Source organism: Protobothrops mucrosquamatus, unplaced genomic scaffold, assembly GCF_001527695.2.
Source record: "Protobothrops mucrosquamatus isolate PMUCROS unplaced genomic scaffold, P.Mucros_1.0 scaffold70, whole genome shotgun sequence".
NCBI classification, from domain to species: domain Eukaryota; kingdom Metazoa; phylum Chordata; class Lepidosauria; order Squamata; family Viperidae; genus Protobothrops; species Protobothrops mucrosquamatus.
Window position 1 is genome coordinate 537,850 of NW_015386448.1, and position 62,500 is coordinate 600,349.

Below are 62,500 nucleotides of genomic sequence, written 5' to 3' on the forward strand. Positions count from 1 at the left end.
CAACACTGGAAGTTTTTAAGAAGAGACTGGACAGCCATTTGTCTGAAATGGTATAGGGTTTCCTGCCTGAGCAGGGGGTTGGACTAGATGACCTCCAAGGTCCCTTCCAACTTTATTATTATTATTATTATTATTATTATTATTATTATTATTATTATTATTATTATTATTATTATTATTATTATTATTATTATTATAAGCTTGGAAACCTCTCCCTTTTCCCTCAGTGTGGCTGGCTCAGGAATTCTGGGAGTTGAAGTCCACCAGTCAAAAAAGAGCCAAGGTTGCCTACTCCAATTTCTGTTGCTAAGTGAGGCAGTTTTTAAGTGAATTTTGCCCCATTTTATGACCATTCTTGCCTCAGTAAAGCGAATCATTAACTTAGTAACGTTGTTTTGTTACATGAATCTGGCTTCCCCATTGACTTTGCTTGTCACCAAAGATGATCACGTGACATCAGGACTCTGCAACCGTCATAAATACGAGTTGGTGGCCAAGCGTCTGAATTTTAATCACGTGACCATGGGGGATGCTGCAATGGTTGTCAGTGTGAAAAATGGTCATAAGTCACTTTTTTCAGTGCCGTTGTAACTTCAGACGGTCACTAAAGGAAGTGTTAGTCAAGGACACCTTAAGAGCCATCGCAATTCCTGGTTGTTCCTCCCACATCCTTTGCAGAACTGTGGGGTGCAGCCTAACCCCTGTTTGCAACTCCTTTCCTGGGGCCTTAGCAGCTCCTATATCAGCGGTTCTCAACCTATGGGTCGCGACCCCATTTGGGGTCGATCGACCATTTCATGGGGGTCGCCAAGCAAGGCTGTCCGCCATTTTTTTGTCCGCCATTTTTTCCCCCCTTTTCCGGCGGGTGCCTTACCTCCCTTGGGCTGGGCCAGCTGGTGGTCGGCCTGCTCCGTCTCTGCCGCTTGCCAGCTACGCCTCGGCCGGCGCAGGGGGCGGAACCACGCATGCGCGGCACTCCCGGGCAGGGAAAGTCCTCGACTTACGACCGGTTTAGTCCTCGACTTACGACCGGTTGGGGGTCGCGGCATTAAAAAGGTTGAGAACCACTGTCCTATATAATTCTACGAAGTCTCAGCTGCTTTTTAAGAGGTGGCTGGCAGGTGCCAGGTTAACCCCCCTCTCTAATCTGAAAAATATTTTTGCTTTTTAAAGTGCTGCATTGCCCCTCTGCACGCCATCTTCACCGACTGGATGTTTCCTGTTTCTGTTTATTGAAAGGGGAAGGATTAGAAAACTTTAAAAAGTTCCCTTCCTCTGCTATTCCCAGCCCTGCTTTGGTCTTGCTGCTTCCGGTACCAGGGAGAATGTCTCCACCTGCTGGTTCTCCTGGCACCAAAGGTGGATTTTTAGAGAATGCTATATATGCATTTGCAGTCCTGGAAAAGAGAAGCGGCATATCAGAAATATATTCTTTTGATTTTGAGGGCTTGACGGAGTGATTAGCTACTGCAGCTTGGATCCAAAAACCTGGTTTCCAGAAAGCTGATCATTAAATGAAATTCAGCCAAAGGAATTGAAGACTCTACATCATGGCAACTAGCATAGCTGGTTCCTGTCAGTATAATTTATAGGCATGAAACTGACTGGCACAAAGTTACTTGAATTGTGTCTTAGAGTCCATTTCTTTAATGCATTTCACCACTGCAGCATTTGTTCGCTGGTGAAGGAAGCAAGGAATTACCTATTATCCTTAGCAAGGTTATCAAGCCATAATTTGATTACTATCTTCGTCTTCTTATTAAGAAATGGAAGTTATTTACTTTTTATATGTGTGACTGTAGCAGATTGGTCTAATGCTATAGTGATATATATGTATTCTCTAGAGCAGGGGTCTTCCAACTTGGCCCTTTTATGACATGTGGACTTCAACTCCCAGAATTCCTCAGCCAGGCACGCATGCCTGGCTGAGGAATTCTGGGAGTTGAAGTCCACAAGTCATAAAAGGGCCAAGTTGGAAGACCCCTGAAATAGCAGATAAAGGAGAAAGACTTGGAGATGAGATTTACAGGAACCCAAATGCTACTCTCCACAAGACAGGAAATGGACCGCATGTTTTAGCTTCCTGTCTATGTGGTTGCTAGGAGTAAAACATAACTTGATGGCACATAATTAGTTTTCATGATACGAGAGCTCAATATGAATCATAGCCATTAGAGCAGGGGTCTGCAACCTTGACAACTTTAAGACCTGTGGACTTCAGCTCCCAGAATTCCTAGCTGGCTGAGGAATTCTGGGAGCCGAAGTCCACAAGTCTTAAAGTTGTCGAGGTTGCAGACCCCTGTATTAGAGTACAGGTGGGTTGTCATATTTCTATTTCAAGGTAATACTGGTTTCTACCTTAGAATTTACTCTGAAGCAGATGAGAAGGAACTACACAGCTCCACAACCTCCTTCTGGCTTTTTATATTTGTTATAATTGTGTTATATTTGGGTTACCTCAGTTATCATTTTTGTAGCTCCGAGGTGCTGGGGCAGACCACCGAGTCAACCAGAGCTTGGAGGGGCCTCTGGCGAGGGCGGCTGTTTCAGGCCATCTCTGAAAGGGGTTGTGTTGGTTCTTGATTTGTCTTTCCCAGCTGATCAAACCACTACACCGTCTGAAAAACGGAAACACGAACTCAGTCGGCACGTTGCCGTCCAAAGGAAGGAAAAAGACTTCCAGGGGATGTTAGAATATTATGAAGAAGAGGAGCCTTCGCTCATAAAAAATCTCATTACAGGTAAACGGTTTTGTTTAGTTTCTCAACCTAGTTCTTAATATTGTGGTCATAAATGGGGTTTGTAATAGTTTGCTGCCAAAGTAAGAACAAATCTATTCCTAAGAGTTCTAGGACTGTAGAGTTTGAAGGGGGCATTTACCTACTGTCAGTAGTCAAGTAATCTCATTCCTGTCCATCGGGGAAATGCACATTAAAAAAGGACTGTCTATTTTGTCTTAAATGCCTCCAGTGGAAGGTAACCCAGCACTTTCTCCAAGTAATTGACTCTACCATTGTTGTTCCTGTAAACGCAGTGTTTCTCAACCTTAACAATTTTAAGGCATGTGGACTTCAACTCCCAGAATTCCACAGCCAGCAACGCTGGCTGTGGAATTCTGGGAGTTGAAGTCTACATGCCTTAAAATGGTCAAGGTTGAGAAACACTGCAGGGAGAAAGTCTTTATAGCATTGGGAAGAAGCATAAATGTCACGTTAAAAGATTAAGTTGAAAAACTGATTTACATGTTGAACAATTTATCATGGAGCATTACTCATTTCCATTTTTTTTCTTGGCATAGCATGTTCTACTCCAAAGTACATAATAGGAATACAGTAATTGGATTGTTCAAACTAGGACAGATCTTTATATATATATATATATATATAGTAGAGGAATGAGATCAGTTAATAAAAATAATTCTGTGACTCATTTTGCTTCAGGTAAGTGTCCAAGGTCCATCAGTATAGAATTTGTATTTGAGTGGCTAAGGGATCCCGTTGTTGAAAGATTTTCTTTCCTGCTCACAGATCTGAAGCCCCAAACGGTATCCGCCACCGTGCCCTGCTTGCCCGCCTACATCCTTTTTATGTGCATCAGACACGCCGATTACATTAATGATGATCAAAAAGTGCACTCGTTGCTTACCTCCACTATTAACGGCATTAAAAAAGTATTAAAGGTAAAAAAAGGGGGGGTTCACTTTATTTGGTATGTTTATTGGATGGTATATATCTCTGAGATGACGCAAGGTATCTAGGGAACAAGTAGAAGATAAAAGACGAAGTGGAAAATAGAGTTTATTTGTGGGGCATGCAACATTGGTTGTTGTAATAGTGCCTCCAGTACAGTCTTCACAATTTTGCAGCCTTCACAAGATTGCATGAGAAAAGTCCCAATTGGAAAAGTAGCAAGTTTTGTTATGATCGATTAACTTAGCCAACTTCATTCGAAGGAAGCCCATTAGAACCATCTCTAGGGACCTTTCGGGGCCACTTCTTCAGCTCTTTTGCCCCTAGGCCCTTCCTTCAGACGCCTTGATCTGACTTTGTTCCAGCAGAGCCCTTGAAACCCTAACACAAAACTTGGAAATAATAGGTGGACATTTCAAGGGAAGGCCCTCCCGGGCGATGATTTATTTGTCTCATGACGATTCCTTGCCTGCCACTTTCTGGAGAGGCTCCAGAGCAGGGCTCTGTGTTTCCAGCTGCCCATCCTTTTCGTGGCATGACTGACCAAAGGAAAAGATCCACGGTCTTTTGTTTGGCTTCTCCATAGAAACACAACGAGGACTTTGAGATGACGTCATTCTGGCTGTCCAACACGAGTCGCCTTCTCCATTGTCTGAAGCAATACAGCGGCGATACGGTGAGAGCAGCGGGGTAACCAAGGACGAGGGCCTCGGTGCTAAAAATCTCTCTTGGATGAATCTCCCTTAGGGCAGGGGTAGGCAACCTTGGCTCTTTTATGACTGGTGGACTTCAACTACCAGAATTCCTGAGCCAGCATAGCTGGCTCAGGAATTCTGGGAGTTGAAGTCCACCAGTCATAAAAGAGCCAAGGTTGCCTACCCCTGCCCTAAGGGATGGTCAGACAGTACAGGTAGTCCTTGACTTACAACCGTTTGTATTTGGCCATCTTTTGAAGTCAACAACAATACTGAAAAAAAGGGACTTATTGATTGATTCCATTTGTTTGCCGCTCATCTCATTTCAAAGCAACTCTGGGCACAGCGTTGAATAAGACTAGTCCTCACACTTACCCATGGTTACAGTGTCCCTGTGAGTCATGTGATTGCGAGTTGGGCACTTGGCAATTGGTGTGAGTTTACAAGGGTGGCAGCATCCCCGGGTCACATGATCACGATTTTGCAGTCTTCCCAACTGGTCTCGAACAAGCAAAGTCAGTGGGGGAAGCTGCATTCGTTGAACAACGGCGTGATTCCCTTAAATGACTATGGCAAAAAAAGCTAGTAAAATGAGGTGTGAACTGACTGATCGACCACATCGCTTAGTAACAGAAGGTCCAGTCCTGATTCTGGTCACAAGTCAAGGATTGCTGACTTGTATGTCTGAGATTTCCAGATTAGAGTAAATAAACTCCCGTTCAGACCAGCAGGAATTTTGCTAAGGACTTTTCTGCGATGTAAAGAAGGTCATCCAAGTATCTCATACTGTCTCATTCCTACCTCTCCAGGGATAGAAGAGTCAACCAGGGGAAATTAATTTGCTATTAGGATATGTTTTTGCCTCTTATAAATGTGGGCTTGAAATCATACCTGCTATTCCAGTTTGGGTATCTGTGTCAACTGTCTCCCCGCCCTTAGGCTCACCGGCTCAGGCAGGCAGTTGCAGGTCCCTGTCCTCCCTCGTAAGCGAGCCACCCACTTGCTCAAACTTCATGGTTTGTTTCAGTCTCTTAAGTCTTAGTGTTCACGTTGCCCAGTCACACTTCCATGATATGTTATGACAGACACGTCAAACCCAAGGCCCGGGGGCCGGATGCGGCCCCCGAAGTGGTTTCATGCGGCCCACGAAACCATCCTGGAAACAGGGAGGGAACGGCCCCCACTGCCTTGGTCCTGGCCCAGGCTGGCCGGGAGCCAATGTACAATTTTGTGGTGGCCATCTATGCTGAAATGCATTCAGTCTTAGCTCCACAAGGCCCTCTGGAAACAGCGAGGAACCAGCCCCTGCCACGTCGGCCCCGCCCGCTGGGTGCATGCTGGGGAGGGGTCACCCTTTGTGAGGAATGAAGAAATGGACCATGCCTTGGCGCTTGCCCCCGTCCCACCCCCTTCTGCCAGAGACCCTCAGATCTGTCCCACTCCTGCCCAGGCCCCCACAGGCCCCCTTGATGCGAATGATGTAGAGCTAGCCACGCCCACCCAGTAGGCCACACCCATCCAGTAGGCCATGCCCACCCTGGCCACACTCACCCAACCCCCTGAGGGCAACCGCAATGCTGATGTGGCCCCTCAATGAAATTGAGTTTGACACCCCTGTGTTATGAGAACGGTCCACTTCTCCGGTCAGACATCTGCTTTTGTGACCTTGACTCTCACGGCCCACGGACAGCTTCTTAGACTCCTGCTCCTTTCCCAAGCTCTCCCCTCCTCCGCCCTGTTTCTATGGCAAGTTGAATAGGGATAGAGGTTAGCAGGCACCTTAGCCATCCAACCTTGACAATCTGCTAATGTTAGTGAATTATAGATCTGACCGTTGGACTGAACATGTAACTAATTAAAAGAACAAGCAAAGCTTTTGTTCTATGCACCTTGCAACTTCCTGGACATAAACCTTATTGAACTCGCTTCTGAGTTAGCCTTCACGGGTCTGCCTTGTTGGTAGTAGACAAGAGGCCATTTTTACCTGATTTCGTGAACTAACATCAAAATGAAAATTCCGCGAGGCAAGGAGAGTCCCGGTTTTCCTTCCCTGCCTCCTGATCTCTGTTCCACACTTTGTAAGTATATAAAACATTAATAAAACCTCCAGATTTCACTCTTGACCTCGCAAGTGTTCACTAAGGCCTCTTTTGTCACTTGGAGGGAAGCTGTTAGTAGCAGACCTACCACATAGGGATCTGCCCCACAAGTAACCGGAGTACACTGGAGCCTCCAACGTCTCTTTAGGCACCCTAAGAATTATATTGTACCCTGCAGCCATCTTGGAAGTGAACTTTGATGTATGGCAGTGTTTCTCAACCTTGACCATTTTAAGGCATGTGGACTTCAACTCCCAGAATTCCACAGCCAGCGATGCTGGCTGTGGAATTCTGGGAGTTGAAGTCCACATGCCTTAAAATGGTCAAGGTTGAGAAACACTGATGTATGGGGTTCCCCCCCCCCTAAAATCTAGCCCAAAAGTTCCAGTTCTCCTCAGAATTTGCTCCACAAACTTTTGCTTTACCTATCAACCTTACAGTATTTGGTGTTTTTCCTCTTCATAATTGCAATCCGACCTGCCGTTAACCTTGCTACCTCTTCTTGATCTTCCTTTGCAGGGTTTCATGACTCAAAATACCCCAAAGCAGAATGAGCATTGCCTGAAGAACTTTGACCTCGCCGAGTACCGCCAGGTCCTGAGTGACCTCTCCATCCAGATCTACCAGCAGCTCATCAAGATTGCCGAAGGCGTCTTGCAGCCCATGATAGGTGAAAGGCACACTTAACTCAGCCGAGTAGTACAGTTGAGGACTGTCTACATCCGGGGGGGAGGGGGTGTTTCCAACCTTGGCAAACTTGGTGGATTTCCAATTCCAGAGTTCCCAGAATTGGAGGGGAGCGTGGGGGGCAGGGGGAGGCAAGAGCCACAGAGTACAGAGAAGAGCAACAAAGACGATCAGGGAACCGGAGGCTAAAGCATATAAGGAACGGTTGCTGGAATTGGATATGTCTAGTTCAGAGCTAGTCAACCTTGGCTCTTTTATGACTCGTGGACTTCAACTCCCAGAATTCCTGAGCCAGCCTGGCTCAGCTTGGAAACCTCTCCCTTTCCCCTCAGCATGGCTGGCTCAGGAATTCTGGGAGTTGAAGTCCACGAGTCATAAAAGAGCCAAGGTTGCCCACCCCTGGACTAGTTTAATGAAGAGAAGGACGAGGGGGGACATGATAGCAGTCTTCCAGTATCTCAGGGGCTGCCCCAAAGAAGAGGGAGTCAAGCTGTTCACCAAAGCGCTTGAAGGCAGGACAAGAAGCAACGGATGGAAACTGAGCAAGGAGAGAAGCAACCTGGAACTAAGGAGAAACTTCCCTGACAGTGAGAACAATTAACCAGTGGAACAACTTGCCTCCAGAAGCTGTGAATCCTCCAACACTGGGAGTTTTTAAGGAGATACTGGACAGCCACTTGTCCGAAATGGTGTAGGGTTTCCTGCCTGAGCAGGGGGTTGGACTAGATGACCTCCAAGGTCCCTTCCAACCTCCTCCTCCTCCTCCTCCTCTTCCTCATTATTATTATTATTATTATTATTATTATTATTATTATTATTATTATTATTATTATTATTGTGAACAGTTGAGAGAAAATTAGAATTTGCAGGGCTTACCTTGCTGACCTTTGGAGGACTTCTTTCTTTTCCCCCTCAGTGACGGCGGTGCTGGAGAACGAAAGCATCCAGGGGCTGTCGGGGGTGAAGCCGATGGGCTACCGGAAGCGGAGCTCCAGCAGGGGGGACAGTGAGAACGCCTACAGCTTGGAGGCCATCCTCCGCCAGCTGAACACGTTTCTCAGCGTCATGTACGACCAGGGCCTGGACCCGGAGATCGTCCAGCAGGCCATCAAGCAGCTCTTCTACATGATCAACGCCGTGGCCCTGAACAACCTCCTGCTCAGGAAGGACGTCTGCTCCTGGAGCACCGGCATGCAGATGCGGTAGGGCTCAGGCCGGAAGGCGGGCGGGTGATGCGCTCAAGGCGGAGGAGGGAGCCCTACTTCCTGTGGGTCTGTGCCTCAGCCTCTCGGCAAGTTTAAGACGTGTGGACTTCGACTTCCATAATTCCCCAGCCAGCCATTCGGTGGGTTGAAGTCCAGCGGTCTTAAAAGTTGCCCAAGTTGAGACCCCGTGCTGAAGGTGGAGGAGAGAGAGAGGCTGGACCCCCATGGAATAAGCGCCCTTCCCTCTTCCTGCTTCAGAACCCTTGCAGGCCGTTCAGCCATTGGAAGCTAAAGGACTCTCTGGCCCCAAACAAGGGAGAGGAAATGACAGATTATAGTATAGGATCTCCTGCTTGAGCAGAGGGGCTGGACTAGAAGACCTCCAAGGTCCCTTCCAGCTCCTATTCTATTCTATTCCATTCCATTCCATTCTATTCTTTCTCTATTCTATTCTGTTCTATATTCTATTTTATTCTATTCTATTTTCTATTCTATTCTTTCCATATTCTATTCTATTCTATTCTATTCTATTCTATTCTATTCTATTCTATTCTATACTATTCTATATTCTATTCTATTCTATTCTTTATTCTATTCTATTTTATATTCTATTCTATTTTATATTCTATTCTATTTTATATTCTATTTTACTCTATTCTATTTTATATTCTATTTTCTATTCTATTTTCTATTCTATTTTGTATTTTATGTTCTATTTCTGTTCTGTTCTATTCTATTCTATTCCATATTCTGTTCTATTCTATGTTCTATTTTACTCAGAAATTTTATTTTCTATTCTATTTTCTATTCTATTTTGTATTTTATGTTCTATTTCTGTTCTGTTCTATTCTATTCTATTCCATATTCTGTTCTATTCTATTCTATTCTATTCTATATTCTATTTTACTCTATTCTATTTTCTATTCTATTCTATTTTGTATTCTATGTTCTATTTCTGTTCTGTTCTATTCTATTCTATATTCTATTCTATATTCTGTTCTGTTCTGTTCCGTTCCGTTCTAGATCAATCTGGTCCTCCTTCACTGGAGTTGCTCTGTCTGGGGAGTGGGGTTTGCTTAGCAATTCAACATTTGAAATGAAAGCAGGCTGTAATGTGACATATTGTGGGAAAACGGTCTCCCAGGTTCGCTTTGCAATAATTTATGTATACTTGCAACATCTCCCCGGGTGCCGCATTAATATGTTGAAGCTGCTCTATATCGAGAGTATTTTTCCATCAGACAAGAGCCAGGTTGGTTTAGTGGTTAAGGCATCAGGCTAGAGACTAGGCGCTGAGAGTTCCAGTGCTGCTTTAGGCAGGAAAGCCAGAGGGGTGACTTTGGACCGGTCACCAGGAGACGGTAAGTGTTAGGCATGAAAGCTGGCTGGTTGAGAACGCTCACCAGGAGAGGGTGAATTCTAGTTCCATCTTGGGCATTCAAGCCAGCTGGGTGAGTTTGGGCCAGTCACACCCGCTCAGCCCGTGGCATCAAGTGCAGGTGACCAGCCAGAGAGTCAGTTCCTATGGAAACCAATGGATCTACTGTACATTCGGTTGATCCAGACAAAAGAAGGCCCCCAAAATTGCTGGAAAAATTAGGAAGAAATGGAATTCCATCCGTCTTGCTAATGCTGCCCAGCAGTGGCTGCTCTGGAAGGGGGTTGGAGAGAGAGAGGCGTGGGCCGGTTGAGAACACGCAAAGAGGCACGGGCCGGTTGAGAACACGCAAACCTCTCACCGGGATTCGGAAACCTCTCGCCAGTTCTTCTCCTAACTCGTGTCTTCCTTGTGTCGGGTCCAGGTTTAACATCAGCCAACTGGAGGAGTGGTTGAGAGGGAAGAACCTGCAGCCAAGTGGGGCTGCCAAGACCCTGGAGCCCCTGATCCAGGCAGCCCAGCTCCTGCAGCTGAAAAAGAAGACCCCTGAGGACGGGGAGGCCATCTGCTCCCTGTGCACGTCCCTCACCACCCAGCAGGTACACCTCCCGGACCACCTCAGAGCGGCTGATAAAAGGCTGAGCGGGAGAATACGGTTCTCCTCTTCACCCCTTCCTTCTTCGGATCCTTTTTAGATAAGATAACCTTTATTGTCATTTTTTTTTTTACTGTGGGCACAACGACACACATCCAAAAATGAAATTTAGTTGCCCGCTCTCAAAGTGAAACACATACACGACACACACCTAAACATACCATGAACAACATATTTTTCATTCGGCGTAGGAGGTCACCAGAGAGTCTCAGTCCGAGCAAGGATTTGAACTTAAGCATCCCTGCTTTGGCTTAAATCACAACGATGCAGTGCTGATACTCAAAGCTTTTTGCTTTGGTCAAGTCCAGCATCTGGCTGAGGAAGGTTATTTTAAGTGACCAGGGAAAGTACTTGAGTATGTTAATGGATTATTGTTTAGTGTCTGATGAGAATGCGATGGAAGCAAATATACGCACACAGTATCTGTAATGATATAGAAAACATCTAGTCCAGGGCTTTTCAACCAGTGGTAGGGGTACCACCTGTGGTACATGGGCACCTGGCAGGGGGTACGCGACCATCCTAGAAAAGTGGTAGCGGGGGAGGGGAATGGGCTGAACCCGTGGCAGCACCGCACAAGCCTGAGCGAGAGACGGCTGGAGCTGCAGGGCTGTCAGGGCTCAGCGGAAGCGCCAGGATCAGCGCTTCTTCAGGGCTGTCAGGGCTGAGCGGAAGTGCCAGGATCAACACCAGGCTCCAGCTGGAGCTCAGCACTGATCCTGGTGCTTCTGCTGAGCCCAGAAGAAGCGCCGATCAGCTGGAATGTTGCAGCCTCTCCAGGGTCTTGTGATTTACATTCAGATGCTTGGCAACTGACTCATATTTATGACGGTCACAGTGTCCCAGGGTCAGGTGAAGTGACCAAAACCTGCTGCAACCACCCAGCAGACGGGGGGGGAATAAAAACCACACACACCCCACCCCACCCCCGCTGCCAATCCTCAACAGAAATGCTCACAACAATGAAAACCTCGGACAGGAGGAAGAGCACCGCCGGGTGGGCAGGCAGGTGTCTTGCTCGGCTGTGGCTTTGGGGGGCCCTTTTTTCAGTGCCCTTGTAACTTTGAACAGTCACTAAGCGAACTGTTGTAAGTCGAGGACTACCTGTACTTTATCACTTTTTTCCTTTTTTTTTTTTTTTGTCATCAAGTTTTTGACCCCTTGCTAGGCGACTGGTGGTCCTCGGATGTTGCCATATCCTAAAAGTGGCACAATGGGTGAAAAGGTTGAAAAGCCCTGGACTAGAGGAGAGGTGTATGGCAGCAGTTTCATAACTGGATGTCCAGTTCAGAAGCGACTGTCTCTGGACGTTGCTTTCGTGTAGATCTTCTAGGGAACCAGAGAACACACGTCGGGGTCAATCTTGCACAATAAGTACAATTGTGGATAAATGGGGCACCCATTCAGGGGCGCCAGTTCTCTTGAAGGTCTGCCTGCAGGTGGGCAGCCTGTCTTGTCTCCTAAGCTGAAATTCCACCCATTTCCTACGCTGGTTCTCTTGAGGACCCGTGATGCCTGTTTACAAACTAGTGATGCCACAGAGTCTGTCGCGTCTCCTCTATAACCCTCATTTGATCTTTGCTCCTTAGATTGTAAAAATACTAAATCTTTACACTCCTGTGAACGAGTTTGAAGAGCGAGTGACAGTAACCTTCATAAGAAACATTCAGGTAAGTTCTTTGACCTTTCCATTGAAGGTTGATGTTTTTCAGATCCTCTTGAAATGTTTGGTGACAGGTTTGTTTTCCTCCGACCATCTGGTGGGATCCAATTGATTGCGGTCTTTGCTGGACGTTGCACACTCCTGCGGAGCACGTGTCCAGCAAAGCGCATTCTTCGTTTTGTCATTATCTTCAAGACTCTTCAGGAATTACTTCTTTGTAGAATTTTCTCATTTGTGACATTCTGTAAGGCTCATGAAATGTAGTGAGATAGGACTCAAGACTCCAGTGTGACAAAAGATAAGTGCATGAAGAATAAGTAAAGATTGACAGATTGGTAGGGCGTAGGATCAAATTCCACTCGGTGAGCACTACTCAGTCACTGAAAGTTGACGAGCTACAAGTTAGTGTCACCCAGATATTTACAACGGATCTGGCTTTTTTTTACCCACCTATTATATCCTTCCCAAGGACCTGGGATGGCAGATGTTGTTTCACAGTATTAATTATTATCATAGTTAACAACAGTGTAAAATCATAGCTTGCCAGTTCTGTCCCCCTACAGCAGGGGTGTCAAACTGCCGGCACGCAGGCCGGGTGCGTCATGCTGAAACCGCGCCCACCCCATTGCCGGCAATGGAAAAAAAAGTTGTGATACATCGCAACACGTCACGTGACGTTGCGAGTTTGACACCCCTGCCCTGCAGTTAGTTACTGTGATCTTACCCTGGGACTCCAGGAGAAAAAGCCGAGAAGCGGCAGCTGAATTTTTCACCTTCACCGTACGCAAGGTTAAACTAAAAACAGAAACAAAACCCAGACAGCTGTCGCTATTTAAAAACACTGAACCGACTGCCAGGTTATTCCCTCTGATCCACACAGGACACTAGGTGTAGCCGTGGCCAGTTCTAGCTACGATCTTCTGTTTCTTGTGGGAAGATACTACAACCGCATCAGGGATACACAGCTTTAAACCCGGTGGACTTCCACCCTGGCTGGGGAATTCTGGGAGGTCTTAAAACAGTGGTTCTCAACCTGTGGGTCGGGACCCCATTTGGGGTCGATCGACCATTTCATGGGGGTCGCCAAGCAAGGCTGTCCTCCATTTTTTTTGTCCGCCATTTGTTTTGTCCGCCATTTTTTCCCCCTTTTCCGGCGGGTGCCTTACCTCCCTTGGGCTGGGCCAGCTGGTGGTCGGCCTGCTCCGTCTCTGCCGCTTGCCAGCTACGCCTCGGCCGGCACAGGGGGCGGAACCACGCATGCGCAGCACTCCCGGGCAGGGAAAGTCCTCGACTTACGACCGGTTGGGTAGTCCTCGACTTACGATCGGTTTAGTCCTCGACTTACGACCGGTTTAGTCCTCGACTTACGACCGGTTGGGGTCGCGGCATTAAAAAGGTTGAGAACCACTGTCTTAAAAGCTGCCGAGATTGGACCCCTCTGAGCTAGACGGTGCCAGGAGCGGCTGCTAATTTCCAGACGAACAATCGTATCGTACGGTGCTGTTAAGTTAGTTGCCACTACAAAATTTGGCTAGAAAAAGATTGAGCTGATGGTGCCTTACCTTTCTAAAACTCAGAGGATCCCTACTCTAGAGAAACTCAGGATTCAGCCGCAGGAGCAAAGTTGTGGCTTAAAACAGCCACCGGTCCAATGTCTCTGCTAACGCGCTTCTTCCGGTTCCTTCTAGGCCCAGCTGCAAGAGCGGAACGACCCTCCACAGCTGCTCTTAGACTTCAAGTTCATGTTCCCCGTTTTGTTTCCGTTCAACCCTTCGTCTCTGACCATGGACTCTATCCACATCCCAGCTTCCCTTAACCTGGGATTCCTTAACCGAGTTTGAAGACTACAATATATATATATATATATATATTTTTCAGCCCAATTTCCCCAAAGCTGAGGGATTAAAAAAAAAAAGAAGGAAAAATGTAGAACAGTGTTTCTCAACCTTGACAATTTTAAGGCATGTGGACTTCAACTCCCAGAATTCCACAGCCAGCTTTGCTGGCTGTGGAATTCTGGGAGTTGAAGTCCACATGCCTTAAAATTGTCAAGGTTGAGAAACACTGATGTAGAATCTCTTCAGATACGGACCAAATAATGGTGAAAGAACCATACTTGCCAATGAATCAGTGCTAAATTGTGCAGGATAAAAAAAAATAATAATACTTGTGTTAGATGCTTTTTGGTTTGCCTGAGGGATTTTTTTTGGGGGGGTGGGAGGGGTGGGTGGGGAGATCTTGCCTTTGATACTTGAAACACAAGAAAGGGTTGAACTGTTTGATGCCCTGCTAAAACATTGTCTCCCACTTTTGCCACTAAGGCAGATGCACTGGTTAAGCAGGATGTAAGCTTTACTTTTTTGAATTATGTTTCTCAAAGACGTTTGTGTTGAAATGACACAAAGGAGCCCAAGATTGCCACTCCTTTTCTGATTGTCGGTGGGGGCAGAGCAGGGGTCTCCAACCTTGGCAGCTTTAAGACTTGAGTCCACGAATCTTAAAAGTTGTCAGAATTAGAGACTCCCTGTGGTAGAGCTTGCTTCAATTTTCAGTTTCTCATTTTTCAAAGAAAAAAAAAAAGTTGCTTTAGGTTAAAATAAAAAAATTGTGACACAGCTGGAACAGATGTTAACTGGAGGTGGGAAGAGCAATTTGCAATTTGTACTGAGGTTGGGGAAGGCCACTTGGGATATGAAGCAGGCTACTGACTGAAAGCTTTAGGGGCATCTGCAAGGTGTGGTTAAACACACACACACACAAACCAATATGGCGGCACGTATATAAGAAAACAGACCAAACTTCAATCATACCATTGTGGCTGTCATTTTGACTTTTGTTTGCCATACTTTGTGGACGCCCCTGGTCCATCTTTAACCCATCAGGTGCCTGTTGATAATTTTTCCATATGTATCACTAAGAATGTGAAGCTGTGGAGCCATACAAACCTCCATTTGCTTCGTGCCCAGTTATAATTTCACCGTAAGCTGCTACTGATTCATTTAGGCCAGTGATTGACACGCGTCTACTTTGATTTACTGGGGAAGAAAACAGTGTACCTGATGCTCTCAGACAGATTCCTTGCAGAGATAGTTGAAGGGTTCTTGTGATCACACTTGGGACTGTGCCAGGACACAGTAGGGATACGCTGGCTCCGTTGTGTGTCGTTGTGCAGTCAGTGGTTCCCCAGCATCGACTGAGCCGTGCCCAGAGAGAACATCTGCAGGAAATGGGGAGGCCGGGTGTGTTTCCAAGCCGGTTTACAAGGACCATGTTATGCGCTGTGTAGCAGCCTCTCAATTTGCTAGCTGAACTCCTAGGAGAAGCCTCTCAAGAGAATGATCATGGAAAGCAATGCAGAAGATTCACATCTTTATCAGCATATTTATGCACAGACCGATAGGTAAGAAACGGCATTTCTTGCAAGAACTAATCAGCACTTATTAAATACTAGGAAGCTCCATAGTTCCATATGGGGAAAAAAATAAAATCTTTAGTGTTCTAAATACGACTCCTTAAATTATGTCCACAATCCTACTCGCAAACATTTCCCTCTGAATTCTGTTTTTTTAAGCACCTGCCATTTCTCAACTATTATTCAGTGGCCATTGTAGCCCTTAAAGTAGCACTCAGTTAAAAGGAGGCAGTGGGGACAATTATATGGATTAATAAAGACAGCCATATACAGAGTTCGTTATTCTGCAGTCTCCTGTAATTGCACTTAACTAGATGAACCCAGTAGGGTTACGAGCAAAAAAGAAACATGATCGAATGACCTTCTTGAGTTGTGCCCAGATGATCTTGGCATTCTTCGCTCTTGCAAGCTTGGCAGTTCAATATTGGACTAGGGAGCTTTTAACAAGATGAGCACCATCCCTTTCAGAATGATTTGATTAGTATAAATCAAAACACCCAACTTAACAAAAGACTCCCATCCACTAACAGATCGATTCTGGTCCAGTTCGGAAAATAAGTGAAGGACGTGTACTTTCAAACTGATAATCGTCTCCAAGGGCCGTCTGAAAGGGGAGTACTACGCCAGGGGTAGTCAACCTTGGCTCTTTTATGACTCGTGGACTTCAATTCCCAGAATTCCTGAGCCAGCTTAGCTGGCTCAGGAATTCTGGGAGTTGAAGTCCACGAGTCATAAAAGAGCCAAGGTTGACTACCCCTGATCTAGGGAATCGTTTTTCATAATGCTACATTCATAAAACATTTGCAACTGTATGGTAAAATGATAGCTGCAGGCACACTGCTTCCACCTAATTCTGCAAATTGTCATTTATTTATTTTTTTGTTGGTCCCGGCAGAAAAATTCATGCTACTTTCCCTGGTGCTGTAGTTTTACCCGATGACACTTTATTCAACAGAAGTTTCTCTATTATTCATATCTTAATGCAAAAGGAAAAGGGTGGTGGGGAACATTTGCTTATTTCTCTTGCAATTTTCTGCATTAGTGCAAACACTAATTTAGGGATTTCCTCTCTCCCCCCCCCCCAAGTTAAATATGATAAATTTGTACTTTGGCAGACCCCCTCTGAACATGGAACAAAAAAGCAGTCAGATTGCTGCCTCTAATAAAACAAATCCCTTATTTGCTGACCTTTTTCTTGTAAGTATCACTTTCCAGAGTAATATATAAAAGCAGCATGCATTGGATTTTTTTTAAAGAACTGAATATCGTAATTCCTGTGTATGCCTTATTACGGTAAGTCCCTAGGCTTACTCGCCATTAGTAAAATAATGTAAAAGTGAGGCACTTTATTGAAAAGTAACACTTGAGTCAAAGTGGTAGTGAAACTGCCACATACTTTTTCACCCATGATGGCCAGTTTACTCCTGCACATCAGACCTTTTGTCTCCCACAAAAAAAACAGGTGTGAGAAGGGGACACTTTGCCAACTGTGATCCTATCTGCCACCTTTAAAAAGTATATGTGAATAGTAAGCAATTATTTCCAAATTCTCCGGTATAATGTGGAACTAACCTGGGCAAGTGGAAGTGTTATGCTGCCATTTGGCAAGAAGCTTCAGTTTTTGTATAAACTGTATATGTTAAAAATCCTCAAATGTTGCAAAGCTTCTAAATACGTCGGTGTATTTAATTCTTACCAGGCAGACTAAAGTTGCAGAATAAGATGCAACGCTTCTACGGAATCTTAGAAAATGTATTTATAAAGTGTGGCTAAAGCTCTACCTAATGGTAATATTTCTCTGCAGGGCTGCAAGAAAATTTAATTTATATTGTGTATATAATAGCTGTACATTTTTAAAATAGTATAACAGATAGAAATTGAATATTTGTAATTATCTGCAAACCTGGATTTACTGAAGGAACTTGTGTTTAAATAACTGATGTCTGTAACTTTTGTGATCTGTTTTTAAGATAACTTTTGAGTTTTTCTTTTTAAAAAGCCAATTCACTGGCAGTGCCATGCACAAATATGCTTTCTCTGTCTTTAATTGATCATTTCTTTGATTTAAAAATACTTTAGCACAGATCAAAAAAATAGATTGTGTCACTTATTTCATCTGTTTATTCTTTTTGACTGAATTCTTTCCTTCTGCATGCCTTTACATTAGCATTGGCAATCAGCATTTTTCTGAACTGAGTATTACAACTTTGGAGAACAATTTAAATGTTACCCTAAATTACCTTTGGATTTGTATATAAACTAATGAAATTGCACATGAATTTAGACATCTATAAAAGTCCATAAAAAAGATCCAAACACGGATTTGAATTGATTTTCTCCACAAAGTTAGATTCCCCAGCTTCTGAGGAGTCCAAATTGGGAATCTTGGAGATTTTTTTAAGACCTACAAAGCACTAAAATAAACATCAATAAAATACTTGATTACAGTATTTATAGCTATCCAATTAATAATGTTAACAAATGTGCAGCCTTACATATAACTTCTATTTGTTTAGGGTAATCAGCATGGAAAGATTTGAGTAATTCCTGTTGTATTAGATTAATTTGAACTTTTTTAAAAAAGAAATATATGGCCAACTCTCTTCCTCAATTAAAAACTGCAAGAAATGCAGATTTATTCATATTGATTTGTTGATATTAACTATGAAGAATTTTTTAAATACTACACATCTCAAGCGTGCGAGAATTAGTGAGACTTGTCTGTACACGGGGACACCTGAGATTGCAAAATTTCAAGTTATACTACACACACTCAGGTAATTTCTCCCTTCTTCTACCACAATGTTTTCTTCTTTTTCTCAGACTGTTAAGCTATAATAGAATGCAGTAGTCAGAATATTCTAGCATTATAGACGTAGCTGACTGTCCACCATGCCAATCAGCTTATACTGCATGAGCAAGTTACACCTCTGTCTTCAAAACTTGTTTTTTATATATATTGAAAGATAACTCCCATAAAACCTAAAGAATTATTCATGACACATGAAATGAGGTGAGCCCACCCCAATTTATAATCGCCCCAGCTTGATTAAAACTGCAAGCGCGGATGAAATATTGCTGCTGATAAAAAATATTTTTCCAGTTTCAACAATTGGGTAAATTACATCCATAGGAAAGTGACTGTCAAAGTCACCATCATTCCACTGGGCATAAAATACTGTGATATAAATACTTTGGAATAAAAAGCTGGCTTGGCTGGTTTTTCTGCATGCTGCTTTTCTTTCCAGCATTGCTAGTGTCCACTTTCAAAGCTCATTCTAAAAGAGCGAGAAATTGATTTGTTTTATAAACTCTTTGTAATACATTTACAGTATATAGGCATATTTCCTTCTGGAGTTCCAAGCGTCACGTGTAAAAGTTACAATGGTACAGCTTTCATTATGCCATCACAAGATTGCTTCTTAAATTATTGTAAAGTATTTTTGGAAGCAAATATAGTTGGGTTGATAATAATAATAATAATAATAATAGTAGTAAAGTTGGAAGGAACCTTGAAGGTCATCTAGTCCAACCCCCTGGACCCAAGTGGTCTGTTGGAGGAAAGTTCCTGAAATATATTTCAATGGCTACCTGCTATATGGGATGCATACTTTAAAATTCTAAATTCTTAATGGAGCATACAGACCAGTCCTAGCATACCAACAGTATCAATTAAGATATCAAGAGGGGAAAATACACTATTGACTCAGCACATTATCACTGTATTACATACAATGTATTACTTACAATGTATTACATTGTATTACAAGAAGCAACGGATGGAAACTAATCAAGGAGAGAAGCAACCTGGGACTAAGGAGAAATTTCCTGACAGAACAATTAACCAGTGGAACCACCTGCCTCTAGAAGTGGTGAATGCTCCAACACTGGAAGTCTTTAAGAAGAGACTGGACAACCATTTGTCTGAAATGGTGTAGGGTTTCCTGCCTGAGCAGGGGGCTGGACTTGATGACCTCCAAGGTCCCTTCCAATTTATTTATATTTTTATTATTATTATTATTATTATTATTATTATTATTATTATTATTATTAGTAGTAGTAGTAGTAGTAGTAGTAGTAGTAGTCTGGTCCTTTCAGAAGTGTCCACTTTAAACTGACCACTGTTATGTGAAAATTAAAATATACCTGTTGCTAGAATTAATTCCAGCTAACCTCAGAAGTATTTCAATACAAAAACTGAGATACATCGGATTGCACTATTCCGATTTCAGAATATTTTTAAAATATGCTTTCCATAATTTTAAGTTGAATTGATCTTTCGACATTAATTTTTGGAACAAACCAGTGAGGTGGCAAAGTCTTGTTAGAATGCTCATTTCAGAGTGAATATTCAGTTTTAGCCATTCAATGAGCTGCATTTAAATGCTCAGATTACCTTATCATTCCAGAGCCTTGAATGGGGGACTCAAAACGTGGCAGTAAAGACACTAAGTAAGTTAAAAAATTATTGCTTTCCGGGGACTTGAACAAATCATTTTCCTTATATTCTTTTATTTTTTTTCTTTGATATTGATCTGTACTTCATTTTTATTTCAAATATGTTTTCCTTTGATACACTATCCAGTCCTTTGGGACTGGGGCAGGTTACAAGCACTGCATGTAAGTAGACGAATGATCAGATACACCAGGGGTCCTCAACCTTGACTACTTTAAGACTTGTGGACTTCAACTCCCAGAATTCCTCAGCCAGCTAAGCTGGCTGAGAAATTCTGGGAATTGAAGTCCACAAGTCTTAAAGTTGCCAAGGTTGAGGACCCCTGAGATACACTGAGAATGGTAAAGAATAAAAAAAACTACTAGTCCAGAGTCACCTACCAAATTGCACGGTTGATTTTAACACTGATCTTCGCAATCCCAGCCAACCCCGTGGTGTGTCCGATCACAAAGGCTTCTGCCCAGCTGGCCGGCTTAGACCTTTCTTCGGTGCCTGGGGCTCTGTGCACCAGCAGCCAAGGAAAGACTATGGGGCTACCAGAGCTTTGGTCTCAGAGGCCTTTGTCAGCACAAATTTCGTCATTCAGTTCCACACAGGACTCGGATTGCGCAGTGGGCTATTCATCACAGACCAGCAATGGCAGAAAAGGGCAACGCTCCCCAAATGGGACCCTCTGTTAGGTGCTCCAGTCGGGGTTTTCCCTGGAAGGCACTCCCAGTGATACAAGACGCAACCGTCACAGGGGCGTTGTGGGCGAATCCCAACAAATTCCCTGCATCCTGTGTCCAACCACCACTTCAGGGTTGTCAGTTGGGTTTCTGGATGCCTTAGGCCAGGGGTAGTCAACCTTGGCTCTTTTATGACTCGTGGTCTTCAATTCCCAGAATTCCTGAGCCAGCTCAGCTGGCTCAGGAATTCTGGGAGTTGAAGTCCACGAGTCATAAAAGAGCCAAGGTTGACTACCCCTGCCTTAGGCCCTTACTAAGGAGCCATCTTCTCTCGTATCCATCTGCCAGTTCAGTCAGGCCACCACACAGAGGTGTCACAAAACAGACCTTTTGGATCCACGTCCCTATACTTGGGAGATCCAGTTTGCTCCTTTCCTCCTGGATTTCAGGAGAGCTGCTAAGACCTGGTGGTTCCCTCAAGCACAGGAGGAGAGTGTGCAGTGACCAAAAGGTAGAACGTAGAGAATGCCCGACATTGTATCTTATGGGTGGGATTATTTATTCTTTTTGAGGGGACGGATTTATGAGGATCTCGCAGAGGCTCTGAGCATACAAATTACGTCAACATGAACCAGACAGATCAGAAACATTATCACAAAGCAAAATGCCCTTGCAAATATTTGTATAGAATTGTGCAAGCAGAGTCAAGAATAGTCCATCACTACTACCCTGTATGCACAACGGTCAAAATGATTTTCAGGATTCAGCCCACTATACTGGATCTCCATTCCAAGTGAGGGTCCATTAGCAAAACTGGTTAGAGAAATGCAAGTTACCATTATTGAGCCAAAGAATGCTTGATATTATTAGAGAGGACTATGATATCTTATAACAATTTTATGTTCTTCAGTCATTCAGGTACTTTCAATTCTTCATAACCTGATGGACATCCTTTTGTTAGGATTGTCTCAGAGTTCTTGTGACAGTATCTAGCACACCTTGTCTCTTGGTGGCCTCTTTTTCAATTGTCAATTCTTCCAGGCATCAAGATCTTCTCCAATAACACCTGATTTCATATTATGCATCCGTTTTATTGACTGGTACTATAAATAAGATGAGCTGTTTCTTGCCGCTCTAAAACAGGTTTATAGTATTTCTGTAATTCCTGCTGAAAATAACAAATATTGCAGCAATTAAAGTCAAGTGACAAGTTTTGAGAAATATCTCTTAGCCTTTTTATTTGAAGTCGCTAATGATTTTTGATTAATACACATAATAATTGATTTATATTATGTGAATTAATAAATTCACATTTGGTCAATGATAGCATGGAGTTCTCTTCAATTAGTTCTTCACTTACATTTGACAATGCATAATCCTTAGCCAGCTTGTTGAAAGCGCATCTCCCACAATTCTTAAAAGATAACAAGTGTAGATATATTTCAAGAAATAACCATTCAAATAGGATGAGCATTCCACGGCAAAGACACACTTCAGATGTGGTATTGTTTTTAATTTGCTGAAAATAGGTTTGGCATTTTTTTACAAACTGAGAATTATAACTTTTTGCAATCAGTTGCGGACTCCTATTTTTCCATTGTAAAAGCGCACTCAGCGGCTAACCAATTATTTCCCGTGCAATAAAAAAAGAACGAAATATAAAAAGTTACAGCCCATTGCACGCAGAAATATTGCTCCTCTCTCCAAATGTTAGCAACTATCAGTCAGGGGTAGGCAACCTCGGCTCTTTTATGACTCGTGGACTTCAACTCCCAGAATTCCTGAGTCAGCAGAGCTGACTCAGGAATTCTGGGAGTTGAAGTCCACGAGTCATAAAAGAGCCGAGGTTGCCTACCCCTGAATACTGAAATTCGGAGCTATTTTACTACGATTTGCAGAGTCTCTTGTACGGCTAATAACAGTTTAAATTTTAATATTAATGGACAAATTTCGATTCTGAGATGATAGAAGCCCTCGTTCCTCCTTATGTTTTTGCTTTTTGCAGAAACCTCCGCGTTGTTTCCAAAGGCAATTCGGTCAGAAATATAACCCTCAGCTGCGGAACTGAACCCCGATTTCTCCAGGCTTTCCCAGTTATTGCTTCGAAAGACGAAAAAGGGAATTGGACGCTTCTAGCTTTTTAGGGGCTCAAGGCGTAGCTAATGCTGAAGCCGTCAGACTATCGATCAGGGCCAGGAGCGGCGGAAAGCTAGAATGAATCCAGGGGAGGCTGGAGGACGAAGCAGAGGCCGAAAACCTCCGCAGTTTCCTCAAGCAGAATCAGGAGGGGAAAAAAAAATCAAACTCCCATTTCCCGTCTCGCGGGCTCCGGCCTCGCTCGCTCAGTCCAGCCCTCCCCAGCCGGGAGCCCCGCCGCCTGGGCCGGCCGGGAACGAGGGCCTGCGGGCCCCCCACCCCCGGGGGCTCCCCTGTCCGCCGGCGGAGGGAGAGAGCCCCGGCCTGGGGTGGGGGGTCCCGCGAGCCCGCCCGGCTTCAGGGGCCTCCGGGAGCGGGAAGGCCGCGTTGCCAGGGAGACGGGCAGGACAGGAAGCGCCTGAGCGGAAGCCCCGCCCCTTCCCGCGCATTGCCCCGCCTCCCTTTGGAGGCCGCGGCGCGAGTCCCCGCCCGGCTGAGGCAGGAGGGGAAGTGAGGGGGGCCCCTCCCCGCCTTGGACTCCAGGGCCCATAATCCACAGTCAGGATCGGGCGGGTTGCTCCCTGCCCGCCTCTCCGTCCTCCCGAGGGGCTCCCCCCTTAGCCCGGCCCGCAGACTCCCTCTCCCATAATCCCCGGCCTGCATGACCCAGACAGCCCAAGGCCCTGAGGGGCGTCACGGACTCCCCGGGGAGAGGGGGGGGGAAATCCAGGGCTGGGGATGATGGGCCCCGGGAGGGAACGCCCTGCCTACCTCTGCCCTCCTCGCCTTGCGCCCCCCCAACCGACCGGCGCGGGGGAGGGGCGAGGGAGGGGGAGCCAGGCAGGGGAGGGGAGGGGCGAGGGAGGGGTTTTCAGGGCGGTGGGAGGGGCGAGGGAGGGGGAGCCAGGCAGGGGAGGGGCGAGGGAGGGGTTTTCAGGGCGGGGCGGTGGGCGGGGCTGCGACTTGCCAACCCAGGACCCGGCGGGGGGGGGGAGCGGGTCGGAGAGAGAGAGGCAGCCCGTGTCGCCGCAGCCATGGCTCTGCTCCGAGGTAAGGCAGCCCCCCCGCCCCCCCTAAAAAAGTGGGGACACCCTCCCCCCCAGGGGCTCTCCCCCCTCCCTCTTCGGCCTTGGAATACCCTGCCCTGGGCCGCAGGGGCCCCTCCCTTTGCGCCCAGAATTCTGGGAACTGAAGTCCGCAAGTCTTCAAAGTGGACGAATAATCTTTAGGCGAATAACACTGGAGCCGTTCCAGAAGCGGTGAAGGCTCCAACACTGGAAGATTTTAAGAAGAGACTGGACAGCCATTTGTCTGGATTGGTACAGGGCGGGGGTCTGCAATCTTCACAACTTTAAGACTTGTGGACTTCAGCTCCCAGAATTCCTCAGCCAGCCATGCTGGCTGAGGAATTCTGGGAGCTGAAGTCCACAAGTCTTAAAGTTGTCACGGTTGCAGACCCCTGGTATAGGGTTTCCTGCCTGAGCCAGGGGTTGGACTAGAAGACCTCCAAGGTCCCTTCCATATATATACTGTAAAGCCAACTGTTAGGAGCAGGTAGAGAGGCTGGCTTCTTCAGAAGGTTTGCCCTTGTGAGTAAAACATTTTTCTAACCTGGAAAGAAAAAATATTGTGTACTTGGTGATGTTTTTTACAGAAAAAAATCTCCACAAAAAATAATATTAATACCAAAGCTAAAAAAAAAATCAGGCATTTTAGTGTCTTACGTTTAGCGATTTTTAGCGACTCAAAGTCAAAGACACGTGGTATAATAGTTCAAAAGTCAAAAACCAGTTGAGGCGCTCTAATTTTTAAGGACGTTTATTAGATAAGAAACTCTATGAACATTACTTTGTGTTAGACGTTTCGAATGGAAATGCTTTTTTCCCAACTCAGTGAGTCCAGTTCACAATATATGAAGCTGGGAAAAATGGCAGTCCCTCGTGTTTGGTGATCAGAAGGGGAAAAGCTAAAATTTGACGGTTTACGTGGGAGTCCCAAGGTCTGTATCTGAGGATATTTGGAGCGTGAGAAGAGAGATGTGCCATTTCCAAGTAGAGAAATTACAAAGAATGATTTAAGAGCAGGAGAGAAATTAGAGATTATTTCAGAACTCCGGCTGAAAGGAAATACTTGAAAGCGAGCCAAAATCCTCCAGATGTTGCTTAACTCCCAGCGGGATTTATAGTGAATGGTGGCAGATTCTCATAGCTATGTCCCAACCTCCCATTGTAATACCAAAGAGTATTGTGCAGTAATTTCACAATAATATAGTTCTAGGGGAGCTTGGTAAATATTCTGGCAAAATTTGGTAAATATTCTGGCAAAATAGTGTGCGTACGGAGCGCTTTGAATTCTCAAAACGTATCGATGTGTGCAAATGAAGGGTCTCGCGTCATTTGTTATTTATTTGACAGCAAAGCATTTCAGTTACTTATTTAACCACAAAAAAAAAGTGGAGTTGAGAATAGAACCAAGGTTCATTTCTGAAGTACAGGCAGTCCTCGACTTACGTCCATCCACTGGACAGCCATTTGAAGTTACAACGGCACTGAAAAAAAGGGACGACTGCTCCTCGCGCTTACAACCATCACGGCATCCCCCAGGGTCACATGATCCCAATCCAGGTGCTCGGCAACTGGCATGTATTTGGGATAGTTGCGATGTCTGGGGTGTGTGTGTGTGTGTCACGTGACTGCTATCTACGGCCAGCAAGCTTCCGTTCGTCCTTGTCTTTCCGTGCCCCTCTTTCTCATGAATTTGGTTGAGCAGCCGAAGGCCAAATAAGAACACTAAGCGGTGGGTGACCTCTGGCAGGTCTCGGCAGGCAGCAGCAGCATCATCTGCCCAATCTCACCTGGGCTTTGAAGTGAAGGGTTGGGCCTGGTTAGCATTTGGGCACCAGGGGTGGGAAATCACCCTGGAAGAGGCAGCGGGAAACTTATGGCCAGAAAAAAAAAAAGTTCATGGTTCTGTCCACGGAATCACCCGCTTAGCTTAACCTGGAGGCATCTTGAACTTTGACCTTAGCAGAGTCACAGGGGAGGCCTTTTAACAGATTAATTTTCAATTCGCCCCAAAAGCTCAGGATTCAGTGTATAATTAACCAAGTCTGGATGTGAGCAAACTTTAGAGATTAGAACATGGGTAGGCAACCTTGGCTCTTTTATGACTCGTGGACTTCAACTCCCAGAATTCCTGAGCCAGCTGTGCTGGCTCAGGGATTCTGGGAGTTGAAGTCCACCAGTCATAAAAGAGCCAAGGTTGACTACCCCTGGATTAGAACATCACCAGCCTGACTATGGTTAGCTTTCTATGCCCAAGAGAGAAAGAGAGAGAGAGATACAGTAGTCCTCCCACTTATGACTAGTTGCTTAATGACCATTTATAGTTATCAAGGACTTGGAAAAAGAGAGTTATAATCTGGATTCAAAGTTCTGACATCTGCCCCCCCAATGCTTGATCATGTGACCCCGTTCTGGGCACTCGGCCACCGTCTCCCCCATTTCCAGCTGTTTGCAGCATCCCAGAGTCACGTGACTGCGGTTTGCCATATTTTTTCTGGAAAGTGGTGCTCGGTTTCCATGAAAAATGCCCCATAGCAAACAACAGGTTTGCTTTACGACTGCCACGTTCACTTAATGACCGTTGCAAAAAAATAGCAAAGTTGGGTACAGAGTCACATGACCCCACTTACATCCGAAATTGCAGGCTCAGTTATGGTTATTAGTCAAGGACTGCCTGTAATTCAAAACTGCTTTTCCAGTTCTCAGGTAGTTGGTTTTTGCTCTAACTGGGATTTGGTGCTTGACAGTTTTATTTCTGCATAAAAGTAGCGCTTCGTGTTCACTCTCTCTCCTAGCTTTATAATGCTCGATAGCTACAAATTCTGGTTCTAAATGTCCTTGATTGAATGCCTGAGTGCATTATTCCCCTAACTGTAGTAGTTATGAACATGAATTCTAGAGAAATTAAGAAACCTATTAAATGAATAAATTATTATTTTTATCCAATAATTTATATTCGTTGCTGATTGTAAGCCAAGTTGTACTGTTGAGCCATCCAGAAAGAATTGCAAAATTATGAACAGGCCAAAATATGCCATTAGATTCTTTCTAGCTCAGGCATGTCAAACTCGTGACATCGCATGACATATCGGAGCTTTTTTGCCATTGCCGGCAATGGGGTGGGTGCGGCTCCGGTATGATGAAACCGGCCCGTGGGCCGGCAGTTTGACACCCCTGTTCTAGCTCCTAAAATACCTTAACCCAGTTTGTATGTATTTTATCTCACTTTCAAAAACAAGTTTGCTTCCAAAGGTTATGTGATGAAGCTAATATTTGTTCCTAAGTTTAAAGTCAGAGAGTCGTAAATGTCTAAAGTCTGAGGGGCCCAGTTTTCTGATAAGCTATCATTGGCTATGATAGAATTTAAGAAGGAATTTCGTTCTTCTTAAAGTAGCATTTGGAATAATAGGGAGACGATTTAAGGAATATAAATGGGCTAGCCCTTCCAAAAAAATGGCAACTAAATGGTCTCTCTTATTCCAAACAATATATATAATAATAGAGGGAGATCTATTTGATGATTTAAAAGCGTTGTCATGGAAGGCTAGTTGGCAAAGAAAGAAAGCCAGAATAAGGCTGAAGAAAATTGGGGTTTTGATTTATCAGAGGGAATTTCATATTACTAATTAGAGGGTCAAAGGGAGAAGTTGAGATAAGAAAAATTTGGTCATTAAATTTAAAACATTTGGAAATTAGTTGAAAATAAGGATGCTATTTGTTTAATACTTAAAAATTAGACCCAAAAGGAAAAAAAAAATATGAATATGTTTGATTTATTGATTAACTCAGATAAAATATATAATGGGCTTTGATTTATTAAAGAGGATACTGTATTATTAATTAGATGATGTAAGATGAGGGGAAATAGATAACTTTTAGGAAATAGAACAAGATTATACCCAAATAGATAAGATGTGTATTTTGAATATTAGATTCTGGTATAAATTGAGATAAAGGAAACTTTGGTTACCTAAAACCTGGAAATTATAAATATCAAATGTTAAATTTGAATATTGATGGGAAACTAAAAATTGGGAAAAAACAATAACAGGACATTGATTGAATGTAAAGACTGAATGTAAAAGTAATTAAGATATGTATAAGCTAAACATTTATTGATAAATGTAATAATGATGTTTTTATTTAGTTTATAATAAGAACTGTATTAGCTTAAATATGAGATAGTAGATATTAAGGGAAAAAGAGAGGAAATATTTGAGTTTGTAGTTTGAGATTTGTACGGTTACTGAACTATTGATTAACCCAGCCACCATGTTGCTTTTTAAATGCCTAAATGTAAAATCTGAAAATTAATAAAAGTATTGTTTAAAAAAAAGTAGCATTTGACAGGATAGTAAGAAAAGCTGTACTGCAGGAGTGTCAAACTGATGCGTCATGCTGAAACCGTGCCCACCCCATGGCCGGCAATGGGAAAAAGTCACGATATGTCGCGACACGTCACGTGACATTGTGAGTTTGACACCCCTGCTGTGCTGGGTCACGCCAAAAGGGCTGGCACATTCTGTTTAATTCTCGGTGTACAAATCTGGCATGTTTCTCACCGGCAGGTTTTATTATAGTACCTGATCATGATAGGGGTGCCATTGTAGCGGTGTTCCACTCTTTGAGGGGCTGCCCCAAAGAAGAGGGGGTCAAGCTATTCTCCAAAGCACCGGAAGGCAGGACAAGGAGCAACGGATGGGAACTAAACAAGGAGAGAAGCAACCTGGAACTAAGGAGACATTTCCTAACAGAACAATTCATCAGTGGAATGGCTTGCGTTCAAAAGTTGTGGGTGCTCCATCAGCGGAGGTTTTTAAGAAGAAATTGGACAGCCATTTATCCAACATGCTATCTCCTGCTTGAGGAGGGGGGTGGACAAGAAGACCCCCAGGGTCCCTTCCAACTCTATTATTCTGTTATTCTGATCCTCTGTACTATTTAGAATCTAACTGCACAAATTTTAAGATAGACAAGAAGTGTGCAAAAGTCTGTATTTTACAAACTGTACTGTAGTTGCAGAGATTAGTTTATCGGTTGTTTCAATTTCTGTCTACAAATGTATGTAGGTTTAAACTGAAGTACTTTTATTTTTCTGATAATCAGAAAAACAGAAGGTCTTCCTTATTTTTTCCTATCCTCTCTTTGGCATTTCCCCCATTTAATGACTAGAAGCTAATGACTTTCGTAATCTAAGCTAGTCCATATACCGGAACTCCTTAAATATTTTCATTTGTGAATGGAATGGCTAGTGATTAATCTTTTTCTCCTAATCTCCTGTGCCTATTTTCTTAACACCCCAAAATTAAATCTGATAATATATACTGTATTTTACGATGTTGAGAACTCACAAACGAATAGACGGTCCTCACAATAGTCACATGTGTTGTGGACTTTTGAGGGAAAGTAACATCAGAAAAGTCGGTTAAAATGCTTTGTGAGCTACATTATTTGGGAAAGGATAGTTCCAATAGCTTGAAATTGAAAAGAGTGTAGTGACTTTAGTAAGAATTTGGTAATTTTGACTGACAGGGATATAATTAAAAATGAGGACTGTATTTTGTTTCTCAAGTCTGAGACTTCTGCATTAACTATACTTAATAGTAATAATAGTAGTAATAATAATAATAACAACAACAACAATAATAATAATAATGTTGGAAGGGACCTTGGAGGTCATCTAGTCCAACCCCCTGCTCAGGCAGAAAACCCTCTTCTTAAAAGCTTCCAGTGTTGAAAGTTTTCTGAGGTTGGGGCGATGGAAATCTTCCTCTGAAATTTCTAGTATCAGATTATGCAGCAAACCTCACACGATACAACAGGGGTCTCCAAATTTGGCCACTTTAAGACTTGTGGACTGCAACTCCCAGAATTCTCCAGTCAGGGCTGGTTGGGGAATTCTGGGAGTTGAAGTCCGCAAGTCCTAAAATTGCCAGGTCTGGAGAACTCTGCCATATCACATCAGATTGGTTTAGCAAATCAGAAAATCAGAAGGATTATACAGAAAGACCTGATTTATGACCACCATTGAGCCTGGAGTTATGGTTATAAGCCCTGTCAGTTGTTAAACAAGTCACCATATGATTGGCCTGATTGCAATAACATTTTATTCTGGCAATCGTTAAAATAAACGACGGAGTCATTAAGCAAAGCCATTGTCCACCACTGGTTCCCCCCCCCGCCCCCTGAAATTGGAAGTAAATGCCACTGGGTGTGGGGGGGTAGATATTGTAAATCTCAGTCATGTGGCCATAAGACACATCAAACTGCTGTAAGTACGGGCTGGTTGCCAGTCACACAAAATGTGATCATGTGTCTATAAGGGAGGGCAGCATTCAGAACTTTGAATCCAGATCATAAATACCTTTTGGAGGCTTGTTGTAACTTTGAACAGTCACTAAGCTGTCATATGTTGAGCACTGCTTGAAGAAAAGCAAACGTATTCACAAAATCGTTGATGTAATCCAGGGGTCTTCCAACTAGGCCCTTTTATGACTTGTGGACTTCAACTCCCAGAATTCCTCAGCCAGGCACGTGTGCCTGGCTGAGGAATTCTGGGAGTTGAAGTCCACAAGTCATAAAAGGGCCAAGTTGGAAGACCCCTGCAATATAGGATAAACCAGGGGTTCTCAACCTTGGCCACTTTAAGACTTGTGGACTTCAACTCCCAGAATTCCTCAGCCAGCGTCCCTGGCTGAGGAATTCTGGGAGTTGAAGTCCACAAGTCATAAAAGGGCCAGGTTTGAAGACCCCTGATGTTCTGGATCGTGTAACTCTATGTAACCCTCATTAGAGCATGTATCTGTATGTTAAAATATCTGGCATTTATTGGGTTAAGTGCTGACTCCTTAAGAGATGGCTTATGGGAAATGTAGTTTTAGCTAGTTTCTAAAGGGCATTTGGGAGACTTCCTGGACACAAGCCAGTTTGGAATGCCTTTGTCTGAGAGAAGCATGGGCCATCGGATGTCACCAGATGACCCTGCTTTAACACTATAAAGATGTTATGGAGAGAGAGCATCATTCTTTCACCTATAGGAATGAACAGAGATGTATTATCAGAAGCAACCGTCATGAATGCAAGTAATCTTTCTGATTAAATATGTTTTTTCTGTTATGAAATCATTTCTATTGAGTTTATATCTGATCTTATTTATAAGGCGTTTTAACTCGGGATCAGAATAGTGAAAGAATGCTCAGAGTTCACATCAGCTTTATAAAGGCAAACAGTAATTCAATGGGGCTAATCTCCCACTAAACGCCTGCGAAGTAAATTCAAAGTATCTCCGCATCTGACTCTGAACTAAAGAAAAGTAAAAGTTATAAAGTGCTTTGTGTCTTGTTTGGATACTTCTGCTAAATTGCCTTTGGATCTGTTTACAAGCCAACGTTTAAAGCAAAGAGATATTGTGATGTCTATCCCACTAAGTAGAAGAGGAAAAGTCTGCACTCTTATTGTAAGGATTTCTTGCATGTAAAGGTTGGATTTCTAACACCAAAAGGAGCTTTGGGCTTTTATCCCCCCCCCTCCTTTCTTTGCCGCAATTTAAACAGCCTGAGACAAAGACCTGTTTAAAGACTGCCTCTAAAGTTCAGATAAGGCTTGGAAAGGGTGATACCCCCTCCCCTTGTTTATATTCTTCTGAAGCTGTGTCTTTACGCAGACAAAGGGAGAGTTTGGAATGCAGCCAGAGGCAGACAATTAACTCTAAAAAGGAAAGCAGAGAGAGGGCAGTGAAAGGCAATTAACTCTCAACCAAATGCTGCTTTCTTTGACTCAAACCCCTGGCCTTAGCCTTAGCAACCAGGTTACCAAGCCATCCCCTCCCCTTGGAATTTCAACTATGTCAATGGAATGAGAAGGTATACAGAGGCCCCAATAGCAATGCAGTAGCATCATCTGGTGGCCAATCTGCACATGACACCTTGGTGAAAATTTTCCTATGCTAGATTACAACAACTTGATAATTAATTCAGCACATAGCAGGCTTATACCAAGCCAAGCTAAGAGCACCCCCTAGAGGGAAAAGAAGGTACTTCGCTGCACACACTTCTAACTACGCAGAGTGAATCTGATAGTTAAAGAGCAAGTTATCTAAATTCATCCCAAGCTACCTACACCCCCTAAAGGGCACAGAGTGAACTTCACCAAAAGTAATCACTCACTCAAGCTGACGACCAAGAAGTTCCAGCTTGAGGGACATTAAGGAGAAGAACAGGCAGCAATTATCCTTGCTTATTATCACAGAGCTGATGACCAAGTTCCAGCCTGCAACTTAACGACCAGGTGGGAGTTTGTAGAAGCGCGTGGAGCTCTGCATTCTCTCAGTGGCCACTAGCAGTAACGTAATCAGAATTTGGCTGGCCTCTCTCCAGCGCCCCCTAGTGGTTAAAGGAGGAACCACACGCAAGCCTTTCATCATGCACAGAGAAACCCTCTAGTGGACAAAGGGTGAACCTCGAAGGAAGAGCACCCTGGTAGCTGGCCCGCAGGAAGTGACCCCTAGTGGTGAAAGGGTAAATTGCGCTGAAGTACCCACAAACGCAGGAGAACGCACCCAGTGGTGCCTCCACCCACAGACAGCACCCCAGTAGCTGATCTGCAAGTAGCAACCCCTTGTGGTCAAAGAGAGAAGTTCGTCAATCTGCTTAAAAATAGCTAGGAAGTGTACTGAACCTGCCCTAGCCATGGCAGAGTGTCCCACTGATTTAGATGAAGGGGTTCAACCCACCAGCCTAGATGAGACACCCCAACCAGCCGGTCAAGGAGAAATGCTGCAAACAGCCAACCTTGACCTGTACACAGAGACTGAAGCTCAAGCCTCAGTGAAGCCAAAGACGTCTCAAGGTCCCTATGACCTGAGGCAACAAAGAAAGCTTACAGAAGCCATCCACTCACATTTGATGGAAAGATGGGAGTCGAACTACAAGCACCATGAAAGATACTGGGAGAGATTACACAAACTCTACCAAGAGTCTAAGGAGGAGCTCTCCCCCGAACGTGCGCACTTAGTGGAAGGAGATAAGGGAGACGCTCTTGCGCAATGGATAGACTCCGAACAGTACCTCGAAGACATTCAGGCACAATTAGGAGATCTAACTATCGATGGCAAGATGCAAAGCCTCAAGCTACTAAACAAGGAATGTAAGAAGCTTCTGGAGAGCCCACAATGCCCTCCAGAGCTCGAGCCTCGCCCGAGAGACAGACCGGTCGAGAGGGCCGAGTCCGAAGTTTCCCACTATTCACATGCACCATCCCAGCGATCACATGTGGCTCCATCTCACGCCTCTGAAAAAGCCTCATCCTTTCGCCATATTTCCAAGGCGCATTCCAGCGTGTCACAAGCGCTTCCCGCCATTCAAAAGCAACTTCTCGCCAGAGCCAAGCATCTCGAGCCTCAGGGGCAGCCAGCATTGCCGCCCATCTCAGGGAAGCACGAGTCAATACCGCAAGGGCTGAAGCTGCTGCACAAACAGCAGCAGTAGAAAAACAGCAAAAGGAGGAACTGGTCAAGACGGAGACTGCAGCAGCCCGTCGTGTGGAAGAGTCACGGCATCAGCAAAGGGAAGACATGGTCAATGCTCAGGCCAACTTTGAGATGTCCCAGCGCCAACAGAAGGCAAAAGAGGCAGCCGCAATACAAGCAGCTCTCCAGAGAGAGCTAGAAGACGCCACATCTACGCATGGGCTGGATAAACTAGGAAGGGAAAGCCCTCATAGCCGTGTACAAGCCTACATGGATAACCAAAGCACGTTTCAACGTGAGCAGGTGAGAGCACTTCAGCCATACATAAGCCCCCCAAGACCGAGACGAAGAGAAGAATCTCAACAGCCAGATGTACCGAGCAGCCAGAGAGTTGTCGTCGCAACATCTAGGCTGCAAGATCTTCCCACTGCTGCTGCCCCATTGAACTCACCGAACCATATTACTGATGGCAACCGGATGGGCCCACCCGCAGCGGCAACGGTTACACAGCAGGAAGTGCAACAACTCTGAGATGAGCTCGCCAGAAAGGAGGCAATTTTGAGACAACAGGAGGCGGCATCCCGAGGAACCGCCCCCAGACCTGACCGCAGAGGGGAATCTCAACCATCAGCGGTGCCAACCTACCAGGGAGCCACCTATGCACCACCCGAAAGACGAGAAACCCTCCAACAAGTGACCACGCAAGGACTCAGGTCCCCTCAGCTCAACGCCAGAGCGGAGGAATTCAGACCAAGCCAACAAAGGCCCCTCGCACGCGACATGGCAAGATGGCCTCAGCAGACAATATGCTGAAGGAAGTCACCAGCCAGACATGGCGCGCACCCCCGCTCCCGGAAGCGATGTACCGTCCCCACCCAGCTACGCTCCTTCAAGACTTTACAGAGATAAACTAGATCTGGCATCCAAAGGCTTGCACAAATTCTCCGATAAACCGGGGAAGGACTACGTATTGTGGAAGTTCATGTTCCAGGCTACCATCCAAGATGAAGTAATAACACCAAGCGGAATGCTTGGACTCATGAAGGCATGGCTGGGACCAGCATCCGCACGATTAGTAGAGAACACTCAACTAGCCCACCTAGGCGACCCAGCCACCGCCCTTCTCAAGGCTTGGGAAAGGCTCGACGAGCGGTATGGCGCGCACGAACTGACAGAGAATTTGCTCTTGGATTGCATTTACACCTTCCCTAACATCAATATCAACGACCACATCCAACTAGCCCACCTAGGCGACCCAGCTACTGCCCTTCTCAAGGCTTGGGAAAGGCTCGATGAGCGGTATGGCACGCACGAACTGATAGAGAATTCGCTCTTGGATTGCATTTACACCTTCCCTAACATCAATATCAACGACCACATCCAGATGTTGGAATTCGCAGACGTGCTCTCGATGTTACATTCAGTTCGCGAGCAGCCCAACATGCCGAAACTCACCTGCCTCGATCAGTTTGAGAAGCAAAGGATTATAGTTAGAAAACTACCAAGGCAGTCAAGGGACGAATGGGCCAAAATATCAGAAACTCACAAGAGCCAGGACCCTGACGCACCACCCGCCTTTGCTGTCCTTGCTCAATTCGTGACTGACCAAGCAAAACTACGCCGTACTGCCAGCAACTTCGAGAACACAAAAGACTCGTTCCCAACACCAAAACGGACCAATCACAACTTCGGCCCTAACAGAGGCTCTTTCCAAGCCACGAAGGACAGAACCACTGTTTCAGTGTACAAAACAGAGATCACGCCTCGTACAAAGAAGACTCCAGACGAATGAACACTGAGGAGTTCTCATTCGAACCCTCGATCAACTAGAAGAGGCCTGACTTGTCCTATTCATAAATCCTCACACTCTCTAAACGATTGCAGAGAATTTAGGAAACAATCCCTGGATGACCGAAAGGCCCTACTCAAAGAGCATAGGATATGCTTCAAATGGTGTGACTCTATAGATCACATGGCCAGGGATTGTGCAGTCAGGGTGAAATGCCACCTGTGTGACAGTAACAAGCACCCAGCAGCCTTACATCTAGAAACTAAGAAGCCCTCTGAGGAGACATAACAAGCGACTTCGATGACGGAGACTCAAAGTGACTCCGAAGAGCAACCAAAACCGTACAGGACGTACTACACAGATATATGCAGCGACTCACCATGCCCTCCTTCATGCTCACCCGTCTGTCTTGCAAAAGTCTACCCCGACGGGCAACCTGAAAGGGCCGTAAAGATGTACGCCATACTAGATCCACACAGCAAAGTTACTATAGCTAAGCCCGCCTTTTTCGACCTCTTTGACCTCCCGAGTGAACTGAAGCATTTTGCAATAAATACGTGCACAGTACCAATGCACACGGCAGGGAGGAAAATCACTGGTCTACGCATAGAAGCGATAGACGGAATCTCACATTTCCGGTTACCATCAGTGTTAGAATGGGAGACCTTACCAGATGTTCGCAGCGAAATCTCAACACCAGAGGCGGCAAGAAAAATACTTCACTTAGCACACATAGCCGATTTAATCCCTCCTCTAGATCCTGAAGCTGAAATCCTACTCATGGTGGGAAGAGACGCCCCAGAGTCCATTGACTCCAATGAAAGAATCAAAGGTCCACCAGGAACCCCAGTAGCCATTAAGATGGAACTCGGATGGGCCTTAGGAGGGACGGTTTGTGTTGATCATCCGCAAACCCCAACCCAGGTGAGCATCTCAAAAACCTCCATTCCCAGTAATGGAACAGCACCTCACCTAAAATCACACCTAGAACACTGCACGCTTGTGACAACCAAACCTGCTTTGGAAGCAACTGTTCCAGACCAGTCAGAATTACAACAACTTAGCTTTGTCCATAGAGGACAAACAACGTCTGCCGCTACGCGCGTTCTCCCTGAACACCACACACTGGGACAAGCTGCGTCTGCCAGAACAGAAACAAGACTGGGAGTCATGGAGTATACTTTCAAGATGTCTCCAGAGTATGCAAGTGCAGCGGACGTATGTCTCCAGCTCACCCGCCACAGTGCAAAAGAAAGAATTGTATGCTTCCTTAGATGTGTCAACGAAGGCAAATGCAGCCTTAAGATGTGTCACAGTCTGCAGCGGGGAGAGCCACACTTATGTCGTCTTGATTGCAACCATAGGATACATCAGAGTCTGCAGCGGGGAGAGCTGCAATCTCGGTGTCTTTCTTGGAAAAGTGAGACTAACAATACAAGAAGGCCACACCATACCAAAGTTAGAACTATGTAGTACCACTTTGGCTGTGAAGCTCACCAACTTGACAGCGAAGACCTTGTGCCTTGAACTACAGTCTATCACCTTCTATGCAGACAGCAAGGTGATGTCAAGCTACATCTGCAAGCAAAGCAGACATTTCTACATCTGTAGGCAACAGAGTGAAAAGGATTGAAACATCTTTTAACCCTGAACAATGGCAACATGTGCCAATAGATAAGAACTTTGTGAACCAAATTAAGTGGCCCAACCTCGCCACACAGTTAACAGAATTGATCTGGCTAGAAAGTTCTGAGTTCTTGGCTGGTCCAAATAACCAGTTGCCACAGAGACCACAACGCTATATGCTTCCAGCTCCAGATCAACATACCAACCTTCAACCTCAGGCACCCAGTAAACTTCAACCAATCCGCTTCAAACCCCTTGCTAAGCGGAAGCACCTGAGATTAGGCATAGTTTTGATTGTCTTGATCACTTGTCTTAGCATTCCAAGAATTAACCTTGTAGGAGCCTGCAAGGACCTACAGACTATTGAAGATATTTGCCATGACCCAGTGATTGACAAATGTCTGAAGGCCAAAAATTGCCTTCCCCATGCATCTCACATGGGCGAAGCGTGTATAAGCGAAGCGTGGGAGCACATGATTGGTGCATCCCGCAAAATCATAGACTCTATGTCATCAAAGACACCCACACCCATACATGAAGTCCTCACTACCCTGATGACAACAGTAGCAGCCATCTTCAATGCTCCATCGGTGGTTCCAGAACCTGCGGTTCCTGAGTCTTCTGCCCCTGCTGTTGTTCCTGAGTTGCCAGCTCCAGCTGTTCCTGAGTTTCCAGATGTTCCTGATTCTTCAGCTCCTGCTAATGTCCCTGAGTTTCCAGCTGTTCCTGATTCTCCAGCTCCAGCTGTTCCTGTGTTTCCAGGTTCTTCGGTTCCTAAGTATCCTGAGTCTTCTGTTCCTGATTCTCCAGCTCCTGCTGTCTCTGAGTTTCCAGTAGTTCCAGATTCTTCGGTTCCTGAGCATCCTGTGAATCCAGTTTCCTTTGTTCCTGAGAAATTTTGGGTTCCAGTTTTTCTGTTCCAGATTTGGTTCCAGTTTCTTTTACAGGGAGAAAACCTTGTCTCTCTGAGAGACAAGAACGCATACCAGAACTATTGGCCCATGGGACTTGCGCACAGGGCCCACCCAGTTGTGATGAACTAGTTTGCCAAGCTGAGGTCCAGATTGTGAAGACACGTGAGTCAGGTCGTGACTCAAAGACTCTTGTACCAGGCTGAGCACCGATTTGGTCCCGTTGCTGACGAAGACTGAACTAGAAGATTGAACCTCAAACTATGTATTGTGTTTATGCATTGTTTGATATAACACTTGCTTATTTCTGTTATAATTGTGCATGTTTTTATATTTACATTATAGTTATGCATGTTTTGATACCATATTTTTACCTCTTTAGTCACAAGTTAGTTAACAATGAGTATTGCATGCCTAATGCTATGTTTTTTGCTTATTTCAGTTAGTTAGTAGTGGAAATTTATATTTCCAAGCGGGGAGTGTTCTGGATCGTGTAACTCTATGTAACTCTGACTAGACTAGAGCATGTATCTTTATGTTAGAATATCTGGCATTTATTGGGTTAAGTGCTGTCTCCTTAAGAGATGGCTTATGGGAAATGTAGTTTTAGCTAGTCAGCTACAGCACGTTAGTAGATCAGTGGGAGGAGTTTCTAAAGGGCATTTGGGAGACTTCCTGGACACAAGCCAGTTTGGAATGCCTTTGTCTGAGAGAAGCATGGGCCATCGGATGTCACCAGATGACCCTGCTTTAACGCTATAAAGATGCTATGGAGAGAGAGCATCATTCTTTCACCTATAGGAATGAACAGAGATATTATCAGAAGCAACTGTCATGAATGCAAGTAATCTTTCTGATTAAATATGTTTTTTCTGTTATGAAATCATTTTATCTGAGTTTATCTGATCTGATGTATAAGGTGTTTTAACTCAGGATCAGAATACCTGATGTAATCCTTAACTGGGAGGCATGGCAGCCTCTCTGTATTACAATCTCAGGTCTCTTTAAAGATTTCCCATAGACTGAAAGAATGGGGGGGGGGAAGTCAACTCCTACACTGTTAGGAAAGTTACACAACTGACAAAACCAGAGAATGCTGCCTGCCTTGTGCCAAAGATTTGGACTTTTGATTATAGAGACAACTTCCAGATAAGCATTTCCTGCAGTTATTAACCAGCTGAACAAATTTACAATGAAGGAAGCAGTTGCTTTAGCTATCAGACCTGATTTAAAGGTTAACCCCAAGATCTTAAATTTTGCTGAGTAAGCAGTTGGCAACTGGTGCTGATCTTTTAGTAAAGACATTAAGCAACCCATCTAATTCAGCGAAAGGTTTCTGGAAAATTCAGAAGCTGGTTCCTTGCTTTGGTCTGCCTAATGCACCCATGACCTTATTTTCACTTTGATTAGTTCTAATTAAGTGGCCTGCATTTATTATTCATGCTATACTTCTAAAATAACTCCATGTAACTTGAAATAAATAATTCCCTGTATGGCTCAGTTAACTCAGCTGGAAAGAACCCTGATCAAAATACTCTCTTGATGGGAGATGGATAAGTTCCCTTTTCAAAAAGCGTGGAGAAGTAATGATCACCAACATTGTCCCGTTTGGAATGGCGAGTTTTAAGAGGACAACTTGAAGTATTAAATTTTAAATATACCGAGGAACTAGCCGTTTTGGAAGAATGCGACCAATGGATCTCTTGCATCTTATTACATAATGAGTGGCAAACCATCGTAAATTGTGTATATGAGGGTGTATTAGAACTTCAAATCTGGGTCGTAAGTAGCAGCCCTGGAGAGGTTTGTAACTTTGGTCATTAAGCAACCGGTACTAGGCAAGGACTACCTGTATAGTAAGATCCCAGTTAATTTGAAAGAGCAATCATCAAACCAGAGGCTGGACTGCCCACAACTTGAACCTCTAAACAGAAACGATCCTTGGTTCCTTTTGTTGAGAAAGGCATCGTTTTGTTACAGATCAGGCATATGGCAGCATTGCCTAGCCCAGTGATGGCGAACCTTTTAGAGACTGAGTGCCCAAACACTGGCCCCGCCCACGCTCCACCCCCTGCCCTGCCCCTGCTCCACCCCCACACTGTCCCCCACCCTGCTTGCCCACAGGGCCACTCACCGCCTCCAGGGCCCGCTGCAGATCACCCAGGCAGCCCAGCAGTGCCATGGCAGCCACGCCCTCTGCCCGCGCCCCGCAGCATCAACTGCGCGTGATGGGGCGTGAGGGCAGAGTCTTGTTTACACTGCCTGGCTGCCATGTCCTTGGCTGCGCTGCTCTGCGTGGGCCACGGTCAGGGGTGACTCTCCTCCAGGGTGGCTGCTGGTGAGGGAGTCGTGGGGGGAGGCGAGGCTGGGGCAATGGCACGTGTGCCCACAGAGAAGGCTCCAAGTGCCGCCTCTGGCACGTGTGCCATAGGTTCGCCACCACTGGCCTAGCCAGAACTGAGAATCGTACGCCAAAATCCCTAAGTTCTACTTTTCCCTCCTTTAACTGTCTCTCATTGCCGACCCCGGTGTAACCAGTCAAGTCCATGCAAGCTCTTTATAGCGGTCAGTTCCAAGCATAGTTTGGTACGCGGCTGATGTGCAGATTTACCCAGTGCCTGGAGGGAGCAGGTTCATCTCGATGCTAACTCGGCATTTCAGTGAAACTCCCCACATTTCAGTGCCAGCTGAAAACTCTGTGTGCACCCAAATTCTCAAAACTTCTCAGGATCTCTTTCATATACCTAACTACTGTACCATAATATCCAGTATAGATCAAGAAGGCCTAATCTTTTAGGTTAATCTTTTGTGTGGCATTATAACCCCTTATTTAAGAATTTGGCAAAAAAGAAGACAAACTTTATTTATTAGGAGTTGGCGAGCAACCTAAACTCTGTACCAAAAAAAATTCAGGATTTCTTGTGGAATGGACCTGGATGTTGAATCGCCACTGGTAAAATTTGCCGTATGCCATAATACAGGGGCCCCCAACCCCTGGGCTGCAACCCAGTACTGGGCCGCAGCCCGTTCGGAACTGGGCTGCAGAAGCAGCGGGCAAGTGCCGCTTGTGCAAATGGAGCTGCGTGCATGCGCCCATCCACCGCTCGTGCGGGACCCTCCCCTCCTCCCTGCCAGTCCGCAAAGCAGGAAAAGGTTGGGGAACACTGCCATAATACATTTTATTTTTGTACTGGTTTTCTTGATTGTTTCAATTGTTAAGAAGACTGTATGCCCAGTAGCTGATCTTGGAATCCACAAAATAAATAAATATTGAACTGAATCAGTATTTCTGAACCTGAACAACTTTAAGATGCAAAGGCTTCAACTCCCGGATTCCCCCAACCAGCCATGCTGATTGGGGAATTCTGAGAACTGAAGTCCACAGATTTAAAGTTGCTAAAGTGATCTGAATCAAACAAGGGTAAGATTTGAATCGAAAAAGGGTAAGATTTAAAATAAGATTCGAAAAGTGCTTTCTTATTTCCCTACGTGTGTTCCCTGTGTTTCGTCTCCCAGGAATATTCGTCGTCTCTGCCAAGAGGACTCCCTTTGGGGCTTACGGCGGCCTGCTCAAGGATTTCACGGCAACGGACCTCGCAGAGATTGCGGCTCGGTCAGCCTTGTCTGCTGGCAAAGTATCTCCAGAAATCATTGACAGCGTGATTGTGGGCAACGTCATGCAGGTCGGTACATTTTGGCAGCTGCCAGTCGCCCCAGCAGGTCCTCCTCTTCCTCCTCTTGCTTAGTTGCTCCGTGACAGAGAGATCAGAAACACACCGCAGCGTCTCCCGTCCCATCAGCCTCACTTACCCAACGGTTTCCTTTGGAACACTTAATGGGTCACTGAATTCGCTAGCATTGTAGAGTATAGGAAGTCCCTGACTTACGACAGTTTATTTAGTGACTGTTCAGAGTTACAACAGCACTGGAAAAAGTGACTTGGGAGCATTTTTCACACTTAATGACTGTTGCAGCATCCCCAGGGTCACGTGATCAAAATTCAGACGCTTGGCCACTGGTTCATATTTATGACAGTCGCAGTGTCCCGGGGCCACGTGATCCCCTTTTGCAACCTTCTGACAAGCCAAGTCAGCGGGAAGCGCGATTCATTTAACAACCACGTCATTAACAACTGCAATGGTCACTTAACAGCTGTGGTAAGAAAGGCCATAAAATAGGGCAAAACTCGCTTAAAATATGTCTCATTTAGCAACAGAAATTTTGGGCTCAGTTGTGATCCTAAGTTGAGGACTAGTTGTGTATTGTCAGTGGGGTCATTGTATCACCTAGCACTACTTGCGGTGTTTTTTCTTCACAACTGAGCTTCTATTTGACCTTTGCATTAATCAACAATCAGTGTGTCAACACTGCTAACATCGGATGTTTTGCATTGACAACAGATGGAAATGTAGCCATCTTTTGCCTTTTGCTTTTAGAGTTAGATGATGCTGGGAAGAGGGAATGTGAACGAGAGTCCAGCTAGACATAACAACACTAAACCTAGGGTGAGAATCAAGGTTATTGAGCCCAGAACTGATAAAGAATTGGCGAGCTGCAGACGAAGCCTGCGCTTCAAGCTAATTGGGGAATGTGATTTATGACTGTTAATTGGAGGAGGGAATTGTGCTTTGATACTATGTGCCCAGGGGAGGGGAATTCAGTTTTTGGCTTCGATTATGTAGTGCCGATGTTATGCTACTCAAAATCAAGATTCTTTAAGGTAAACAATGCCTCGAAGTTCTTTTGAAGAGTTTCATCTATTGGAACCATTTAACTGAGCTCATTCATTTTTTTTTTATAAAGAGTAAATTAGCAGTCTTGTGTAAATATTAAGGAAAAGAAAGGTGTGCAGGAGTCCTCATTTAGTGACCATGTTCAGTGACTGTTTGAAATCGCAGTGAAGCTGCAGTGGCCACATTGTTCCCACGTTCCCCATGAGCGGGATTTGCATTTATTCACTTCTACAAATAGATAGGAAACTCACCTTCAACCATACAACTTTAATTCTTAAACAGAATTTGCCTTTCTTTTTCCTTGTAGAGTTCTACAGATGCTGCTTACCTGGCGCGACATGTTGGTTTACGTGTGGGAGTGCCAGTCCCAGCTCCTGCCCTGACCATCAACAGATTGTGTGGATCCGGCTTCCAGTCTATCGTCAACGGTTGCCAGGTGCGGGTCCCAGTTATTTATTGTACCTTATTCTCAGCCAGCCTGTGTTTTCAGTTGCAATTTAGGTTTGTGCATACACTTATTCTGCATCTGGTCAGGCAAAGATTGTTCACCTGCTTTTCATTTACATATTTAAAACAAAGTTTTGACTACTCAAGCAAGATAAAAAGAAAAGTGAAATGATCTGATAGTTTTAGAATAGGGGTCCTCAACCTTGGCAACTTTAAGACTTGTGGACTTCAACTCCCAGAATTCCTCAGCCAGCAAAGCTGGCTGAGGAATTCTGGGAGTTGAAGTACACAAGTCTTAAAGTTGCCAAGGTTGAGGACCCCTAGTTTAGAAGTCAATGCTTTTTGTGTTTCGTATGTATATTGCACATCTAATATGCTTTTTTTTTTCCCTCACCCCTCAAATCAGGAAATTAGCCTTAAAGACTCTGAGGTGGTGCTGTGTGGTGGAACAGAAAGTATGAGCCAGACACCTTTTGCCGTTCGAAATATACGTTTTGGAATAAAACTGGGAGTTGATCCCAAGGTTAGTGTTTTGCGCCAGTCATGTTGGTTTTGCTCTTTGTTTGAAACCAGAGTATCCCTTCTGAAGGAACCCTGAGTTATGCCCCGGATCCATAAAAACACACAAAAGAGAATTAATCTGCCCCATTAGATGATAGTGTATTTAGTGTAAAGAATTATACCAACGAATGTGCAATAATTTGCATTCAGACTTTCAGTTTACTTTAGCAGCCTTGTAGCAATATTTGACTGGAATCAAGCTTGATTAGTGGAAACTCATCAAGGAGAGAAGCAACCTAGAACTAAGGAGAAACTTCCTGACAGTGAGAACAATTAACCAGTGGAACTACCTGCCTCCAGAAGCTGTGAATGCTCCAACACTGGAGGGTTTTAAAGAAGAGACTGGACAGCCATTTGTCCGAAATGGTATAGGGTTTCCTGCCTGAGCTGGGGGTTGGACTAGTTGACCTCCAAGGTCCCTTCCAACTTTACTATTATTATTATATCCCAGGTGTCAACGCTGCAAATACTGTATATTCTTGCTTTGACAATATGCAGAACTGTCTGGTATTTTTATAGTTAAATCAGGCAACAGTGAAAGGGGAGGAGAATAAGGAAAGCCCGGGAAAAAGGAACCGGAAGTAAATCACATCTTCCAACTTAATTGGAAGATGTGAACCATGACCCCAAAATAGGGGAGGGAAAAATGCCTGGAATGTATGTGCAACGGAAAAGGATCCAGATCTAAGCATTTCCACCATGCCGTACTGACATCTCTGTAACCTTAATAAATGCTTTTAGGATAAAAATATGCTGAAAGTCCTTTTAAGTGTTTCGTTAATCAGACACATGACATCAGGTTTGCATTTGGATGGGAGGCCTCCAGGAGTTCTGGGCCTACTGGCTAAACTGGGAAATTAAAAAACAGGTGAACCAGAAGATTGCAAACTCACAGACCCATGGATGGACATAACTTACTGTGCAGACCCCTTTTGGTGGCTAGCCTAAAACCTGGTTCTGCTTCTTCCCTCCTGACAGCTGGAAGACGTGTTGTGGGCGGGCCTAACCGATGCCCATATCCAGACTCCTATGGGCGTCACCGCTGAAAATCTTGCTGCAAAATACAACATTACAAGGGAAGAGTGTGACCGCTACGCCTTCAAGACCCAACAGAGGTGGAAAGCTGGTCAGTAAAAACATTTTTTTAAAAAAATTATGAAAAAGTTCAGGTCTCTTTCTGCCATCTTCCCAGTCTGACAAGCAAAGTCAGTGAGGGAAGCTTGATTCGTTTAACGACCACATGGTTCACTTAACAACTGCGGTGATTCTAAGCTTAACAGCCGTGGTGGAAAAGAGCGTACAACGGGGCAAAACTCAGCTAACGACTGCCTTGCTTAGCAGTGGAAATTGTGTGCTGAATTGTGTTTGTACGTGTCGTAGAGGACCTTCCGTGACCTTTTGGTATTGGTTTTTTTTTTTTACCCTTGTAGCTCACGAAGCAGGTTATTTTAAAGCTGAGATGGCCCCCGTTGAAGTGAAAGTTAAGAAAAGCAAACAGATGCTGGACCACGATGAACACCCCCGGCCAGAAACCACGATGGAGCAACTGGGGAAACTGCCTACGGTCTTCAAGAAGGACGGCACCGTCACCGCCGGAAACGCCTCGGTGAGCCTCCTCCTCCTCCTCCTCCTCCTCCTCCTCCTCCTCCTCCTCCTCTAGGACAGTGATGGCGAACCTTTTAGAGACCGAGTGCCCAAAAACTGGCCCTGCCCCCGCTCCACCCCCTGCCCCGCCCCCACTCTGCCCCCCATCCCTCACCCCGCCTGCCCGCAGGACCACTCACCACCTCCAGGGCCCGCTGCAGATTGCCCAGGCAGCCCAGCAGCGCTATGGCGGCCACGCCCTCTGCCCGCGCCCTGCAGCATCAACTTCATGATGGGGCGTGAGGGCAGAGTCTTGTCTTCGCTGCCTGGCTGCCATGTCCTTGGCTGCACTACTCTGCGTGGGCCACACTCGGGGGCGACTCTCCTCCAGGGGGGCTGCTGGAGAGGAGGGGGTCACGGGGGGAGGCAAGGCTGGGGCAACGGCACGTGTGCCCAGAGAGGGCTCCGAGTGCCGCCTCTGCCACCCGTGCCATAGGTTCGCCACCACTGCTCTAGGAGGTGAAAGGAAACCGTCAACGCTGCTAACGTTGGATGTTCTTGCTTTGACAAAATAGGAAGAGGCAGCCACTCTCTGCATAAGCTGTGTGGTACTTTTAGAGTTAAATTAGATGATGCTGGGAGGGGAGGAGAAAGAATGGGTGTGGGGATTAGTTAAGATAAGAAACTGCTGGCTACTTTGCCCTTCAAACTGATTGGAGAAGGTGAATTATGACTGCTAATTGAAGGAGGGAATTATGCTTGAATAGTATGTACTCAGGGGAGGGGAATTCAGATCTTGGCATCCACCATGCTGTGCCGACACTTTGTTGCACGATTAAAGACTTTTTAGGATAAACAATGCCTGAAAGTTCTTCGAAGTGTTTTGTTAGTCGGAACCATGACAGAAACACTTGGCAGTCTTCCATTCAGCTCCTCTTTTGTCATTTTAGAAGTCTGGGCCGGAGCCAGAGTCCAACTGCTGAGCTCTTAGCGCTACCACTCTTCCAGTAGGGCAGTGATGGCGAACCTTTTAGAGACCGAGTGCCCAAAAACCGCCTCCCGCCCCTGCTCCGCCTCCCACCCTGCCTGCTCCGCCCCCACCTGCCCCCTACCCCGCCCACCTGCACCGCCTCCATGGCCCGCAGCAGATCATCATGGCATCCCTGCAGCACCATGGCAGCCACACCCTCCGCCCACACCCCGCAGCATCATCTGCAGGCTATGGGGTGCGAGGGCGGAGTCATGTCCCTGCTGCCCGGCTATGTCCTTGGCTGCACTGCTCCGTGTGGGCCGCACCCGGGGGCGATTCTCCTCCTGGGAGTCTGCTGGTGAGGAGGGGGCCATGGGGAGGCGGGGCTGGGGCGACGGCACGCGTGCCCACAGAGAGGGCTCCGAGTGCTGCCTCTGGCACACGTGCCATAGGTTCGCCACCACTGCAGTAGGGAGTCCCCTTCGCCCTAATGAACAGGCCAGGGGACACACCTCAATTGGACACGGAGGTTCCTTGGCGGAAGGAGTGTGAGGCAGCTTAAAAATGCTTTTCAGGGTGTTTGTACAGAGCTGTAGCTTTTGCATATACGACACTATTTGGGAAAAATGTGTCTCGGGGATATTTTGAGCAATTCCTTTGGAAAACATCGATAGCCTTCCCCAAATTAGAGCCTTTTAGCTGGGCTGAGACAACTGTTTCTAGCAGTCCAGCCGATGCTGGGATCCCCTCTAGCGCAGATAGTCCTTGAGTCACGACCGTAACGGAGCCTGCTCATTACGGCTGTATGTCCTGATGGTCGTAAAGCGGGCCAGCCCAATTTTATGAGCTTTCTTGCTGTGGTCATTAAGCAAACCCATGGTTCTCGATGAGCCAGCTTGGCCAAAACTGGAAGAAAATGCCGGTTTTGGGCAAAATGGTTACGAAACGCAGTCAGGTCACCGAGGGACACTGCAAGGAACTGTATACGTGGCCAGGTGACCAGGCACCCAAAGTCCAGCCATGTGAACACGGGAGGCTCCCCGAACACCGGAACTTTGAAGCCGTGTCTTAAGTACCCCCCCCCAGGTAGATCCGTTGTAACTTTGAACAGTCATTAAGCAACCGGCCACAAGTCAGGGACTAATTGTAATGACATTTACGAGACACCGCTTAAGAATAGCAGAGAGGAACAGACCTTTATTGACCCCTGCCCATAATTTACCTAAAAGAAATGAAGAGAAGGACTGCAGCCACAAATTCCTACAGGAGAGAAAATTAATATACCAAGAGGAAGTATTCCAGTTGTTTTATAATAATAATATAATAGTAATAATAAAGTTGGAGGGGACCTTGGAGGTCATCTAGTCCAACCCCCTGCTCAGGCAGGAAACCCTATACCATTTCGGACAAATGGCTGTCCAGTCTCTTCTTAAAAACTTCCAGTGTTGGCGCATTCACCGCTTCTGGAGGCAGGTTGTTCCACTGGTTAATTGTTCTCACTGTCAGGAAGTTTCTCCTCAGTTCCAGGTTGCTTCTCTCCTTGATGAGTTTCCACCCGTTGCTTCTCGTCCGGCCTTCAGGCGCTTTGGAGAATAGCTTGACTCCCTCTTCTTTGGGGCGGCCCCTGAGATACTGGAAGGCTGCTATCCTGTCTCCCCCTGTCCTTCTCTTCATTAAACTAGACAGACCCAGTTCCATCAACCTTTCCTTATATGTTTTAATCCATTGTGGTGCACTGAAAGAAAACGGCTTTGAGCGCCTGTATTTCGTTTATAGTCCAATATCAACACCTTGTCCATAATCAAGAATATCCAAATTCCATTCCAAAAATCTTCTTTGTCTAGGTCAGGGGTAGTCAACCTTGGCCCTTTTAAGACTTATGGACTTCAACTCCCAGAATTCCTCAGCCAGCCATGCTGAGGGGAAAGGGAGAGGTTTCCAAGCTGAGCCGTGCTGGCTCAGGAATTCTGGGAGTTGAAGTCCACCAGTCATGAAGGGGCCATAGTTCCCCCCATGCTGGCTCAGGAATTCTGGGAGTTGAAGTCCACCAGTCATAAAAGAGCCAAGATTGACTACCCCTGGTCTAGGTGTTTCCAATGCCTTGCATCAGAAGCAGTAATTAGGAATATACATCAGGCAGGCCCATTGCAAAAGTCTCAGATCAGTCATGTTTTGCTGCTGAAGAATTCTTTTTTCTGTACACAGAACGTGGCTTGGTTTGCATCAGGTCCTGGAACCTGCTTGGCTGAAGAACTGGCTAAAAATGCCTAAATAAAACAAACCTTCATTTTAGGTTTGAGGTTACCTAGTGGGATAATGAAATGTCTGCAGGAAAACCGCCAAGCTCAGAGAGCAGCCAGATCCCCACAGTTCAGCCCTCAGCTGCACGGGGCCTCTTCTGTTGAAACTTCCTTATTTTAGTTGTGTCAGGATTTTAATCAATACGCTCTACCCCGAGACTTGATGGATTTATTTTATTTTTCACTTTTAATTTTATGGTACAGCGGTATAACCTCATCCACCTTTCCTCAAACTATGCCCTTCCCAAGGGATCGGGAACTGGAGTTCCCGAAATTCCTGGTCAGTACGCGCAACATCCAGGCTGTTGTGGTTCCGTCTTGTGAGCCCCTCTTATCGGAGGAAGAAGGCTCCGAACATGAAGGAGAGGAGATGGCCAGGCCTCCCTCTCCAGGACCCTCCCCTCTGGCAATGCCTCAGGTGTCTCCCGACGGAGAAGAGATTGACCAGGAGCCAGGTGTTTCTGAGATTGGCCAGGAGCCAGGTGTGTCGGATAGTGATGAAGATACGTTGTGGCTGGATCCACGCCAGCGTAGGTGCGACAAGCGTGCGCAGCAGAAAAGGAGACGTGCCCAGAGATTAAGCTGAGTCACTGGACCACACCCCACAGGCTATAAAAGGGTGGTGGTGGCCATTTGGACCTCTGTGATGGACAAAAGCTGAATCTCTGGCGAAGTAGTTTGCTGTGGATTGAATTTCAAACTGTGTGTATTGTTTCTTGTTTCTGTGTTCTCTGAGTAAAAGTTCTTGGCAGGCAGATACGGAGCTGCTGCCAAGTTTCTTATCTGTGGCGTGGAGTGTGGAGAAGTTATTTAACCCTCGGCTGGCTGTTTGGGTGTGTGTGTCAGACGGGGACAGAACACAGGCACACTGAAAAGAGGCCACGCTGGAGAACGTTCTCTGTCTGATAACATCTCCTTACCATCTCAGACTCCCTGTGTCTCCACTGGTGTGTTCTTCAATCGTACTTTTATTTCCTCCAGCCTTGATCTCTGGTGTTCTTCCGTTGTAGGGCGTGAGCGATGGGGCAGGAGCTGTGATCTTAGCAAGTGAAGATGCCGTAAAAAAGCACAACCTCTCTCCCTTGGCTAGAATTGTTAGTTACCATGTAACTGGATGCGACCCTAACATCATGGGCATTGGTAAGTGACAAGGCAAACACTTTCCTGCCGATCAATCAAAGTTTCTCCCATCCCAGGCATAAGAGACCCCGTAATTCCCCGGTTGCAGGCAGCAGCGTGAAAACTGATTTAGCTTTGCGGAGGTCTTGGTGCTTTCTGAACCTGGTTCTTTGCTTACAGATGTTAGCAACCAAGATCAGACAGCACCAAGGACTCCTCAGGTCAGCTCTGAGCTACAGAGTTGTCGGTCTATTGGTCTAGCTTCATTTGGAAATGGATAAGGCCAGATCCTGAAGTTGACACTCAAGTCATTTGGCGGGCTGAGAAGCTGGGAGGAGGACCCGGGTTTTGGAATAATTGGTGGATGTGATTTATGACAGCCTTTCTGGGGTGGGAACTGCAACTTGTTACTTTGGATCTGGGGGAGGGAACTTTAATCTTGGGTTCAACTATGTAAGTGCCGATACTTTGTTTCCTAAATAAAATGTTCTTTGAGGAAGAAATCTTTGCCTTGAAGTTCTTTTAATTGGTTTCATCTATCGGAACCATGACAGATGAAACTCTTCAAAGAACTTTGAGGCATTGTTTACCTTAAATAATCTTTATTTGAGTAGCATAGCATCGGCAGGTACATAGACAAAGCCAAAAAGTGGATTCCCCTCCCCTGAGCACATAGTATCAAAGCACAATTCCCTCCTCCAATTAACAGTCATAAATCACATTCCCCAATTAGCTTGAAACGCAGGCTCTCCCTCCAGTTCTCCAACCCGGCCAATTCTTATCCTCTCTTATTTCAATAACCTTGGTTCTCACACTAGGCCCAGTATTGCTATGTCTAGCTAAACTCTCATGCACCTTCCTCCCCCACCCCTCCAGCATCATCTAACTCTAGCTCTAACTCTAAGAGTAAAACATAAGAAGAAAATGGTTGCATCTCCAACTGTTGTCAAAGCAAAAACATTCGATGTTAGCAGCATTGACAACAAATATATTTCCCGTACGGGACGTTTTTCCTCGGATCACGCTGGAAGCTGTCCTTCAGTGGCAGATGTTGGAGGTCCAGCATGGAGGTTATAGTCTCCTGCTTGAGCAGGAGGTGGGACCAGAAGCTCAGCAAGGTCCTCTTTGAACTCTTATTATTCTGTTAAGGAATGGGCCCCCTTCCATTCTTTTGCTTACACCTGTATGCTTCTGACCCAGGTCCCGTGTCCGCTGTTACGGAAGCCCTCAAGAAAGCTGGCCTTTCTTTGAAAGACATGGATTTGGTTGAGGTAATGGACCCTCGGTGAAACGCAGTCGTTAAACAAATGCATGGGTTATTAGCGGGGGAGAGAAAGCTGGGGCGGGCGGGTGGGTGCTGCAGCATCCCCACAGTTGATCACAAGGACAAACGACTGCAGGGGTGTTGCAGCCGTCGTCACTTCAAAACTGGGTTGTAAGCATCTTTTCGGGATGGGTCTGTCGTAACTTGTAAATTAAGGACTAGCTGTAATTATTCAGTGTGGAAAGAAGAATTCTGAATTGTCTCTCTCAGTAGGTGACAAGTGTACCCATATTAGTTCGTGAAGGTTGTGGTCTTGAACGCAGCTTTTAAACTTTGGGGCTACGTTTTCCCCATTGCCATATAAACGCTGGAATCGGGGTTGCCGTAGGGCAGCTGACAGGTCCTACAGGGTGTGAAATTGGTCTTCCTTGCACGGATCCTTAAGATGATCAGCGATTTAATAGTTAGCTTTCCTGGCTGGTACACCTGCAGGGGGGACAGGATGGCAGCCTTCCAGTATCTCAGGGACTGCCCCAAAGAAGAGGGAGTCAATCTGTTCCCCAGAGCACCTGAAGGCAGGACAAGAAGCAACGGATGGAAACAAATCAAGGAGAGAAGCAACCTGGAACTAAGGAGACATTTCCTGACCATGAGAACAATTCACCAGTGGAACAACCTGCCTCCAGAAGCGGTGAATGCTCCAACACTGGAGGTTTTTAAGAAGAAACTGGACAGCCATTTGTCTGAAATGATATAGGGTTTCCTGCCTGAGCAGGGGGTTGGACCAGATGACCTCCAAGGTCCCTTCCAACTTTATTATTATTATTAGTATTATTATCATCATCATTATCATTATTATTATTTCTCTGTCTCAAAGGTGCTTTTTTAAAAGGCGACTGGACTGTTGTTTTTTTTTGAGGAAGAAGAAGAAATTTTGCTTCTCTGACGAAGCTTCTTGGATGAGTAAGCGAAATCTTTTCTTCTTCCTCAAAGAAAAAACAGTCCAGTTGCCTTAAAAAAAATTAAATCCTTTGAGTCTCATAGTATGAACTGGATGACCGAGAATCTCCACCGACATCCTGCATTTCTCTGCCTTCTCTGTAGTCCTTGGGACAGAATCTGAGGGTTTTGCACAACAATTGCCTAGAAATAATATTGTCTGCAGTCCTGGCAAAATAACCTCCACAGTTCAGCTTCTGTCAGCGTCATGCAAAGTGACATGGAGAGAGATGTGAGGCCTTCCTGAGCCGACCTGATCTTATCAGGGAATTTAAAAAAAGTTTAAAAAATAATGTCAACGTTTCAGGTAGTACTTCGACTTAACGACCAGAACTTCTGCTGCTAACCAAAGTGGTTGTTAAATGAGCTGCCTTGGATTTTGTGACATTTACTGCCATGGTCCTTAAGCAAATCAATGCAGTTGTTATGCGAATCAAACAGGCGTTAAGCGAATCCAGCTCCCCCCCATTGACTCTGCTTGTTGGAAGCCAGCTTGGAAGGCCCCAAAAGCTGATCACATGACCCCAACACGCGGCAACCATCGTAAACACAGGCTGGTTGCCAAGCATTCGAATTTTGATCATGTGACGAGGGGGATGCTGTGACAGTCATACGTGCAAGGACCGAGGGTGAGTCCATTTTCCAATGCCATGGTAACTTTAGACAAGGGGGGTCTTCCAACTTGGCCCTTTGATGACTTGTGGGCTTCAACTCCCAGAATTCCTCAGCCAGGCACGCGTGCCTGGCTGAGGAATTCTGGGAGTTGAAGCCCACAAGTCATCAAAGGGCCAAGTTGGAAGACCCCTGTGTTAGACTATGGAATAACTTATCTCTTGGCGACATGGAGACTCCATCACTGGAGCTTTTCAAACAAAGGTTGGGCAGCCATTAGTAGATAATTTGCTACTAAGCTAAATCTAAATCATACACATTATATTTTCATTACAAAGATATAATTAGAAATACAGAGTATTCCGTAATATATATTTAATCTAAGAGCTCCACTCACTTGAATTCAGCTTACTTCAATTGTATAAGAAATAGTGGATTGGCTAGTATTTTTTTTTAATTAACAAAGTCAACTTCATTTGCAAATGCATAAACTGTAGCATCTAAATCAGGACGTCTTCAAACTTGGCCCTTTGATGACTTGTGGACCTCAACTCCCAGAATTCCTCAGCCAGCTTGCCTGGCTGAGGAATTCTGGGAGTTGAAGTCCACAAGTCACCAAAGGGCCAAGTTTGGAGACATCCTGATTTAGACAGTTGCTAAACAAATGGTACCTTTACACCAGACAACTATTTGGCCTTTCTTGAAAACGATTCCATACTTCTGGTGAATTCTGCCCAGTATATGATCCTGGTGGATTGGGGTTTTTTTAAACATACGATTTTGATGACTGATCTCTCCTCTCCCCAAGGAAATCTGCGTTCCCCGTGGCTTTTTTCAGAGATGAGAACCAGTGTTGAGGATAATTCTAATCAGCAAGTCGTAGCAGCCCAGTTTGAGATATTTCTAACGTGCCTGTCTGATGCGTTTCCAGGTCAATGAAGCCTTTGCCCCGCAGTACTTATCTGTGGAAAAAGTTCTGGGTCTGGACCCCAAGAAGACCAACGTCAACGGCGGGGCCATCGCTTTGGGTCACCCTCTCGGAGCTTCGGGCTCCAGAATCACCAGTCATCTGGTTCATGAACTGAGGTGGATAAATACACAAAGAAAACTTTTTATTGTGTTTCTCCTTAACATTCTGGAAAGAATATTTGGAGAGAGTATAACTGAGTCACTGTGGTTTTGCTGTAGAAAACAGACTGTGTCAATTATTTTTTTGCAGAAGATGTCATGTTTACTCCTTGGCAGCTCAGCAAAAAATAGCAGGGAGGGAAAAATATGGGGGGGGGGGAAATCTATGGCTGAGATCCTGGAGACCTGTAAGCTAGTCAGAATAGATGCTTTGATGAAAAACACGGCTGCTCGCTTTGTATTCCTACTTCAAGCATGTAGCTTCAAGATCACGTGGAGGGTTAATACCACTTTACAAGGCCTTGGTAAGGCCACACTTGGAATATTGCATCCAGTTTTGGTCACCACGATGTAAAAAGGATATTGAGATTCTAGAAAGAGTACAGAGAGGAGCAGCAAAGATGATTAGGGGATTGGAGGCTAAAACATATGAACAGTGATTGCAGGAATTGGGTATGTCTAGTTTAATGAAGAGAAGGACCAGGGGGGACATGATAGCAGGGTTCCAGTTGAGGGGCTGCCATGAAGAAGAGGGATGTCAACCTATTCTCCAAAGCAGCTTAAGGCAGGATGGAAACTAATCAAGGAGACATCCAATCTGGAAATAGAAATTTCCTGACAATCAGAACAATTAATCAGTGGAATGATTAAAGTTGTGGCTGCTCCATCACTGGAGGGTGTTTTTTTTTTTAAAAAAAAAACCCCGATTGGACAGCCATTTGTCTGAAATAGTATAGGGCCATGGTGGCGAACCTATGGCACGGTGGGCACGCATGATGTCGCCCCAGTCCTAGGCCTTCAGCTGGGTTTTATAAAACCTTTTCGCTTTAGGCCTCCACTGCCATGTACAAAAAAAAAAGGTTCAATCAATCAATATCAACTTCTCACGGGGAAAAAAAAAGATCTCGCAAAGTTGGAATTGATTGATTGAACTTTTTAGTCCCACCCAGTCTGCTGTTACCACCAAAGCCACGCCCACCCAATGGCCACGCCCACCCAATGGTCCACACCCACCCGGCACCCGACGATACATAAGTGGGTTTTGGGTTGCAGTTTGGGCACTCGGTCTCTCAAAGGTTCGCCATCACTGGTATAGTGATGCGCTCTCCACTATTTTTGAATCCTGTAGATTGGGGGTCCCCGATAGTACCAGGCCGTGACCCATTCGGAAGTGGGCTGTGGAAGGGAGGGAGCGTGCGCAAAGCTCCATTTGCACCTGCTACTCGCACAAATGGAGCTGTGTCCGTGCCTGCCGCTCTCACGGAACTGTCCCCTCCCCCACGCACCCCGCTGGTCCACAAATTCAGAAAGGCTGGGGATCGCTGGTCTAGATTCCAAAGTGGTGGATAAATCCCAAATAACATTTTCGGTCCAGCTGATTTGGAATGTAGACTAAATTGCAAGGGAAAACCTTTTGTGAGGTTCAAATATCTCTTTCATAATTGCTATTCTCTTGGTTTCTTGTAGGCGCCGTAAAGGTAAATACGCCGTGGGTTCTGCCTGCATTGGAGGTGGCCAAGGCATAGCGGTCATCGTCCAGAATACTGCCTGAAGGACGAGCTGGAGGCTGCGGGAATTTAACACTGCATTCTTTGCTAACTGTTACACAACCAACTGAAGAAATGAAAGAGAGAGAGTTACAATTCTACTTTTGTGCCTGGTCTGCTAATAATCATCTAGTCTAAAGGGAAGCACTTGGCTAAAATCTGTTTTTTTAGAGAAAGTAACAAACAAACCTTCAATTTGATGGTGTGGATTTGTCCATTCTTTTTATTGATCCATTACACCTCCTGCTGAATTCAATTTTGATTTTTCTAATAAAATATGTTACTGGAGAAATATTTAGCAGTCAACAATTAGAGCCAAAATGAACCTACAGTTTGATGTTTTATCTGTGTGGCTTCCCAGCCTTTCAAATCATCCCATTAGTTTTTGTCTTCAATTCATGTAATTTGACGGAATTTAGCACTGGCGTGAATGACACTTCGGGGGTCTGATTTTTGCTTGAAAAACTCTACTGTTAACCATAGGAATAAAGTCTGACAAAATAAGTGTGCCTTCTAAAGTGTGCCTTCTAAAGAAAATTAAATAATACTGAATTCAGAAGATTTTAGTCTGGATTTCTTTAAAATTTTCTCTGTGAAGACTCTCACTCTGATGATCTCTGAAGGACATATAGTAGTCCTCAACTTATAGCCACAATTGAGCCCAAAAGCGAAACAGTTGTTAAGTTTTAAACTGAACAATGGGGACAGTGAGTTAATTGATACAGAACATCCCTGTCCCCGGCAATCTAAAAATTATAGGGTTATCATGTAACGTATGTGTGTGTGTACAAGAATTATCAACCTTGCTGTCAAGCAAAATCAAGCAAATAATAGCGAGGGCCACACAAAGTATACTAATCAAACAAGTGGTGAGAAAATAGGGGAACTCAGGCACCAAACAGGTTATTTAGAAAGTAAACACAGGGTTACTGTAGTTGTAAAGGACTCAAATGTCTATACACCAATGCACAGAGTATGAGCAATAAACAGGGTGAATTAGAAATTCAGGTAAATGAGGGCAGATATGATATTGTTGCTATTACGGAAACTTGGTGGGATGAAACCCACAAATGGAACACATAGCTAGAGGGATTTAAATTATTTAAAAGAAACAGACCAAAAAAGAGGAGGTGGAGTTGCTCTCTACATAAGAAATAACTTACATCTCTACAGAAATAGAGCACAACAATGATGAAAACTGTCCTGAATGCATATGGGTCAATATAAAAGGGGAAAAATGACATTGCCATAGGTGTATACTATAGGCAACCCAACCAAACAGGTAATAGATGAACTTTTTGCTAGTCAGTTAACTAGGGTATGTAGGAAGCACATCACAATAGTAATGGGGGACTTTAACTACCCTGACATCAACTGGGAGACAAACTAAACCAAGTGGAAGATCAGATTCCTGACAAACCTAGCAGACAACTTTGTCTCCCAAAAAGTAGAGAAGGGAACTAGGGGATGAGCCATATTGGACTTAATTCTCACTAACAGAGATGAAATGATAAAAGGTGTTGAAGCCACAGGAACCTTGGGAAGAAGTGATCATACAATATTGGAATTCAATATTATGCAAGCACAAGCAATAGAACACAGTCAAACTAGAGTCTTGGACTTTAAGAGAGCTAATTTCAACAAACTTGGGAAGGATTCCATGGATGAGAATCCTCAAGAGGAGAACAACTCAAGAAGCTTGGGAAATTTTGAAAAGTGAGATTATAAAAGCCCAGTCTAGCACAATACCAACGAAGAACAAAAATAACAGCTCTTAAAAGAAACCAGCATGGCTGCATAAAGAACTCTGATAAATTGAAAGACAAAAAGGACAAGTATAAAAAATGGAAAGAGGGGCACATAACTTAGGCAGAATATCAGCAAATAGCCCGAGCCTGCAAAGAATGAAGTGAGGAAAGCTCAGGCTCAAAATGAACTAAGGCAACAAAAGTCAAAAATAACAACAACAAAAAAGCTTCTTTAAACATGTAAAAAACAAGAAAAAAGTGAAGGAAATGATTGGTCCACTAGAGGGAGAAAGTGGCAAGAAGGTGACAAGCAACGGAGAAAGCAGAACTACTCAACTCATTTTTAGCATCTGTCTTTACACAAAGGGAAAAACAGTCCAACTTATCAAAAATAGTACCGTAAAAAACAGATTAGAAACACGTTAAGATAGGCAAACACCTGTCCACCCTAAATGAGTTCAAATCGCCAGGACCAGATGGATTACATCCCAAGGTTCTGAAGGAACTGGCAGATGTGTTCTCAGAACCACTGAACTATATTTTTCAAAGATCTTGGAGCAAAGGGGAACTACCAGAGGACTGGAAAAGAGCTGATGTAGTTCCCATCTTCAAAAAAGGAAAAAAAATAGACCCAGGAAATTACAGACCTATCAGCCTGACCTCAATACCTGAGAAGATCCTGGAAAAGATAATCAAACAACGAATCAGCAAACACCTACAGGCAAATAAAGTCATTACTAAAAGCCAATATGGGTTTGTCAAAAAAGATCATGCCAGACAAACCTTATTGCATTCTTTGACCAGGTGACAAAATTAGTGGATCAGAGGAATGCTGTGGATATAATTTACTTGGACTTCAGTAAGGCATTTGATAAAGTACATCACAACCTACTACTTGACAAGATAGAAAAATGTGGGGTAGACAGCATCACCACCAGATGGATTCATAGCTGGCTGACCGGCCGTACTCAGTGTGTGGTCCTCAATGGAACCGCATCTACATGGAGGGAAGTGTGTAGTGGGGTACCCCAGGGCTCTGTTCTGGGCCCAGTGCGCTTCAACATCTTCATCAACGATCTGGACGAGGGGATAGATGGGGAACTCATCAAATTTGCAGACGACACCAAGCTGGCAGGAATAGCCAACACTCCAGAAGACAGGCTTAGGATACAGGAGGATCTGGACAGACTTGAACTTTGGGCGCTATCTAACAAAATGAAATTGTGAAAAAAGTAAGGTTCTACATTTAGGCAAGAAAAACCAAATGTGCAGGTATAGTATAGGGGGTACCTTGCTCAATAGTAGCAACTGTGAGAGGGATCTCGGAGTCCTAGTGGACGATCCCTTAAATAGGAGCCAGCCGTGTGCTGCAGCTGCCAAAAAGGCCAACACAGTGCTGGGCTGCATTAACAGAGGGAGAGAATCAAGATCACGTGAAGTGTTAATACCACTTTACAAGGCCTTGGTAAGGCCACACTTGGAATACGGCATCCAGTTTTGGTCACCACGATGTAAAAAAGATGTTGAGACTCTAGAAAGAGTACAGAGAAGAGCAACAAAAATGATCAGGGGACTGGAGGCTGAAACATACAAGGAATGGTTGCTGGAATTGGGGATATCCAGTTTAATGAAGAGAAGGATGAGGGGGGACAGGATAGCAGTCTTCCAGTATCTCAGGGGCTGCCCCAAAGAAGAGGGAGTCAAGCTGTTCTCCAAAGCACCCGAAGGCAGGACAAGAAGCAACGGATGAAAACTGATCAAGGAGAGAAGCAACCTAGAACTAAGGAGAAACTTCCTGACAGTGAGAACAATTAACCAGTGGAACAACCTGCCTCCAGAAGCAGTGAAACACTGGAAGTTTTTAAGAAGAGACCGGACAGCCATTTGTCTGAAATGGTCTAGGGTTTCCTGCCTGAGCAGGAGGTTGGACTAGATGACCTCCAATGTCCCTTCCAACTTTATATTATTATTATTATTATTATTATTATTATTATTATTATTATTATTATTATTATTGTTGTTGTTGTTGTTGTTGTTGTTGTTGTTATTATTATTATTATTATTATTATTATTATTATTATTATTATCTCCTAGTGGTGCCCCCACCACCACTCTACCTGAATCTATCACTGCTGTTTGTCATCGTCTTCTCTTTCCTTCCACCTTTCCCAGCATTTCCAGAGAGATAAATCTTTGCGTAAATTGTTCAAAGTCAGGATTATTTGAGCCTGGTTATTTGTGCCTCAGGTGAGAATTCAGGACTGATTCGTTCAGTGACCCACCGGTTTGTTTTCTTGGCCGTCCACCATATTCTCAGAGGCTTCTCCAAGGCCAAAGTTCAACGTCATCCATACTAGTTTTCCTCTTTCTAGAGTCTCAGCATCTTTTTTACATCGTGGTGACCAAAACTGGATGCCGTATTCTAAGTGTGGCCTTACCAAGGCCTTGTAAAGTGGTATTAACACTTCATGTGATCTTGATTCTGTCCCTCTGTTAATGCAGCCCAGCACTGTGTTGGCTTTTTTGGCAGCTGCAACACACGGCTGCATCTTTTTTGTGATGTGGTGACCAAAATTGGCTGCAGTATTCGAGGTGTGGCCTCACTAGGGCTTTATAAAGCGGTACTAATACTTCACGTGATCTTGATTCTGTGCCTCTGTTTATACAACCCAGGATTGTATTAGTTTTATTTATTTTGTTCTTTCTTTCTCCCAGGGAAAATTTTAAATAGTGATGAAACATTACTGAATAAAAACAGGACAGATTGAAATTAATATAATATACGTTGGCCTTTTGAGCAAGACCTGTTAAGGTTTCACAGGATGTTGTTGTTAGTTGCGAAGTCGTGTCCGACCCATTGTGATCCCATGGACCATGTTCCTCCAGGCCTTCCTGTCCTCTCCCATCTTCTGGAGTCCCTTTAAGCTCAGGCCTCCTGCTTCAGGGACTCCATCCAGCCCCCTCCTTCTCTGTCGTCCCCTTCTTCTTCTCTTGCCCTCCATCTTTCCCAGCATCAGGCTCTTCTCCAGGGAGTCCTTCCTTCTCATTAGGGGGCCAAAGGACTTGAGTCTCCACTTCACAGGATAATCTAGTTCAGTGTTTCTCAACCTTGACAATTTTAAGGCATGTGGACTTCAACTCCCAGAATTCCACAGCCAGCATTGCTGGCTGTGGAATTCTGGGAGTTGAAGTCCACATGCCTTAAAATTGTCAAGGTTGAGAAACACTGATTTCTAGTTTAAAACGGATTGGAGGGTCCACCACAGGATGGCGCGCTTCCACTGAATTTCAGAGTGCCGGGTGCTCCCTTTCTTACTGATGCCGCTGTTTTCTTTTGACAAACGGAGGATTTTTTTCTCTAAAATCTTGTCGTTTTTAATCAGAAGATCCTAAAAGATGCCAGTCCAAGTAAAACAATTATTAAGAACTGGATTTTCTGTCGCTCTCTCATCCTCTGTCCTATTTAGAGTTAGTCTTACAAAAGATCTTTCCTTCAATATTGATCTAAATCATATCTTATCTTTTGGCCACCGCATACAAGGTGGAGAACAGAAATTAAAACGGAATGTAGAATTAAACTGGTGAACTTACAATTCAAAATACAGAGTTGAGTTGGAGTGCGGCCCCATGCTAGTCTAGGACCGTAACAAAGATTATTATTTTTTGAGTGCAGCCCAAACACGGGAGTCACCTGTAAGTGTAACATAGGATACTTCTTCAATTTTTTATTTATTTTATTTTTCATTCGTTCCATTTTGATGCCCCACAACTTGCACCTGATTATGGCCGTGCTTTGTTTAAGAACCCCCAAAGAGTCCCACTTTTCATTTTATCTTCCTTACAGTACAAAGGTGTCTGCAGGCTAAGGTCAAAAAAGTCAAGATGGCGGCTGCACCTCTGCAGTCGAAGGTCCACCCATTTACGTGCATTGCATGTTACATTTAATAATAATAATAATAATAATAATAATAATAATAATAATAATAATAATAATAATAATAATAATAATAATAATAATAATAATAATAATAAAAAGTTGGAAGGGACCTTGGAGGTCATCTAGTCCAACCCCCTGCTCAGGCAGGAAACCCTGTACCATTTCGGACAAATGGCTGTCCAGTCTCTTCTTAAAAACTTCCAGTGTTGGAGCATTCACCGCTTCTGGAGGCAGGTGGTTCCACTGGTTAATTGTTCTCACTGTCAGGAAGTTTCTCCTTAGTTCTTGATTGGATTCTCTCCTTGATGAGTTTCCATCCGTTGCTTCTTGTCCTGCCTTCAGGTGCTTTGGAGAATAGCTTGACTCCCTCTTCTTTGGGGCAGCCCCTGAGATACTGGAAGACTGCTATCATGTCCCCCCTCGTCCTTCTCTTCGTTAAACTAGACAGACCCAATTCCAGCAACCGTTCCTTATATGTTTTAGCCTCCAGTCCCCTAATCATCTTTGTTGCTCTTCTCTGCACTCTTTCTAGAGTCCCAACATCTTTTTTACATCGTGGTGACCAAAACTGGATGCCGTATTATCCCCAACCTTGGCAACTTTTAAGACTTGTGGACCAACTCCCAGAATTCCTCAGCCAGCTTGGCAGCTGAGGAATTCTGGGAATTGAATTCCACAAGTCTTAAAGTTGCCAAGGTTGAGGACCCCTGATTTAGTGAGCATTCGTAGTGATGACCCACTTGCAAAAAAGGAAGTGGTGACGTGGTTCCAAAGTTCTGACGGTTGTCTGCACACATAGACACACATGATCATATGATTACGGGCATTGGACAACACAGTTGCCTTTATGGCCGTTTGGCATGTCCTGCAGTCACCTGACTGCATTTTACGATGGTTTTGGCCAAAACTGGAAGTTACTACTGGTCTTAGCAAAACTGCGGACATAGTGCCCAAGGGGTGCGCATAATGATCACAATGTTCATTTAATGACAGCAGTGTTTGTTCAATGGCTGCCACTAAAAAGGTCATATAACTGGGTTGGACTTGATTTACACTCACTCTCATGATGTACAACCGTAATGGGCGGGCTCCGTTACTGTTGTAGGTTCAAGACTAGCCGTGCAAGTTGTTTGCTGGACACAGTTGCTCCCAAGATATGGGGAGAAAAAAGGGTGTAGTGACAGGATTGTCACTCTCACTCCCCCGCCCTGTGTTTACATACAGTTATCGTAACCCAAGAGGGCATTTAATGTTTGCAGCACCGGAGCCCTTTGAAATTTGTCGTGTGTGTTCAACAGGTGCAGCCTTATCTCCAGCCTCCTCACACCTCCCCTAGCAGCCCATGAATAACGCAAAACTATGGAAACTGATAAAAGGGTGGATTCAAATAATCATCAAGGAATGTAAAGCATTCCAACCTCAGAGAACGGTTGGATTTCTTTAGAATCGCCTAGCTTTACGTTTGATTATTTTTCCTAGAGGACAAGTAAATATGAGAAGGTTGTAAATGGAATCTGATGTTCTGTAAACCTCTGCAAAATGCTGCGGCTAAGAACGGAGGAGGGTTAGCACAAAATAAAAGTCTTCTGTCATCTTCCCACAGAAGGGAAGGTCCAATTTTAGTGCCCATCTCTCTGCAGCCCTGCCAAGATCCCCCCAATCCATCACAGCAATTTGCCCAGGATCATGGATGTTTTGGTCACCACGATGTAAAAAAGATGTTGGGACTCTAGAAAGAGTGCAGAGAAGAGCAACAAAGATGATTAGGGGACTGGAGGATAAAACATATAAGGGACAGTTGCTGGAATTGGATATGTCTAGTTTAACGAAGAGAAGGACGAGGGGGGACAGGATAGCAGTCTTCCAGTCTCTCAGGGGCTGCCCCAAAGAAGAGGGAGTCAAGCTATTCTCCAAAGCGCCTGAAGGCAGGACAGGAACAACGGATGGAAACT

General features: G+C 44.9%; 2 protein-coding genes and 1 non-coding gene across 3 annotated transcripts in view; 2 read left to right on the forward strand and 1 right to left on the reverse strand.

The window, feature by feature from the left end:
• The window catches only part of MYO5B (myosin VB), a 177,996-nt gene extending 164,069 nt beyond the window's left edge, over window positions 1-13,927 (forward strand). Inside the window, exons 28-35 of the mRNA XM_029283377.1 lie at window positions 2,598-2,741; window positions 3,528-3,679; window positions 4,276-4,365; window positions 7,003-7,153; window positions 8,087-8,372; window positions 10,178-10,352; window positions 11,998-12,078; window positions 13,760-13,927. Coding sequence (XP_029139210.1) covers window positions 2,598-2,741; window positions 3,528-3,679; window positions 4,276-4,365; window positions 7,003-7,153; window positions 8,087-8,372; window positions 10,178-10,352; window positions 11,998-12,078; window positions 13,760-13,912 — 1,232 coding nt within the window. The 3' untranslated portion in view covers window positions 13,913-13,927. The remainder of the gene's footprint in view (window positions 1-2,597; window positions 2,742-3,527; window positions 3,680-4,275; window positions 4,366-7,002; window positions 7,154-8,086; window positions 8,373-10,177; window positions 10,353-11,997; window positions 12,079-13,759) is intronic.
• A 6,557-nt stretch (window positions 13,928-20,484) lies between these two features.
• Window positions 20,485-20,572, reverse strand: LOC114922326. Its single transcript, XR_003810378.1, has one exon.
• Window positions 20,573-23,734: 3,162 nt separating this feature from the next.
• Window positions 23,735-55,367, forward strand: ACAA2 (acetyl-CoA acyltransferase 2). The gene is made up of 10 exons (XM_015812143.1): window positions 23,735-23,793; window positions 41,116-41,282; window positions 42,640-42,768; window positions 43,186-43,302; window positions 44,319-44,466; window positions 44,771-44,946; window positions 49,205-49,334; window positions 50,514-50,584; window positions 53,120-53,274; window positions 54,784-55,367. Exons 1-10 carry the CDS (start codon window positions 23,778-23,780, stop codon window positions 54,866-54,868), a joined length of 1,194 nt encoding a protein of 397 aa, XP_015667629.1. The 5' UTR covers window positions 23,735-23,777; the 3' UTR covers window positions 54,869-55,367.
• Window positions 55,368-62,500: the final 7,133 nt, after the last annotated feature.

Excerpts from the sequence above, each read along its gene's own strand:
- ACAA2 (XM_015812143.1), top strand. Across the intron at positions 44,947-49,204 it reads TCACCGCCGGAAACGCCTCG|GGCGTGAGCGATGGGGCAGG; the intron begins GTGAGCCTCCTC and ends CTTCCGTTGTAG. Across the intron at positions 49,335-50,513 it reads CCCTAACATCATGGGCATTG|GTCCCGTGTCCGCTGTTACG; the intron begins GTAAGTGACAAG and ends CTTCTGACCCAG.